Raw genomic sequence first — 72,089 nt, forward strand, 5'->3', positions numbered from 1 at the left:
AAATCTCGTATAGCCTTTGGCCCTTTGCCTCTTGTAGTAAAAGGAGAAGAAATTGAAACGACATGTTATTTCAAAAACCCTTTTGCGGCAGTCACTGTCTTTCCGAAGGGTTTCGCAGAATGGGGCCAATGCCAAAATGTGTTTGGCTTCCGCCAGCAGAAGATTTGCCAACAAATTTCGAGTTGAAAAATTCAAGCGTCGTCGATAACGAATTAGCCTTTCATACACAGTGACAGAGCGGATGATGCAGTTGAACTTCCGATAAATGGCGTGTTCCTTTCGAAATGTCACTACATAATAACGGCGATCGTCTTTCTTCCTCAGCTGTTTCTCTTTTTTCAGTGCCATCACTTAGATCCAAGTCGTGTACAGATTTCTACTTCCTAAAGAAAAAAAAAATCCTGCTCTGAGTTTGTATATCGTTCGTCAGCATTACGAATTGATTGGGTAGCCGGCAAAGACATAGCTTCAACGGCTTCAACGCAGGGAACAGCAGACAAGAAAATGGTGGGGAAAAAAGACTCGAATAAAATTCAGGCTTTACTATTAGGACGATAGGTTGCGTATTGTTCGAAGGAAAGCTCAATAAAAGGCCGACGAGGTTGTTGTACAGACCAAAGTTGTTGCGTAACGAAGCATTTTCTCGTTGCAGCAAATGAATAATAGAGAATTGCACACTTTCTTACGGGCACTCATCGTATTTTTCTTCCAAACAGCTGGTTGGGTACACAGTTTCAATCACTGAAGAGATTGAAGTGGAATTCCGGTGGTAAGTGTTTGCTTACCAAAGACCTATTGCCCGTGGTAGGCCTAGAAATCAATTCTAAATAGCAATAGTAGTATAGACTAATACAGCTACGTGACAATTGCAGGCGCATTGAGAATGAATAGAGCTACAAGAACGTGCAATGTCTTGTGCCACAAGAAAACATTCTAGCATTTCTTACTTCGTATTCACAAATCTATGGTTGGTAAAAAGACAATTTTTTTAGAAAAAAAAAGAAGGGACGATAAGATTAAATCGTCAAAAACAGCCACAGCGGGGAACGCTGTTGTCACAAGTGTTACACTTGTTTGTGTCATGCATGTCGACCGATGTACAGATATTGAAACGGTAGGTGTCGTAAACTTGCTACATATTCGTATTCGTGTGGCAGGCGGCTTCTTGCGATGTCAAAAAATATGCAGCTGGAACTAAAAGGTTCGTTCCCCAATCGATTTAAATCGTTTCCCTACTGGATAATAAAATCGTGGAATACAAGGACTGCTGCGCTTCATCTTAAAGTAAGACGAAAACAAAATTTATTTCATGAGTTAATGACGATAATTGGGAAATGTTGTTGATGCTATTTAGAATGAAGAGATACGAGGGATTCACGTTCGCTTGATGGTTGTTTTTTAAAAAATGTTATCTCTATTATAAAACTGTATGTAAATATGGCTTGTGTATAACTGTGTAACTTAGGGCGCATCTTTTTGTGCTGGACGAAAAAATGTGGGGTGCAAAGGGAGCAAGCGGGCAGCAAATTATTCCACACGACTATGAAGGATAGGATTATTCAAAGCCTACGTAAGAGAATTGCTATTTTCAAATTTTACTGAATCGTTTGCTTTGCCTCTAATTAAAATACTCTGTTTTAATGAATCTTACTGAGATTCGGTTGCTTCTAAGGCAATTCAATGTTCATGTGCTTGTATCAACATTTCTATTATTATTAAATTGGAATTTCTTATGCAAAAATTCAAATTATATCTGACTTAAAAAAATAAAATAAATTAAGTGTAAATTGTGTATTTCTGAGCAAAGTCACTTGAATATGTTTAAGTATTAACTGTTTTGTAGCGTCGTCGTTGATGGGGGAAAAGAAGTCGTATTGGCAGACGTCTCTGTAAAAATAATGTTAACATGGGATTTAGACATACGTATGTGACATTAACGATCTCTTTCTTCGTTCTCTCTGTCGCTTCCCAATTTGTCTCCTACCGTAACTTCAAATTTCCATTGTCGTCGTTGTCTTCAAGCCACTTTGTCACGACATACAAACAAGGCCTCCCAGCGCACACACCTTCTCTTCTCTGTCGGAGCGAAAAACTAAACATCACACTACATCGTCGGAGACCGTGCAATGTAATGTCGCTCATTCATTATTCGGAGAGTTCGACGACATTTCTTCCTCTATGCAAGGTGTCTGCTTTCCATTGACATTTTATCTACAGGGGACATTTGAATTTGATGTTCATTGTCTGTTGCCAAAGTCTTTAGATGTGACTGGCAGCAATGAACCGTTTCCTTTCACACGCACTTATATCGGGGATTTCTTTCACGCTTCGTGGCTTTTAAGGTTGATTTTTGTTTTATTTTTTTCATTTGATTTTTAGTATTATTTTGATAATTTTTTTTTAAATTTGATTCCGTAACAAGGTGCTTATGTTGGCCGCCAGATGGCGAAAAGCGAGATCCATGCCAAGGAAAATGGAGGTGACGCCGGATGTCTCCGCCCACTTGAGTTTTTTTTTTTTGTGTATTTTCCTCTCAAATTAGACTGTCATTCTCCGAGTCCCTACCCGTTTCTGCATCACGTCCACATTGAGAGAGAGAGAGAGAGAGAGGGAGAAAGAGAGAGAGAGAGAGAGAGACGAAGAGGTCTGAACTGTCAAAATCTCCTTTCTCTCTCAGGGCGTCGTGTTTGCTACACGCGCTGTAGTCTTCATTTCCCATCCTACACTCGACTAGAACGGCCCTGCCCTTGCTTCTGCGTTCTCTGTGTCCCCTCTTGCGTGTAAGCGGTGTGTGTGTGTGTGTGTGTAGTGTGTGCATCTCTGCGTTCGTGTTCGTGAGAGAATTGCATGCACAACATCGGGCCTCGTTTCCTCCGTTCACTTCAGTATTTGTGCGTTCGTGGTCAAGACAACAAGTTCTGGCCGTAGGGAGAAACGGTCATCGATACACAGGCATCAGGTTCGTGTGTGTTGGTGTGTGTGTTCTTTTGCTGGGGCTCCTCCATTGTTTGTGTGTGTGTGTGTGTTTGTTGCGTCTTAGTTTTGAACGTCGAAGAATTTTTTTAATTCTTCCCTCTCTTTTTTTGTGAGTTTTCGTTTAGTTAAATTTAACTTGAAAATGGGGAACCAGTTCTTTGACAAGGAAGGAAAATTTTATTATGGTGCAGCAGGTGAAATGTCATATCCTGGCAAGTGCATTGCCACCAGCTAGCTATTTCCCCTATGCACATAAATAATTCTTTATTTTTCCCTTCGAAACTGTAATGGCATATTGCACACTAAGAGCACATGAAATGTGTGAGAATCAAGTTTTAGAACGTGACTTTTCTCGCTTTTTTGGCATTGCTTTTTATTTTATTTGATGTTTTTCTCTCTCTTCGTCCTCCCTTTGGGGTTTTCTTTTTCTTCCTCAAATCTTAATTTCCCCCTCAAGAGGAATACAAAAGAGAGAGGAGTTTATGGTGGCGGCCGTTTCTTGGGGCGTTTACGTTGCATTCAGGTTGCTAGGTCACTGGTCCTCAAGAAAATACTTGAAGGCACTTAAATGCGAATTGTCTCCATCCACCCCATTCCGTCCTCTTAGAGGACACAATTTTTAAAACCCTAAATACTTAAAAGAGTCCCAACAAATTGTGCACGGCTTTTTGCCAAACAACGCCAACCAAACGTCACAAAGGCGGGGGCGTTTTTTTCTTCTTCTCGTTTCTGTCAGTTTTTGCATGTAATCCTTCTGTTGAATGTGTTGACTTCTTGCATGAATCTTCAAAAAGAGAAAAGGTTGATGAAGAGCACGTTTAAATAGTAAATGTCTTTTTTCTAGTAACTGTACATAGCGAGTTGCCATTCATAGGACTGATCCACTTATTTATTTAGATTTAACATTCAGCAAAAAGCGAAAGAAAAACAACAATAATAACGTAACAAAATAAAAAAAAATAAAACTTTGTGGCAGAGTTCTCTTTTTATACGCTATGTGCGTGTATGTTTAGAAATCCTGGGTGGGCGGTTTCGTGGAAAGAAAAAAAAAAGAAAACTAATTTTCGATTCAACAAAAATGGATGCCGGAACCGCTTATAGATTTCGTTCAATGTTCTCCTAGCCTTGAGGGTTTCCGTTGGCATTGTTTGTTTGCAGACCTCCCCCACAAACAAAACAAAACAAAACAAAAAATATCGCAATCCCGTTACATAATACGTCGTCTGAACAAAAGATCAAAAGTCGATGGTATAAAAGCTGCTGGGGAAATATCAAATCAAATATCATCATACATAGAATAACCCAGTTCATGAATAATAAAATGTCTTTTGTTTTCTTTGATATTTTTTTTTCTTTTTTGTTGCCAAACAAAAAACAAAGCAGATCTGGTGGAGTGTGACAAATTGGACTGTTGCTTGGGTGAAAAAAAAACAAAAACAAAGGGCCGAATTAACGACGAAGAAATGCGCTGAAAAGCAAAACGGCAAGAGGCTCGTGTACGAGTTTCAGCGATGGCCCAAGTGAAGTCGGCCAATAGCGACGAAGCAAGCCCATCATCAGCATCAAGCGAGACGACTGTACATCGTAACCCAAAAATGCCTGTTGCCAGCATCCCGTTGTGCAGCGAAACGGATCACGAAGAAGCCAAAGAAAAGGATCAACTAGTTGACGAAGAAGAAGCGAGTGGCGGTGACGTTGTGGATTCTTGTCACCATCGTGCGACATCGACATCTCTCATTCTACCACCGCCCAGCATGGGTGAAGACAGTTTAAGCGTTGCTAGTCCGGATTCCGGTCACGGAACGACGGGTAGCCATACGGAATCGGACGTTCAATTGGAACACGAAGTCATGATGATGATGCAGCAGCAACAGCAACAGATGGAAGTGACGGCTTCTAAAGTTCATTTAGTACAACATCATCACCAACAGCAGCAGCAGGCGTCGATGGCAGGGATGATGGGCGCCATTTTGGCCGAGCCCGGCATGCTGCCTTTGCCTCCTGTTGATTATTCCTGGATGAACGGACAGCAGCAACAAGTTCACCACCGTCAGCACTTGCAACAACAACACCACCACGGCCCGGTTGTGCACGCTCCACGAGTCATGGAACCGGTGGCTATTAACACGGAAACGGGTTTTACGACGGTGCTAGTGGACGCTTCGGCTATGGCCGGTTATCCGCACCATCAAATGCCAACGGCTCAAGCCCACGCACAGTTGGCCGCAGCATCACCATCCAGTGGTAGGTGGACAACAACACGGCTACGTTCATCCGCATCATCATCATGCGCACCCGCATCATCATCACCACCATCACCACCACGTCATAGGAGGTCCGATGGGTCATCCGCATCATTTCCAGTCGCAACAGCAACCGCAGCACCATCACCCACATCCGCCGCCTCATTTCTTACATCCGCACGCTTACCACGACCCCATGGCGGCCGGGATGGCCGACTATGGGGGATACCTCGGCGGCGTAGGAGGCGGAGGGTACGATTCGGGATTGTTGGCTGCCCCGCCATACGACCCCGCGTCTGGAGTCATTTTTGATCCGACGGCTCTTCATATGGGCGGAGGACCAGCTGGAGGAAATGGCCCCCCACCGACGCACTTAACAGCCTTTGGCGGCTCGGGAAAAGGTGGCGGAGGTGGACCGGGCGGACGAAATCACCGGGCAGGACGAGGTTCGAGCGTGAGTCCCAAACGGCCTAATCATCGATCTGTTTCGCAGAACAACAGCGCTACTCAACAGAGACGTGCATCCGGCCAAACGCATTCGTCTTCCGGTGGAGGTCGATACACTCCGTCGCCGTCTTCAGGCCGTTCGCGAGGGTCGTCTCCGGGGGTCAGCACGGCAACAACGGCCGCCATCAACAACATCAACATCAACAACAACAATCCACCTGCAACCAATGCAGCTAATTCCGGCAATCCACCGATGGTTATTCTTCACAGCGGATCATCATCCTCTTGCCCACCTCCACCTTCGGCTCCCGGCCAACATGTCGTTCATTTGCATGTCAATCCGGGCGAAACGGTCAGCCTACAAATGGGCGGCCAAGTTCAAGTGATTCAAGGTACGTTTTATTTTTTTCCTTGTATTTTTTGGCTCTTATTTTTTTCATTTTCAACTGGCGTTCCCTATCTCTCTGACTGCCTGTGTCAAGTTGTTATCGTCTGCCAGACCCCGACATCAACATGTTTGTGTTTTGTGACGCACATGGAGGGTGACGTTAGTGACGCTGGATTTTTTTTTTTTTTTTTTTTTTGGGAGTGAGAGAGAGAGAGAGGAGAAAGTCCAACCCGCACGTCTATTCGGCCAGCTCTTCGTTGATTGCGAGGAATTGAGAATTGGACAATACAAAACGCGGCCGTGGGGACGGGGGCCGGTTGCCCACCCGTAGGCTATTTTTGGTCATGGCCCTTTTAACAATCCATTTCCCCCCTTCTTGTTGTTGTACAGCGGGGGCGGCAGTTGATGATGATGAAGACCCCCAAGAGTTAAGAAGCTTTTCTGTGTGCCCGTCACGGCTGGAAAACTCTCTCTCTCTCTCTCTCTTCATTATTCGACCTTACTCAATTGGTCATTTTAGTTCTTTCGTGTGACTGTGGAGCGTGTCAGGTCCTGGAGTCGATATCCGGTCGGTAAAGTGAACTCGAACCTCCCATGCATTTCTGATGGCTGAGAATGTATACGAAAAATATGTGGGAAAAACAAAACAAAAATGAAACACATCTCAAAGTCAGTCAAGCCAACAAGATGTGCACATGAGCCACTCCCTGTCCACGCCTGGCCATCTTTCCGTCCATAAACAAATTTGGCCATCCCATGTCTGGCTCGGGTTTTTTTTTTATGTGTGTGTGTGTGTGGAAAAACCCCTCTCATTCCAGAAGCGAAACACAAGTCGTCGTTTCGTGGTTGAACTGTCAAGGCTTTCAGACACAGCAGGCATTTCATTCTCCAGCTCTTTACATGTATCTTCAGTATTTTTGTTGTTTTTTTTTCTGGGGTTGAAGACGTCCATCATTGATAACCCCTAGTTAGTGGCCGTGTCGCCAGTGTGTTATTTCAGCAGTCGGCTGCTTGTTTAGTATGCCGGTCCCTTCTTTTGTGTTTTGTTTTTTCCTTCCTCCCGTTATCGCGGCCTAGACGACTCGTCGATCGTCTATCTAATTCACAATCTTGCGTTCCATATATAGAACTCAATTCAATTAAGAACAAGTTTATTTTCTTCGTCTTTTTTTTTTTTTTTTGCTTGTTCGAACGACGATTTGCTTCATCACAGGGCCGAGAAACTGGAGAGCAAATACTGTTTCAGTTTAAAAAAAGAAAAAAAGAGGGGGGGGCAAACGACATTCTTATATCTTAGACAGATGGTTCTTCCGGGTGAAGGATGTCGTTCATGTACTGTTTTGGAGATAGCGATCTCTCGTCTTGTTGGTATTGGGGGGGCACTCCCTGGAAATTCTAGACAGTTCTCTTCCTTCCCCCTATTTTTCTTGTGTCAGCGACGGCCGTTTATTTCCGTCTTTTTTTTTTTTTCTTTCTCACTATCTAACAGTTTCTTTCTCTCCCGAACTGGAGAAAAGATTCGTTTTTCAACAAACGAAGACGTTTGAATTTTTTTTGTACGCGATTCGACGCCTCTAGAAGGAAAGCGAGTTCTCTGATAACCGTGTCTCGTTAATCTTGTAAGATAACAAGTTTGTCCAGCCCCTGCAAAATGAACGCACAAAGAGTTTATCCTCTTTTTCCTTCTTAAAAAAAAAAAAATCAAAAGCACTAAAGAGTCTTGCGTAATGAATGTATCATGTATTTTGCAATGATCACCGAAAAAAAAAAAAAGAACGAGATCGAAATTGAATTGCAGGAGGGGGTTGATCAAATACGATTTTCTTGGCAGCACTTGGATGTCTTCGCCAATCTCTTTGTCAGTGGGGAGGTCTGCGACTTGTCGGGTTTCGAACCGAAAAAACAAAACATCGACCGAACACCCGAAAATGTCAATGAAAAAGAGAAGAAGATGGAGAGGAGGAGCTGTCCTTGTCTGGAAATCTGTCGATGTGTTTCGTGTCAGTTGTCGACCTTAGAAGACGAGCGGGAAAAACAAAAAAGAGAAACTAGATGCTCAGTCTCTTGCCTTTTCGCTTTTGAGAGTAAACAGAGAGCAATGATGAATGACGATGACCGTCTTTTTACAAAGTCGTCTGGCTACCGATAACCGCCACATTTCATCTGCTGTCGGCTGGCAAATCAGAAAAGAAAACAAATTCGATGTGCAAATGATTCATACCAAAAAAATTGATTTTCTATACGTCTTTCCATTCGTCGATGATTGGAGCAGTAGTGACGTCAATAACACACAGTGCCCCGTCTTCTCCCGGGCTGCCCGGGAACGGAAACGTGAATCTTAAGGTGGGGGGAGGCAGGGCGAACGTGCTGGCCAACAGGCGAGCGATGGTGGGCCTTTTTTTTTTAAAACACATACGGCTGTAGGCAATCCACAAATTACAGTTGCTTTAGTATCTACTATTATTTAAAAAAAAAAAAAAATCTAATAAATTGCACCTTGTACCGGGTGTGATGAAGATCGTAATCATGTGCATGCAGACGACTATATGGTGGCCATTCGTGTTACCTTACCTGATCATTAGATAGCTATGGACACCCACCGTGTGGCAGAGATGGAGGATAATGTTGACGAAGGTAATTTGCCGAAAAGAAACTCGATATGGCCTTGCTGTAAAATGGGACAAAACATGATCCTAATAACTCTATCGACTGGGCACGGCTCAGCAAGGATGACAATCATCTCTTTTGTTTCGTCGCTGTGCTTTTCGGTTCAAATCCGGTTCTTATCGATAAAAGTTTGGTGCGCATTCAATGACGCAGATGCCAGCATTATTTAATAAATAAAAAAAAAATAAAAAATTGTGTAGCAAAACGAATAAAGGAACATCGACAGGTGCGTGTGGGGGTCCTTAGGTGGGAGAGAAACAACAATTTTCCAGTCTGCCACGCATGCATATACACACTTTCCGCTTGGGGTATTTGTTGTTTTTCTTTTTTGCGTCTGCTCCTCCTTATATGGAATTAGGCCAAACAAACAGAAAAAAAAATAAATAAATATTCTCCACACCGTTGGTGTAAAGAGAAAAAAAAATGTGCGCATGCAACAACTTGCGAGTAACGTGAGGAAAATCCCGTTTTCTCTATATAAAAAAAAGGCGAGACATGCAAAAAGATGGATTTCTTTTTACAAATGCTGCGATGACGATGACATATATTTTTTTTTCTACAATGTTTGTAGTAGAAATATGAGTGTGTTTTGTGTGTACGTCTATCCCGCCGTCTGCAGTAAATCACATGTTTGTTCTTTTTTTTTTAAATATTAAACGCGTCGAAGAAGAGACCTCGTCATGGCGTTGACATAAGACGTGGCAGTGACTTGCCTGTAGCTATTGAATTGGATTATATTTTCCAAACGAGAATGGGATGGAATTCAAGGATTTCATCTAGGTAAATTAGTAGCCTCTTTCCTTAAAAAATGTGTCTTTTTTTTTCTTTTTCTTTGTGAAATAATATTAAAAAAAAAAAAAACAAGAAAAAATGGTGAAGTAACTCGAGAGGGGGGGAGGTATACGTGCAGCTGTTGTTCCGAACGGACTCCCGAAAAAAAAAAGGAGACCTTGTCGGACTGGATTGTTGTGCAGGGGCAGAGGGCAAGTCCTGCTGTACATATAAGTAACAGTCCCTCCACTATTGATCCCCCCCTTTTTTTTTTCAGCTGGGAACTCCTCATGCTCCTAGCGCCCTCCATCGGCAATCCCTCTCTTTTTTTTTTCCCTCCCCCCGTTAAAGAAGTGGTGACGTCAAAAGTACGGCACTGTGGCACCATCAAGAGAAGGAGCGATGGTATATAGTTCTAGTCATATTAGTTCTTTGCAGTCCCTGTAGAATGGATGTAATATGGGTGGGTGTCCGCTTGAAGCGGGTCGGCGTTGTTATTGCAGACCGAAACCGTCCAGTTTGTGATGACGTGGACGTGCCCGACACTTGATCGATGAGCCAACTGATAGAGAAAGAAGGGGCTAACACGATATAGTAAATAGTATCTATCCCTATTTTGTTTTAAGATATTTTCATTGACGCCATATGGAGTTACCATTAACTTCTCAGACTCCCCCCCATCGTGTGTCAGAGATGTGCGCCATTCTACGACCAGATGTCTGTTTCTGCCCGTTTTTATTCTTTTTCCTACCATCAAAACAAAAACTAGGAGCAGCAAAAACGGAGGAAAAGAAACATGCTAATCTCTATTCCGGCAGGATTTTGAAGAAAAATAAGGGTGTAGGAGGTGTAGGTGGTGACTGCGGTGGAGGTAAAAAAAAAAATAAAAAAGTCAAATGCGGTTGAAAATGGATAAGATTGGATATGATGACAATGGAATGAATGATTACCGTTTCTTGGAAATATTTTTACTGTCAGTGTCAGCAGTTTGAAGTGAGTGTAGGCGCTCTACGGCGAAACGAAGAACTAGTGCGTAGTCACTTGTGACCTTTCTCCTCCACCCGAATGTCTCCTCTTCGTCCCTCGCTTGATGTAGAAAATCGATTTGCCGTAGGCCGCGCCCTTGTTTTCTAGCCTCCGTCGCGCACTCGATTTTCTGTGATGAACTTGCCTTTTCCGAAGACGAGATGTGGTGAGCTATTATTGCGTTAAGCTATACGCATACATAAAGTATAACCTTCTCTCGTAAATAGCGTCGTTTGCTTTTGTTTTGCATTTTCAAATTGAATGCGGAAATTCTTGCAGTTTCTCTTTCTGCCATTCCAAGATGAAGCGAAAACAAAATTAAAAGGCTCCGACAAAGAGATGGTGGTTCAAAAAAAAAAAAAATTAAATTATTCAAATTCTTTTCCCTGTTTGAATAGAAGATCATTTGTCATTGCTTCTCGCCAGCTCTCTCTAATCCCAATGCGCGGGAGTTTTCTATTGCAACGGGTTTGATTTATTTTTTTTTCTTTCTTCCTTCTGCGGGTAAATGTACGCACGCAGGATACACATAGACCAGATTAGAGGGCTACCGTTTTGGGGTAGGGGAAAAGACGAGCTGATATACGACATTCATCCATTTCCAGGTGAAAGACGTCACCTTTTCCCTCTTCTTATTTATTTATTTTATTTTTTTAAGCCGATTGCTGTGCAAGGCTCATGGTGTGACGATTATTTGATAGAAAGTGTCCAGTTGGATTTAACGCCCTTAGTCACAATTGTCCTGTAATTGAATTCTTTCTCTCGTATCCGTTTCTCGCTTACAGAATTTTGTTTAATTCAACGTTGGTCCTCTTTATTTATTTATTTATTTTTTAAATATTTGTAGGTCCGGCTACGGTGCGGATGGTGTCAACGGGATCACCTCCTGTGCCGCTGCCTGTCCAGGTGCCACCTGGCCACGTTCTTCAACAGATAGTCGATGAAAGAGGTACATTGCGTCATGTTATTTTATCACCAGCTCCTGCGGCAACTGCGGCGGCTGTTGCGGCCGCAGTTGCAGCCGCGGCGGCAAGTAACAAGCAGACGACGACAGCGGATGCGTCAACAACAACAACAACAACGTCGACAACAACGCCGACTATTTCAGGAGCGGCAACTGCTGCCCCGCTACAACCCCCACCGCCACAACAGCCCAACAACTTGGGAGTTTTACCGCTCGCCACTCCGCCGCATCCACCTCCGCTTCCCCCGCACTATGTAAGTATTGATTTTTTTTCCCCAACCCCTCTTGTACTCCCCCGATCCCCATCCGAGTGACGTCACTGGGATGTCATCGCCCACTCTTGTTTTTATTTTATTTTTTTGTTTTTGCCTTTTTTTTTTTTTTACTTGTTTTTCTTGAATGGTTCGTGCCATCCAATCGAAGCTCATCAGAGATTGACAGCCTGTAGAAAGGATCTCTCGTCAAATGGCAGGGCGTCGAAGATACACGACGCAAATTGACTCTTGATGACGTCAAATACGCCGTCAGATTAAAAAGTGAGAGATTTCTTCCTTCCTCGCACATTTATAGCGACTACATAAAAAATCGAGTCGATTCATATTTGAGCATTCCGACAAATTGATCACTGATAGCACCTCCTCGGAGAGATGAATGAGTAAAAGCACGGCTGGGATTCAATTGCGAAGAGGACGAGGACATAATATAGGAAATGAAAGCAAAGAATCGAGTAACTCGTCTTCGTCTCGAAATAGATTGTTACGTGTTCATTTACAGGGAAATCCTTAAAGGGCATCGCATCGCTGTCAATTATTTATACATACCAACGGAGACCGCAAGAAATAAAACATAAAGGGACTTGACGACGACGAGTAACACGAAAAGTTTTCCTTTTATACATTTATAAAAAGGAACCTCTTCTTATTCTTTTTTTTTTTTTTTAGCTTTATCGATAGAGAATAGATGTAATTTTATTTTATTTTATTTTTTTGTCTGATTTTTTGTTTATTTTTTTCTATGCCGGAGTAAGACAGCCATCGCAATAGCCGAGATTTTTAACATTTCTTCTCTAGTTCTCGGTAACCAACTGAAACGTCGTTAAAAGGGGGGAAAACCGGCTTTTCCTCCTTGACGGATTAAAGCAAAAAAAAAAACAAAACAAAAAAAAAAACGGTTTCGTTTTAATAGGGGTCCCTTTTTTTATTATTATTACTTTACAGTATGATATCCGCATTCTTTTGCTTTTATTTTTCCGAGTCTTTGGGAAGAATCACAATTGTTTTTCAGGAGTGGCGATATTTCCTCTATCTCAATATTGTTGTGATGGCAACGGGGCGCGATTAAAGAGCTTTAAATTGCGTGTTGTCCAGAGTTTTACGATTTCGACGCAACGAGATATGAGAGACTGAAGGGGGGAGAATTGCTGACGCGCTGGCGCTGTGCGCCATCTGTGCCGCGTACACGAGCTGGCGCTAGCTGATTGGTCAGCCATGCCACGTTTACCGCACGCACACACAGACAGACAGAATCGGTACTCGTTTCCAGAAAAACCCGATCTTATTTTATTTCTGGATCCATCAGTTGGTGTGTCTCCTAACACGTTTGTCACTTGCTAAGCAGTTAACACACGCCTCCTCTACGTAATCATGGATGAATTGGAGGTGTGAAAATTGAACAATCGGAAGGGCAGGGGGCCAGACTAAAAGGATTTGCCCGCATATTTGCTTTTGTTTCGGTGCGTTTCTGTTTCATCAAGCAAGTCTTTTGTTGTTTCTCAAGGGCTCGACGCATGGACCTCCACCAACGACCACGACGCCACCCCTATACTACGGATCGAATGGAACGGGCGGTGGAGGTGTTGGTTACGGTGGACCGCCCAGTCTGATTAACCATGGTGCTTCTCGACCGCCACATTCGCAACATCACCAGCAACATCATCACCACCATCCACCAGCTCACGGTTATAACATGTCGTCGTCGGCTACGAATACCACCAAAGGTATCGACTTGCACAACTCTCTACTTCTCTGGGCGCCGCCATGATTGCGAATATTTCTGAGAAACGTTGCCACGTTGTCGCTTTTAGAATTTTTATTTACCGAGTTTCTTTATTTTCTCTGTCAAACGAAATCCGCTGAGATTGTAAACAGATACAGGAGGAGGGGCGATGTTTTTTTTTTTTTAGTTTCTTTGATTCGCCCGCGTTGCCAGGTCGACGTTAATGTTATTATTCATAGATATTGTAATAGTAACTTTTTCATGGTTCAGTTTATGGGTTATGAAAAAAAAAGAACGGAAGATTCCAGAAGGTGGCGATTTCATTGGCAATTTTATTTTTTTTATGTTGGCTTATTTTCTTTAAATCTTTATTATAATTATTTTTGCCGACAGGTCCTTCTCCATCTCCGCCTTCTCCGGTGAATTACCAAAATGAAAGGCTGCAGAGACAATCAGCCAAACTTCGCAAAAAATTGGAAAGTAGGTCGAGCAAAACGGGGAGCGGAGTGACAATGGCCGTCCTTAATCCGACCACATCATCCGCAATGGAAACGCCACCCACTTCTCCCAAGAAAGGTCAGCTCAATTTTTCATTCTTTTCGAATTCAACGCCGCAATTAACGCGAACTTATTTGATTGCTTTGTTACATGTTTTATCTTTTACTTTTTTTTTTAATGCAACTTAACATTTCCACGAAAAATATCTGCAGATAACAACAACATTCGAAAGCTGAAAGACCGCAATCAGAATGGAATGCCGGAAATTAGTTTGCCTTCAGGTGGCCAAGACCAGCATCACCAAGCGGAGGCAGCCACTAAAAAAACCATCAAGAAGCATTGGCGGAACGAATAACCGAACTTGCAGCGCCGCAGGTCTGTTACAGGAAGTTAACTCAACTTTTTATTTAAAAAAATAAATAAAAAGCTGAGAAATTCCTTTGGATTTTGTAACTTATTTAACCATTTTTTCCATTTTTTTTTCATGTGTAGGTGGGCGATATCGATTCGACATCGGCCACCGTTAGCTGGAAACCCGTTGAGCCTGTGATAGTGGAACCGATTACGCCCATGGAACTGGCCAAAAATCCGGTGGGGTTAGATGTATTGTACGAAGCCGTGATTGGGCAGAAGACGGGCGCCAGTAAATCGTCCTCCCCCCAAGAGAAGTGCAGTTACCGTGGCAAAGAATGTCATTTCAGGTATTTACGGTTGACTTGTCACAGACACGCAACCAATAGCTTTTCTTTACTTATTTTTGTCTCCGTGTTTTATCTAATAATAACAACTTGACAACATTTTCACGTTACCAAAACGAAATAATGACAACAGGTTGATGGATCTTCAACCGGGCATGGATTATTGGATCCGCGTGAGTGCCTTAGTGGACGAGCTGAAGGTTAAAGATGCTCCGGTCGTCGAGTTTCGCACGGATGCGTGCCGACCCGGTACGCCATTTTCACCCAAATTGCAGAACAGGACGAGGAATTCGCTGCTGTTGCGTTGGTCTTCGCCGGCCGACAACGGCTCACCCATCGTTCACTACATCCTCGAGTGCGACGACGGATCGGGCAATGACCGCTACAGCGAAGCTTATCGGGGTCGCAACAAGCAGTTCACCATCAGCAAACTGCAATCGTCCACTTGTTATGCAATTCGACTGGCCGCTTGCAACGAAATCGGGGCCAGTGAATGGAGTCCAGTTTTGAAAGCCACGACGATGGGTGCTCCGCCCCCTCCGCCGCTTCCGCCCACGCTACGCTCGGCCAGCGCCAAACAGATGATGCTAATGTGGGGCGGCCCAACTTCGCCGGCCGATATGTTGTACACGCTCCAAATGGCGGATCCGGATTCAGGTCATGGATTCCTCAACGTCTATCACGGACCCGACAACGAATACGCTTGCACTGCCTTGACCCGCAGCACCGCTTATCGATTCAGGGTGAGTCACGTGGGACGTGTCAAGTTTTGAAAGTTGGTGAACGGCTCCACTCGGATTGATCCAATCAAATGGGTGATGGATTGAATTAGCAGTTGGAGTGGAAACGGCTGAGTTGTTCACGATTGGCTTTTGACATTTTCTCCGATGTTAAACGAATTCCGTTGTTGATCTTGTTACACAGTTGCAAGCCCAGAATGACGACGGCCTGTCGAGGTGGTCGGAGGAGACCTCCTTATCAACCACGGCCGACCGCCCAGCAGCTCCGGCTCGCCCGAGCGTCAAGGGACGCATCCAGGCGCACAGCTTCCGCGTTCGCTGGGATCCGCCGTTGGACACGGGTGGCGCTCCCGTTAAACAATACTCCCTGGAAATAGATTCTGGCGCAGGCTTTTCGCCCGTCTGGAACGGGGCCGAAACAGAATTCACCTGCGACAAACTAACACCCGGCACCACTTACCGCGTTCGGATTTCGTGTTTTAACGGCCAAGAACACAGCGATGTTTCCGAAACGCTAATTGTCACGACCGAGCCCGTTTGCCCAGGAGCTTCAGCCGTCCCACATTTAGTAGGCAAAGTGCGACCTACCAGTTTGCAACTAGGATGGGGTAAATAATAATAACAACAACAACAACAACGCACATTTTTTATGAATGTGGTTTTATTTTGGTGGTTTTAATTTTGCTGACGGCATTTCGATTGAACTTTGATTTGTCAAAAAAAAAAAAAAAAAATAGCGAAACCGGAATACGACGGCGGATCGCTGGTAACCCAGTACGAAGTAAATATGATCAACCCGGATAGCAGTACTAGAATCGTCTTCTCCGGCTATGAGACCGAATGCCTCGTTGCATCCCTCCTTCCTGGAAGGTGCTACGCGTTTCAAGTGCGGGCCAGCAATCGTATCGGAGTACGTTCCAAAAAATTTCTCCTATTTTCGGCTCATAAATTCAACGAAAAGGTCTATTATTATGACGAATATGATTATGTCTTGTTCGTTTTTAGTTCGGTCCATGGTCCGAGTCATTCGAGATCAAGAGCGGTCCCGGCGTTCCCAGCGCCCCGGTTCAGCCATTGGTAACCAATCGATCGGCACATTCGGTGTCGCTCGTCTGGAACGAACCTGACAACAATGGCTCTGCTGTCCATGAATATCGTTTGGAAATGGCACCTCATCCACGTGTCACCAAGAGCCCTAGCGTCTGTTCATTGAACGATTCTGCCGAGGTGCAAACGAACGGCCATGCGGAAGAATCGGTTGATTTGGATCAACTCATTTTCACGCCCTATCACAGTGGGCCGGCAAAGCAGCTCGAAGTCAAAGGATTACATCCATGGACCACTTACCATTTCCGCGTCCAAGTATTTTTACCTAATTTGGATTTTTGTTTTTTGTTTTATTGCGCATTTCCACATCCGCTCATCCGCCATGTTTTCCCCTTTCTTTTCTAGGCAGTTAATGCCATCGGCGTCAGCGTTTTCTCTCCAGTTTCTTCAGTGACTACACTGGCATCATCTCCGGCATCCGTTTCGGGTTTGCGGTGCACTTCCGTCACGGCGACCAGTCTCAGCCTTTCGTGGAACGTTCCTCATTGCAACGGCTCGTCCATCACGCACTACAACGTGGAAATCGGTGATAGGGGAACGTTCCCCACCAACGATGCCTCAACTACCTTTGACGCCAATTATCTGACTCCCGATACCACCTACAGGTCGGTTTCGATCAATAAATGACTACCCCATCTCTCTCGCTCTCAACTTTGAATATTCTTCCTCTGCTTTCTGTGCAATGCGCCATTTACAGAGTTCGGGTTCAAGCAGCTAACGCTATCGGCGTCGGTCCTTACTCCACAGCTTTCAAGTTCAGTACTCGACCTTTGCCGCCCGACGCACCACGGCTCGAGTGCGTTCAAGCCAATCATAACAGCCTGAAACTGCGCTGGGCCGATGGCAAAAACCTGGATTTCATCCACTACTCTGTGGAAATGCAAGAAGACGGCAGCGACAAGTACGGCAATTTCCCATGCGTCAATTTGATTTCATGAACTACTCGAAAAAGATTTTTCATGGAAGTTCACAACTTTTCTTTTTATTTTTTATTTCATTTTTTTTAATTAGGTACTATCTGGTTTACGAAGGCACGAGTCATAGCTACCGGGTGCCGAAACTCAAAGAATCGACCTCATACACTTTTCGGATATGCGCTCGCAACGAAGTGGGCGAAGGACCGTATTCGGAAGAAGTCGTGTTCACGACGACGAGAGCGCCACCGCCAACGCTGAAAAGTAAACTTTTATTGAATTACAAGCGCTGCTTCAACATGTTATCGATTCACGGCATTGACGGATTTGTGCGTCTATATATTGATGTTAACAGAACCGGAAGTTTTGGACCTGACGGAAACTAGCTGCCGTATCGTTTGGTCAGCCTATCGATTACCTGTATCCAGCGACAGCGTCATCTATCTCGTGGAGGTGATACGGACCAGAGACTCACAGGAGCCTATAGTGGTACTTTAGTGTTGATAAATTTCGATTAATTTCGATTGTTACGATTTGTAACCGTTTGAATGAACCATGTCGTAGACGAGACGGTGCTCGGAAAGTGAAATGGCCGTTGACGGATTAGAATCTCGCACCGAGTACGCCGTCAGGGTGTGTCCAATCCGTTTGTGCCAAGATGGTGAGATTCCAGGAGCTTATTCACCTCTGAAAACGTTTTGCACTCCATCAAGTCAAGCCGAGCAACAGACGACGATCGATTCGCAGCAGAACTCTTCCAGTCAGGTATTTCAAAAAAATTATAATTGAAGAAATGTCAAATTTGAAAAATAGCGCCCTGTGTGGTGAGTTCACGGTAGCTCTTGCCTGTATCCTAATCTGATTTTTCTTATCGATTTTCTTTTTCGTTCGTTTACATTTTCTTCATCTTGTTTTCTCCTCACGCTTCTAGATGGCGAACAAGATGCCGAGACGGCTGACGGATCAGCACGTTGTTCTCATCATTATCGCCGCGATCATCGTCATTGCCATTATGATCGCTGTTGTGATGGATCACTTTGGTGTTAAGTGAAGAAAAATGAGCAGCAAACATATTGGTTGAGAGTACGTGGATGTGTGATAGCGAAAGGGGGAAAGCAAATGGATAAAATAACGAAAACTACAAAGATTGATGGATGCCCACAACCCATTGGCTTCTATCAATAAGTTCGAGCCGGGCTCTAACGACACAAAATTTTCAGATGACACAATGCGCACATTACACCCACCGCTTCCCTTCGATCCGGCATTGTTTAACTCCATATCAATTTTTCTATTATATAGTCTATGATTATTCCCAGCATACCCTACTACATTACGATTATTATAGTTATTATCGATGAATTTGCTACTCCAAGGTATTTTTTGTTTTGTTTTCGGAAAAAGAGTGAAACGGCGGTCACCGCTAACATTTGAAGCAAAAGAGACTTATCCAATTGCGTGTACCGACTTGTCTCTGTTGATATTTTTTTGCAAATCTTTCCTCCGTCTCCTCCACATATGACCCCACTATCCCTCGAGAAGTTGTTTCCCAGATTTTGTCACTTGTTACTGGCAACATTCCTCATCGACAAGGGCATGAGTTATACGATGGTTACGATTTTTCAGTTTTCGTTGGATTAGGATTTTTCCTTCTCAAATATTATACATTTCTTATTTTCCTTATCATTTACCTCTTTCGGATGTGCGCTATGCAGAGAATTATTCCACTTATTTTTGTTTGGTTTTTCTTTTCGTCAGTGAAATCTACCGTCGATTGATTCGTGTTTATGTTTTTTTCCTTCCATTCGAGTACTTTAGTCGGCAAACGTTCTCTCTGTTATCTGTCCTTTGATTCGTTCCCTTTTTCCAAAGTTACCCATGGCATTCGCAAAAGAAAGAAATTGTAATAATAACGAAAACCAAAACAGAAAACCACGCGAGAAGTTTAACATTTTCCATAGACCTATGATGGAAAAAAAAAAAAAAATCGAACGACATTTGTTGTGCCAATTTTTTTTATTTGTTTTTTATTTGTGTAGTTTATTTTCCCTCATTTTGTTCTTAGACATCTCCTTCGCTCTCTCACTCCATATCTCTCTACTTTTTCCTGTGTCTACTGGATTCGATAGATGCAAACGTAAACTTATGACTTTCTCTCCTCCTTTAAAAAACAATCAACCACGTTATGCTTCGGTTTAAAAATCCTACACACACGTATAAAAAACAAAAAAACAAAAAACGCATATTTTCCAGGGTGTTTATATACGGATTCCACAATTTATCTCTATCCATTTATAAATATATACAGTATATTATATATGCAGTTATATCGATGATCCATAAAGAAAAAAAGAAAACAAAAATCAACCAACAAAAGAAAAACAAGAGCATTGCTTGGCCACATGTTATAGATAAGAAGTTATTTCTCTATTTTTATATAGCCCCATCAGGAGAAAAAAGATATCCACGGTTTGCCAGGGAGACATTGCAAGAAAAAAGATACTAGTAAAACCCATCAACCTTTTTGATGTATTCTGGATGTTTACTAGTATGAAGAAGAAGAAGAAGAAAATAACGTGTTATTTGAGCTTTTTGTGTGCTGCTGGATGTAATCATGTTTATTAAACACGGAAACGGAAAAAAAACAAAACAAATCTTGTTCACTTATAGACTTATTCATTGAACAGCCTACGGTGTTCGCGAAGTTCCAGATAGGCACAAGATTTTTAAAATAAAAAAGGGTGTGCAATAAGATGAGCGGCCAAAGGACAACGGAGACGATGCAATGGATCTTGGGGGTGTGATGATTTTGGTTGTATGGGAGAAGTGGGATGGCGTTCGCTCGAATAGATGACCTGCGTTAAAACTGGGAGTAACCTAAACATGTTTTTAAAGATTTCCAGCCAATTGCGCGATTTTTCACAATTTTCGAAGTTAGAATGTGGTGTAACTGTGCAGCCGTTTTTGAAATATACCGAATTACTGTGCTGTATAATACTAGCGCTGTAGCGTGCTGGCGCGCTATTTGTTATCCTGTTTTTTACGTTGATTTGAGAAAATGCAAATCCTACATCAAAACGAAGTCAATTTTCGTAATCACTGTTCAATTTTGAGTCTAAATCATGTATTTTTCACTATATCTAGATTTTTGCGAAAAAGGAAAAAGTGAGAAGGCTATACCCTTCTCATTTTTCTCAAAATCTGCAAAAAAACGACATTTCTTGGAATTGGTTGAAAATCAATTCTGATTTCAAGTGTTTGCGAATCTGATTCCGTTTTATTAAAAAATCGATAAATTTTGTGGAAAACTAATATTTTATTCGGAATTAGCTTCTCATTTTGGTTGTGAACTAATTTGGCATTCCATGGGTTTGACGAGAAAGCCAATAATTTAAGCGAAATCAGTGTTAAATTTTGATAATACCGGATTTTTTTTCTCTTAAACCTTAAACCTATCGGGAACTTCGTGAACACCGAAGGCCGTTGAGTAGTAAGGCCTAAAAACAACTTAAGTTACGCATGTTAAGCTAAGTTCCATAGATGGCGGCTGGTCCGTACCAAATCGCCAGTACGCTCCGGTATTTGTCAGTTGTGGCGCGTCAGAGTACTCTAGTAATTGATATGTGTTGTTAATGTTAACAATAAGTTGGTGCTTTTAAACATATCAAATACAGGAGCATACTGGCGATTTGGAAAAATCGTCATAAATCATATAAAGTTTTCCATATTTTAGAGTATTTTAAAAGAAAATGAAAAAGTTTGGCTTATTTTGTCGGGCTTAACTTTTAAGACTAAAATTTTACTCGAAAAATTGACCTCTTGGAATTCGCAAAAAATTACAGGTTGTTATCCAAATTTAACGCTGAATACTGGGAAAATATTAGTTTTCTCATCAAGCCAGTTGTTTTTGAACTTAATGGGACCAACGCGTTGCTGCCGCGCCAGCAACGCGTTTAGGTGAAATCCTAGATTTTTCTATGCATCGTGTAAGCTTGGTGGGATTACACCGTGTCCCTGTCAGCCGGTGGTCAATAGACAATTTACACTGAAGCACTGCCCGACAGCCGGGGGGAAAGAGACGTGACCAAACTAGATGACGCGGTATCCCTCCGTCAGTCTAAAAATGAGTCTAGATGACGCCGAACGGCTTAACGGTTAAGACGACCTTCACGAAAACTGGCCAGTCGTACGTATCGTTACGTCCCCTACAAGCTGACACCGGTTTCGGCGTGACTGTTTGAAAGGTGCGAAAACTATAAGAGAAAACTGCCTTGAAAATCGAGAAGCCACAAAAGTCAAGACGCCATCTAGCAAGAATGAAGAAGCCATCTAGCGGGGAAGTCTGAAAAAGAGGGTCACTCCAATTATAACACATAAACAACTTTTGATAGAATCCTGTTACCGAGTTGCCATGGCAACTCGGCCGGGCTTCGCGCGCGCCTTTAATTTACCCCCCCTTTTTTCATCTATTGTTTCTCTAATTCGCGCATCTTTATTCTTTTGTTTTGTCGTAAGTGATTGAATGACGTGTTTTAACGAGGCAGTCACGTTTTTGGAACGGTAGCGTCTAGTCGCCATTTTTTGTCCCCTCATTTTTTATCTTCGCCCGCGTCTTAAAGTTTAATACAAGGTTTTGCGCCCTGCCCGTTCGGTTTTTTATCGTTATTTCGCATCGCCTTTCGAACGATCGTTATTTTACGGTTAGTTTACAACATTTTTGGTGCCGAAACCCGGGAAGATTCGACCCTGGTAACTTTAACGCAACATTCGTTTTTCGACATTCATTCTCGCCATTCGTTTTTCGACATTCATTCTTCGTCATTCGTTCTCTTCATTGAGTTTTCGTCGTTCATTTTCTTCACTGGATATTTCTTTTATGCTTTTGTCTCTTTACATCCCAACGCTGAATCAACCGCCAGCCCAGGAGGGGTAACGGTCAGAGTTCCCGGATTTTGAGCAAAAGTTTTCTTTACGTGCCAGTGTTTAAGTGGCTCTCCAGGCCTTTCCTTTTTCATTCCGAGCATCGTGTCCTCTCTTGAATTCATCATGGCTACTCAAGATGAGCTTCGTGATGCTGATTTGATCGTTGCCGCCACTGATGCTGTTATTCGAGGCCTTTCGCCCACTCGTTCGTTCGCCTCGGATTCGACAAGTCGTCTCGATCCTGCAACCCTGATCAGCAAACGTTCCCATCATCGAAGAAATTTCACCCGCAACGTGAATAAAGTCAAGATGGTGATTCGCGAGACAGGTCCTTCAATCTACTCAAACGATCTCATCACGAAGGCCAACGATCATTATGAGCAATGTATGTATTACCATCATCGTTATTGTGCAAAATTGGGTGTCACCGACGACACTTGGTTGGAGAATTTGCGTCATGATTATAATACGGCTCATGAAGAATTTGCCACAGCCCGTCGCCCCGGCCATGCTACCGAACAGCCAGCGCCTAGAGTAACGACCCGCACGAGAGCTCAAGTTCGCCCCGGTTCTGTCGAGTCAACCCGTCAACCCGAGTTCGCCCCGCTGGATGTGCCCGTCAGCACATCTCGCCCCGGTGTGGTTGAGTCGACCCGTCACCCCGAATCTGCCTCGCGGGGTGTGCCTACCAGTACATCCCACCATTCCCGTGAGGAAGATGTCTCTCACACCGAAGTGGTTGTCGATCCCGTTAGTGGCAGTCGTCATCAGGCCGAGGGTAGCCGCCCGTCTTCTTTGGCCAGCTCAAGGTCTTCGGTTGCCGCCAGCATTTCGTCTTCTCATCGTTCGCGGAGCTCTACCCTTTCGGCTCTGACTAGAGAACGCCTTGCTGCCGAACTCGACCTTGAACTGGCACGCAAGCGGCGAGAAGAAGAAAAGAATGAAAATGACCTTCTGGACGAGCTAGCCCGTAAGTTACGTGAGGAGAAGATTCGTATCGGGGCAAAACGAAAGGAACGGAAAATCGAGGAAGAAATCGCACGTCTTCGTATGAACGAGAAGTTGTCAAAGAGGTCTGTTCGTTCGCCTTCGCCGACCTCCTTGAGTTCTTTCAGTGAACCAGATGACGATATCCATATTCCGTTGCCGAAGAGTAAGCCTCGCGACAAAGTGCTGCTTCCCACCGGGCCGTCCGACAAGAGCGCAGATAGCTGGATCGACGATCTGGAACAGAAACCGACGGCCTTACCCGCTGCAGCGCCCATGCCTTGGATGTTTGGAGGTTCGGCCCCGTTCACGTGTAGGACACCGTTTGATGGCGACCCTCGAGATTGGCTTCTCTTTGCCTCAAGATTTCGAGCCCTCGTCCACGACGTCATTCCGAACGATGCCCAGCGTTTGGCCATTCTTACCGAGTGGGTTGGCCCTAGCGTTTTTCGCCGCATCTCGCCATTGTTAAAGGCTCCTCGTGGGTACACTGCAGTTCTTGCCTATCTTAAGAAGCACTACGGTTCGAGCGAGCAGATCGCTCGCTGTCAAATACACGATCTTCTTAGTCTTCCTTCGTCAAGCCGGGTGATCGCCAGGCGCTTGAAAATTTTTCTGATCAGCTGCACGGAGCTGTTGTGGTGTTGGAACAAGGGGGATTGGAGCACGATCTTAAGAGTGCTGCTAATCTTGATCAGGCAGTACAGAAGCTGCCACCTGTCTTTCGCCATCGCTGGGCCCGTTACGCACGTAAGCGCTTACCGAAAGGTGTCGACCTCAGCGACTTGGATCGGTTTATGGAAGAGGTCGTGGAAGAGGAGCGGATGGCTCGTTCGGCATTCGAGTTGGCGCCTAAGATTGATCTTCGTGAAAAGCGTGTTACGTTTCCCAAGCCAGCCGTTGAAAAGCACCCTTCAAGCAGACCTGCAATTCTGAAACCGCCACCCGTTCGGCCACCCCCTACCATCTTAGCCACCCAAGTAGCAAAAGACGTAGATGTCGAGTGTCCAGGCTGCGGCGGCACTCATCGGCTTGTTTCTTGCCCCGAGTTACAGAGGAAGTCACCGAGTGAACGAGCGCTGGTGGCGAAAGAGAAAGGCGTATGTTTCAACTGTCTTGGAGGAAAGCACCGCAGTGCGGATTGTCGTTCAAAACCCGCTTGTGAATCCACCGGATGCCGTGCACGTCATCATTCGCTGTTGCATGGTGCGGAGAGAGTTTTTCCTGAGAAAAGCACACCTCGTCAGTTCCCGTCTTCCGTCGGAGGCCAAGAATGTTTTCAAGGACCTCAAACACTCGCCATTGCTCCCCGCCTGACATCCGATGTTCTCTTGGCCGTGGTTCCCGTCCGACTTCGTGCGGGTTGCCGGACTCTTGACGTTTTCGCCCTACTCGACACCGGGAGCCAAGCTACCCTTTTGCGTGAAGACGCGGCTAATGCGCTTGGTCTTACGGGCCGGCCACGCAAAATTCGTTTTGGAACCTTCCATGGGAAAGATCCGGTCGTCGAGACTCGTCTTGTGGGCTTCTCCGTTTCGTCGCTAGAGGGAGACCAAAGCTACAGGTTTCCGACGCCTTTGTTGTGCCTCGTCTAAATGTTGGGCAACGCAAGATAAAAGATGTTCTCGCTTCGTTCGATTATCTTCGTGACCTCAACTTTCCTGCTCGAGACGCTGGTGAAGTCCAGATTTTGATCGGGATGGACGTTCAAGACGCCCATCTAAACATCGAGGTTCGTGCCCTCCATCTGGGTTCGGGGCCCTAATGCTGTGCTCCCCCATTTGGCTGGTGCGTTGTTGGAAGGACCTACCCATTATCGGCAGTGGAAGATCCAAGCATAAACTTCGTTAAGCTGGGAACGATCGAGCAGCTGGAAGAGTGCGTCGAAAGGTTTTGGAAACCCAATCTCTCCCAGTTCGTGAGGCCCCCAGTACATTTATGTCGTCGTCAGACCGTGCCGCAATGGACCAACTCGAATCGACCATTCGGCACACTGGAACGCGTTACGAAGTAGGTTTGCCCGTTCGCCCGCATTGCCCGAAGTTGCCGGACAACAAAGAGTTCGCACGTCGCAAGTTCTTCGCACTGGAGAGGGACTTCTTTTACACAACGACCTTCGCCAAGCAGTTACGGCGCAGATGAAGGAGGTGTTTTGCAGCGGCCACGCAGTGAAGTCACTTTACAGCTCCCGGTTCCAAGGTGTGGTTCCTACCTTATCATCCGGTTCGACATCCAACGAAGCCCAGCAAGATCCGTCTCGTTTCGACGCTGCTGCCCGGTTTAAAGGAACCGCGATCAACGACATCCTGCTGAAAGGTCCGGATCTCACCACGCAGTTATTGGCCGTGCTGCTTCGCTTCCGTGAAAGGAGAATTGGCGTTACTGCGGACATTGCGAAAATGTTTTATCAGTGCTGGTTCGTGAGTCGATTGCACGATGTTTCGTTTTTGTGGCGCGAGCCTGGAACCGAAGATCCTATCCAGGAATTCCAGATGACGGTGCACATTTTCGGTGCTGTCTCATCGCCAACGGTTTGCAGCTTTGCCCTTCAGCGCCTCGAAAGGATGCGCCCGAACACCTGAAGGAAGTCGCGAGGCGTATTCGTTCCAGCTTTATGTGGACAACCTGTTGTCGTCGTTCGACGAAGTGGATGAAGGCGTTTCCATCAGTCGAAGCTGGTTGAACTACTCAAGCTCGGTGGTTTCGACCTCGTCCAGTTTCTGAGCTCTTCGCGTTCGTTGTTGGACCAACTTCCGTCTTCCTCTCGTCTGGTTCCCGAGCTCGATCTAGATTTCGACGATTTGCCAACCGAGCGCACGTTGGGGTATCTATGGAGTTGTGAGGGAGACGAGTTCGTTTTCCGTTTTAAGAAGACAGAAGAGGCCTTTTCAAAACGCTCGATTCTTTCGGCAATTTCGAGCATCTATGATCCTCTTGGTCTCCTAGCACCCGTCGTTTTGGTGGCGAAAATCATCCTTCAGGACATCTGGCGACTCAAAGGTGGCTGGGATGAGATTCTGCCCGCCGATATTCTGAATCGTTGGGGGCGCTTTGTGGAACATCTGCCGATGCTCGAACTGCTGAACATCCCGAGAAGTTTCTTGACTAGTCCCCAGTCGGCGTATCGTTCTTTTCAGTTGCACGCTTTTTCGGACGCATCGAAAGACGGTTTTGGTGTTGTAATTTATCTTCGAGCTGAAACCTCTGGCGAGGTCGAGTCTCTTTCGTAATGGCAAAGTAGAGTTGCTCCCATCCATCAGCTTTCGATTCCGAAGATGGAGCTTCAAGGTGCTTTGCTAGCAGTCAGGTTAGCAAACTATCTGTTGAAGGAGCTGACTCTGCCCATATCGAATGTGTTTTTCTGGGTTGATGCGATGACTGTTGTTCGGTGGATCCACGCCAGCCATCGTCGTTACAACGTGTTTGTCGCAAACAGAATAGCTGAGATCCTGGATTCAACGACCCCTTCGCAATGGAGACATGTTCCTGGTGCACTTAACCCAGCAGACGAATGCAGTCGTGGTCTCTGTCCGTCCGAGCTCGATCCAAATCATCGCTGGTACCGTGGACCTGAGTTTCTAGTTTTGCCACCCGAGCAATGGCCGGCCCAGATTCCAGCTACTGAATTGATCGACCACGAAGACGAGTCCATTGGCTGTTTCTAATCGCCAATCCTAGCGGGCCAGTAGATGACGTTGTGGCACGAGCCGATAATCTACATCGCCTAATTCGCATCGCCGCTTGGATTGAAGATTCGTTCGCAACATCCAGATCCTCGTTCATCGGAGATGTGCCAGAGAAAGGTCTATTCTGGATGGCAATCAGAAGAAGCAGCGACCGGACAAAGTGAGCAGTTGAAAACGGGCCGGCAGCGAGTGCGGACGAGCTGAAGTCAGCCCGTCGCCTTTTAATTCGCGTTTCCAGGCGACTCCTTCCCTGACGATTTAGCAGTTTGCGGAAGGCGAAGTCCGTTCGCCCGGAGTCTAGGTTGCTGAAACTGTCCGTTTATCTAGATGACGCCGGAATCATTCGTGTTGGTGGCCGCCTTGAAAATGCCCCCATCAGCGCTGAAGCCCGTCATCCTGCCGTTCTGGAACCCAAGCATCCGCTTACCCGATTGTTCTACGCTGGGCGCATATTTCCGTGGCTCATGGAAGAGCTGATCGCACCCTTGCGGAAGTTCGTGCTCGCTACTGGGTTTTGAAAGGACGCGAAGCAACAAAGTCGGTCATCACGACTTGCCTGTATTGTTCCCGCATGAGAGCCAAGCCGTTTCAGCCGATGATGGCCCCACTTCCAGCGGAGCGGGTCCAACCGTTCAGCCCTCCATTTACCCGTATTGGAGTGGACTACCTCGGTCCTTTCCTATTTCAATTGGCCGGCGAACAGAAAATCGTTGGATTGCACTTTTACCTGCCTCTCCACCCGGCTATCCACCTCGAAATTACCCCGTCGATGGATGTGGATTCCTTTTAATGGCTTTTACCCGTTTCGTCAGTCGTCGGGTGCCCCGACCGATGTTTTTAGCGACAACGGTACCAATCTGACTGCAGGAGAGCGTGAGCTGCGTGAGGCGGTTACCCGCCTTAACGACGTGAAAATCGCTGACCAACTTGCTCGGAAAGAAATTCGTTGGCACTTCCCCGCCTGCTGCCCCGCACTTCGGGTGTCTGGGGCGTCTGGTTCGCTCGTGCAAGGAGGCCCTGCGCGCTATCCTCGGTCAGCAGACGGTGAAGGAGGAAACCTTTGCAACGGTCGTCATCGAAGTTGAGGGCCTACTCAACAATCGACCGCTGACGGATCTAGGTGCGGACCCGCAAGAATTCGAGCCGTTAACCCCGAATCATTTTTGTTGGGGCGCCCCAATCCCCACTTGCCCGCTGACGTCATCGACCCGGAAATCAAATGTCTTCGCCGAAGATGGTTTCACGCACAGCAAATCGTGGATCAGGTGTGGAGCCGATGGTTAAGGGAATACCTGCCGACCCTCACGACCCGCAACAATGGACCCGATCGCAAACAACTTGGAGGTGAACGACATGGTGCTTATGGTGGATCAAGTCGCCGCGCGGACACTGGCCAATTTGTCGTGTTGCGAAAGTTTTACCTGGCTCTGATGGTGTAGTACGCGCGGCCGAAATCGTTACGAAGTCCGGCAAGACCTACACCCGCCCAGTTGTGCGATTATGTCGCTTGAAGCCTTGAGTGCTGTTAATGTTTACCGCAGCAGGGCTGTGTTACCGAGTTGCCATGGCAACTCGGCTTGCGCGCGCCTTTAATTTACCCCTTTTTTATCTATTGTTTTCTAATTCGCGCATCTTTATTCTTTTGTTTTGTCGTAGTGATTGAATGACGTGTTTTAACGAGGCAGTCACGTTTTTGGAACGGTAGCGTCTAGTCGCCATTTTTGTCCCTATTTTTTATCTTCGCCCGCGTCTTAAAGTTTAATACAAGGTTTTGCGCCCTGCCCGTTCGGTTTTTTATCGTTATTTCGCATCGCCTTTCGAACGATCGTTATTTTACGGTTAGTTTACAACAGAATCCCTATCGGGATTAATCCACAAGTGGACTCCTTTGCGTGCGGCTGGAACGACCAATCGGGTTTTGTATAAAACCCGTGAAACACATCGGCCGATTATCTACAACTTTTACATCTTAGGACAAAAAATTGCTGTAGCCTACATCCAGCGCACCAACAAAATTTTAGCGACTTGCAAAGTTTAAAGGCCTGCTTGTTTTTATTTTTTTCCCATAAAAAATACAAACGCAATGAAATCAATACAATACCCTCAAAAAGTCTGTGAAACTTTAACATCGTGGCAAACCTATTACTGCCAGGCAGGATGTCATTTTATCAAATTCTCTGGCTCTTGTGGGGAAACCCCATGTGTGTTGAGAGGGAATCAAGCAAAAAGGAAACTGCATAACAACTGTGTCGTAGAATGACAAAAAATAATGAAAAACAAAAAAAAACTTGCTGTAGGGAGTTATAAATTGGTATTATGATTGTTCGAGGTTAAAAACTAGACCATGTCTCCACCCTTTTTGTTTCTATGAAAGAAGGAAAATAAGGTAAACAGGGAACTTGTACGCTAATATAGAGAAAAAAAGACGAAAAACAACTACTCCACATATTCTTTGTTCATTTTTTTATGAGCTAGAAACTTAACTTTCAGATTAATTGTTTTTGGTATCATTTTGATCGTTTTATTTCTCGAAAACAGTAGTTAACACTCTTTCTTTTTTCATCATATTCTCTGCTTTCTTATCTTAAAAGCGCATATACTGTACGCAAACCATATAATTAAGGGGGATTTTTAAAATTTGAAACCACCTTGTTTTATTCGCATATTTTTGTCACAGGGTGACAACGAACTCAAGAAACTCTTATTTCGTGTACTTCTCAAGGTGCTTAATGTGCAGACGCCTCACGCAAACTGTATACCGTTCAACGAAACGAACGCAAATTCAAGTTCATCTTGGAGCTGCTGGACGTTATATCGTATTCCAGAAAGAGATGAAAGCAAACTCTCAAAAGAAGGACTCCTATATGTTGTCTAAACACCAATCACGAAAGTGCGTGTCTATCTTCTATGCACTGGACTACCGGTTGAAGCTCAACTATATATGAGACGGTTTAGAGTTCGCAGTAATCAAACAAATAAACGTTTGCGCAATATCTTGAAGAGCCAAAGATCAAGAAAGAACCAGGGTCCTCCACTCCATTAGCTCTTGCCTTTCTCTATAGAAGTTATCAAAGGGTTGATTTCTCGTTTCAAAGTTATTACAAAGTGGAACTATTTTCAAAGAATTCACAAGAAAATGAAACCTTTGGACAATAAACTACCACAGGACCACCAAACAAAACCGAATCAGGGTATTTGATTTTCAACTTATGCTCAACGGCTTCAGAATTTCTGAATTACTGTGCAGTTTTTCTTGCTATACGTTTGATACTAATAGAAAGACTTGTGATAGTTGCGCAGAAATCACGATAGTGATCAGTCCAACCATGATGACCAATAGCAAACGACTAATACTTCTGTTTGTCCCAATCGATCTGAATTATTACGATGTGGGCAATGTGCCATTAGTCCTTTAGCGACTGACAACCAGTCACGCCTGGCTTGCGGTTACATATTTTGGGATTCGATGTTGGGTCTCGATTTTTATCAAACCGTGTCGGAATGTTTGATGATTGGCGTGCAGTTATAGGGTATATGTTGAGAACCGCGAGGTAAAAAAACGAATGGGGAAGGATTGCGTGATGCGTAATGGATTATCTAGTTAGTATGCGTCATGAAAAAAAAAAACAGATTTCCATTTCTTGTAAATTTACCATGTGCATTAATATTATGATGTCATCTGCTTGCCCTAAAGTATAGTATATAGCGCATGTCTATTTTTTTAAATAATAATCTATGCGCAAAAGCTTGTTGTGATGTAGCTATACGTCTGATTCGTATAATATAGAAATAATTTTTGGTCAATCATGTTAATATACGATAGAAGCTATGACTTACCAAGCTCTATACAGATCAATACTGATGTTACTTCACACATGCATGACAGATTGGTGGGAATTTTTCCTTCCAAGATATGCACGACATATCATTCAAGTCCCTATAACATATACAGTACTGTATACATGAAACACCCTGGCTATAGAACATACGCAATGGAGACGAATATGGGTTCGTCTGACTATATATCAAGCAAATGCCAACCTTGTTGTTATTGATGTGCCCAAGCCAAAAACAGCTCTAACCTCTTTAGAGGTTATGTAGAGGGTGGGCGAAGCTTAATCTCAAACATACAAAGTCGTATTAATAGCTTACAAAAATTGCCAGGATACGAGAATCAAATATTGATTAACTGATCACTAGACCAGTGACAGGTAAATGGGTCTTTGTAGATTGGTTTTGGTCACACACAACAGATAGCTTTGCAAGAATGGAAAGATTATGGTGTGTTCACTCAAGGTTTTTTTTTTGGTTTTTTTTTCGCCGTGCGTCACTACACGACATGTTTTTGAGCAAAATGATTGCGTTTAATGATAAAAGGTCTGATTTTGCAAGTTTTTTTCCCTTGTGGATTATTAGTAAACGAAGACCAAAGTCAACTCCTGGATATACAGCAATCAAAGAGGTTTAATATATAAGCTTTGTAGAGACGGCTCTTATATGAGTCGGAACTTTGTGTTGGCTAGCTGCAGCAAGACGAAGCCGCATCATTTTTAAACCTTTAAACCTTACTCTAATGGATTCCCTGATATCGGTGCTATTCGTAATCGTTGAAACCGGGGGAATTCCTTATCTATCTTTGTCGGTCAGGAGGTGAATCCCGATTCCTAACACCAAATGGATTGAGATCGAATGACGCGGAGGCGGAACAAGCAACCAAATATAGCTAGGACATTTCATTGTTATACGTATATGTGAAGCATCATCGGCCATGGATACGACAAGAAATAACTGAGACGGAGATCCACAATCTCGTACGTAATACAGTTCCTGCCTACAGTGTATACATCCGTTTGCCTTCCTTCTGTGCGTTTTGTATTCTGTATATCGTCATCATTCTTTTTACTGAGTATCACGACTCTCTGCTCGCGTGCAGGTTCACAATCCGGTGAACCGCGTGATTCCTGTCCCGTTCCTGCGTTCGATCTCTCTCTCTCTCTCCCTTTTTTTTTATGTGTTATATCTTGCTGAGTGACGGACGTATATTGAACGCGAGCCAATTCGCATCTATGCTAGTCGTTGATGTTTTTGGTGTTCCCAGTTGTATGTAGCCCTGCTATTTTGTTCCAGTTCAGCAAATGCTTCCATAGCAGAAGTGATCATCACTTTCCATTACTAATTGTTCTTTCGGTAATGTTTCCTCTTTCGGAACTATTAGAGGGATCTCCGATAGGAGAATCAACAACGTCATTACAGCCCGGAGAAAGTAACTAATAAATTCTGCGGATTTTGTCCAAAGCTACCGACGATCGTTATTTTGCCTTCACAGTGTTACTTCGATTCTCATCCGGCAAATCATTGCTTGCTATCGTTCTTCTCCCCTTTTTTTTTTTTAAATCTAGCATAGTGTGAAGGATTTTTCCTTTTTTTTTTAATTTTTGCTAAAGGCAAAGCTTCTTTTTTTTGCTATTGCCTGCCATTTTGTTTTGCTTGGCAACGATTTCCACTTACGATACTTTTTCTTCGTCCTCTATATTTTACGTTGATTGCGTCCGTGTGATTGCAGCAGATTCATTCGGATCAGTTATGGTACATACACATACAACCTGCCAGAATTTGTTTCATGAACGACAAGTCAATAATACAATGACAAAAATTGAAGAAGTGAGGATTGAGCAAATAATGAACCGACTATGCCGGGAAAAGTTCTCGTTTCTTGATTTATTGAAAATGGTTCTTTGAGGTTGTCGCATTCGTACATGTTGGTTTATTATTTCTTTTTTTCCCAACATCCCAATGTATAGGACAGATTTTCTCTTTTCTTGTGCACGAATCAATAACGCTGCAGGATCTTGAACAGGACCAACTTGGGCTCTCTGTTTCGCCTGTCTCTTTTCTGTTTGATTTGCTCCAACAATAGGGTATAATCTTGGTACGCTGTTTGGGTGCGGAATACCATCAGCGTGCTCGCGGTCCAAAATCAGATTCGTCGTCGTCTATCCAATCATAGTGAATGGTTCGTTTAAGCGCATGATTGTCTTATTTCCTTCAGTGTCCACCGGCCCAAAACTATTAAATGAATCACAGAATAATGTTTTATTTTCCTCAGTTTGCTCTTCGTTTTGCTTGACATGGTACCGTTAGTATTATTAGAATTTCCTCGATTCCTTTATCTCTACAATCGGCAGAGTTCTCTATTTGATACGCAATGAGTAAGACCTCCTAATTGTTACGTCAAACGATTAAAAAGGTGCAGTAATCTTACAAATACGATAACCAAGTGCCAACCGTATAGCTTATCTTATCCATGACATGACGATTGAAGAAAAAGAAGAAGGAGCCCTTCAATGCTATAAAACCATTACACATCAGGCAAAGTAAATCAACTTGATGTTCATTAAGCAGTAGCAAAAGATTGGACAGAATCAAGTGCAGAAGGCGTTTTGACCTCGCCCCACATTTTTTTGTTAACCACATAGAACAGCATTGAAGGTTTGAAGACGTCAATGGCAAAGAACCTTTTTACTAGCGGCTGATTGCGGAGTTCTTCTTATCTTATTTCGGTCTTATTCGCTATAGAACATTCGACATTTCTTCTTTTTGCCAGTAGCACTTGGTAGTGACTTTCTTCTTGATTCGGAACGAAGGCGACGACGTCCTTCGGACTCTTCTATACCGAATCCCCGGGCAACTAATGAATTGCAAACCAAGAAGATGAGACCCTTTCCGCGGCAGCCCGAAAGAAAAAAAAAAACTAAACCAGATAATGAAAAAGAGAAAAAAATAAAAAAAAAAAGGGAAAAAGAAAGAATGAGATGAAAGAAACTGAAGAGCGCGAGCATCTACTTAACTTGGTATAATTGCAAGTGTCCAAGGCACGCACTGGGCGACAACGCTGCCACGAAACGAACGAAATGGGATAAAAAAAAGAAGTAGAAAGAAACCCGACTTGAGCGGGAGCATAGAAGCGGGGGTCTATATAGAACCCTATAAACTAGTAGGCCGGAAAGCGCCCAACATATTTTCAGTGAAATTACACGAGTTACGACACGACGTTTTGCGGATCTTTGCTGTGTGTTCTAAAGCTTAAACGTGAAGACAAAGTTGGAAAAAAACGATTTGTTCGTTGTTCTTCTTTGTTTTTGACCATGGTGAATAGTAACATCGTCATCTAAGACTCCACTGGGGCAACGTGGGACTCTCCCGTATATTCTCCTTCTCTTTCGCATCACCATAGATACACATAATAATAAATGGTGAACTGGTCAAGTTCGCAATGATGATGAGATGTAAAAGAGACCAAAGTCCAACGTGTACTATATCGACCTCTTTCCTTTTTTTTTTTAAACAAGTAAATAAAGAACACTGAGAATAACGAAGAAGAGTGGATTTCGTAGAAAAAAAGAAGAATACTATAAGGATTTCATCTGGAAATGATCCTTTCGATTGTTGCCGAACGATGGAAAAGGAATCGAAATGCGCGTCAACAGCAGGGATAAAAGAAGAAAAACGAAAACGACTCGATAGGTCTACTACCGGTCAGCTGGTACGAACAGCAACGCTATCTCTACTCCTCCGCTAGCTTGTCCCTGCCGTCGTCTATACAAAACAGCAGCATAGAGCCTTATAACTACCGCTCTGCTGCGCAAGGTCGGCGTACGGCGGGGCTCCCGTTATATACGATGAAGGCAGCCAATGCGCCAGTGTGTATGTATCCACTGGTGCACAGGAGACATTCACGACACAAGCGCACGCAACAACAAACAAAAAAGAGACACTTTCTCTGTGTAAGCTCGTCTTGGATGGCCAGCATTTCTCCAGTCGTTGGCCGAGTAGGTCCTTCACCGGCTCTACCTCCTTCTACAGTTTTGATCTTGTTGTGAACTGGTTGAATGGAAAGTGTTTTCCACGTTCTATTATTGCTTTTTCATTTTGAAAGAGTTCGACCTTCTTTGCACATCGTTTTATTGGGTTTGTCTTAAACCGGATGCCCCCAATCTACGAGCGAGTCCATTGTGATTGATTATCGATTTCACTATACGAAAGTGCGCTGCTGGACAGATCGCTAGCATCGCTGCTGCGTTCTTTCCGTGCCATTTACAGTGTCGGCTTTTCTGGTGAATTTTTCCCTTGTAGTAATTGACTCGTTCATTTGTCGACCACAATTCAACTCACTCCAACAGGATTATCTTTACACCATACCGAAACCAGTCTTTAATACCAACTGAAAAAGGATTGTGAATCAAAATTCTATTGATTTTTTCTTTAAGTATTATTCATAATCGAAAGATTAGGCATTGCCCGATGAAGATCTCCGTAAAGAATCAAATAAAACTCGGCCGAAGCGAAAATCTCCAAGATGAAAACGAACGATTTTAGGAAAAGAAAAAGGGAAAATGGAGGTTGTTGTTAGGTAGATAGTGATCGGGTTAATAACGAAGTCGGCGCCGAGCCGACGCGCTCCCTATATTCCTCGCCCTTCTGTATAGATGCGTGACTGGTGTAGTCAGGGCCAACGCTTGATAGTGCAAGTTCAGTGGGTAAGCAATTACGCAAAAGGAAGACGGGGCATCCACGTATAGCGTGTAGCATTAAAACCCTAGCCGCAAAACTTTGTTAACCTCAAAAAGGGAGGGAGGAAAAAGGGAGTCATTATCTCTCTATGTCTTGCTCTTTCTGCTCGCATTCGGTCTTCAGCTAATAATGGAATTGACCGCTAGCTCCGCAGCAGCAATGCAATTGCAGTTGGCTCTATTAGTGTTTGGCTATTTGCTACCATAGCGGTGAACGAAAGTGAAGTGCATAGCCTAAGCTGAACAACTAAGATTATACAGGATCTTTTCCCCATCCGACCTTAACCCCCTGCAGCCGAGAAAAAAATTCCGCTGCTCCGGATATCAAAATATCTTAAGCTCAAAAAGTCAGCGCCGGAGTAATGAAAATGTGTCAATCAGCAATGGCCGTGTTGTGCTGGCTGGTGACGTTGATAATGGCGACGGCATTAGCCATCGGCGATTGGCCAGCCAATCAAGAAGGTGGTAAGACCCAAGTGTCTAGCTCGCGGGTAGTCAACACTCGCAAAGGATCTTTACGTGGACTCTACCAGGCCTTTGATGACAAGCAACTTGCTGCAGTTGAGCTCTTCCTCGGAGTGCCGTACGCTTCGCCGCCCCTTGGTTCGCTCCGTTTCATGCCGCCAGTCACCGTTTCACCGTGGCGAGGCATCCGGCAAGCCGATCGCTACGGCCCCGTCTGTCCTCAAAAGTTTCCCGATATCACCAACGAAACCGAAGTTTTGAAGCGGATGCCGCGCGGCAGGCTCGAGACGCTCAAGAAGCTGGCACCGATGTTGACCAATCAGAGCGAAGACTGCCTCTATCTCAACATTTTCACACCGTATTCAAGTAAGACTTGGTTGATGTCTGACCAGATTTCTTTACTCCATCCTTTCTCTAAAGTGTAGCCTATACTCCAGAAAATAGTCCTTTAATCGTTAAGCTTTCCAAAATATGAGGATGATAAAGGTTTTCTCACGTAGCTCTGCCCTTAAAACAGCAGATTGTGATTCGTGTTTCGGTCGGGATAACACGAAAGCAGTCAGGATTGTAAAAACGCGGGTAAAAAAAAGAACTCGCAAAGATAAAGAAGCGAGAATAGTAGAACGGATATAGACCACGAGGAATTGCATAATGTAGGCAGTTTATCTTGTATGCTGTACATAATAAATGGGAGACGGAAGGTTGGTGTGTCTGAAGGACTTGTTCAGTTCTGGTGGTGCATACCCACACAGTCTTCAAAGGGTAGAAAGAGAGATGATGGGTGTAGGCACACTTGTTATATTGCCGGCATTCAGGAGCAAGAAAAAAAAAAGGGAAAGGGACCAGCTGGTGATTCCCAGTCGTCCGATTCAATTGGATCGTTAGAAAAGGAGAAGCGAATCATCCGAGAAAGAAACGAGGCCGCACTGTCCCATTCACTGTGTCGTTCCTCACGCCAAAAAAGAAGAAAATAGCACAACCAGTATAGATGCATATAAATACCAGCTCCGTCTCTTAGATCATGCATGCGAGAACGAAGATGTAGAAAGCTCTTGCATCAATTGGTGTCCTAAAAATTATATATACATATTTTTTTCGTTCTTTGAATTAATGTATATGCTGAAAGCCTGTGGGCCTAGACGCACGCATTATCTGATTTCACGTTACTTTCGCGTGATTGCTCAAGGAAAAAGAACGAGCTTGTTTTTCTGTTTGCGATCTTTGTCTAAAAATGTTTCGGTCTTGTGTAATGATTTAGATTTTTTTTTTTTTTTTGCGTCTCTTCTTTTTTAGTTTATTTTGGTTTCTTATTCCGGTTCTTATCAAAGTCTTCCGGTCCGTTCGTTTGATGATGCGTCCTGCGTTTTACGCACATCTTCCATTTGCTGGCTGCTTTTCAATCACGGTGGAAATCTGTGATCTGGTTGTCTCCTTTTGCGTTTCTTCTTTCTCCCCGTTGCTTCTCTAATATGCAAATGACGTCTATATACGTTATATTTGTATTTCAATTTCAACCAACAGAAGACTGTCCTTTTCGTGAATGTTTTTTGACAAGTAAAAAAAAAGACGGCTTTTGCGCAATCAACCGATTGTCGTAGTCTAGGGGTTTTTTGTTGTTTTTTTTTTTTTTACGTCATGTGCGAGTGAAGAATCCCAGCAGTTGATGGGGATGGCTGGGGTCATAACGAAACGGACCCTCTTTTCCCGTTTTGTGTGGACATTGTTTACTCGATAAGCTAAACAGACTGCGCATACACGCTGAGTGCATATAATCAAGACTATTATATAATCAACTTTTGAGGTTGTTGTAATGTCATAGAGGAGAACGTAGAAAATATATAGAGTTAGCCTAAAATGTTGTATAAAAAGAGTTTTGCATTCGCAGAGCCCTTCCTCTAGCGGCTAAAATTTGTTTGATTCATTTCTATTTCTATTTTTTCTTTGATGCCAACGGATTGGATGTCGGACAGAACTGTAACCTGTGATATATGGGAACGTTTCTACGGCTTCGTATGTTGAAATACATTTTCTATATAGAGAGACAGCATCCTTCGTATATGTATTTTGGTACCCTCCTTCTCTAATCTCCCCGAGCGACCCAAATGGTCGATTTCAAAAGCCCAAAGTTGTTCTCTTTCTTTCATCTTGCACGCTATCCTCACGGTTAATCACCAGCGTGATTAACTCATTTATCTTGTAGGTAACGCATAAATATACAAGAGTTATACCAGTATCCAAATAATGGAGATAATGTATTTGAACCACTACATCAGCAATTACAACATTGATGGTAATTTCATTTAAAGCATTAAAAAAAAATAAGTCAATAGTAAAAAGAAAATTATTTTGAGATTCTTTAACACAAGAGTTTACTGCTTGATTGATGTCGTCTAAAGAAGGGAAAAAGAACCACGCTGAGTAATCTTGATGGAGGTTGTGGCAGTACACGATGTGGAGTGCTGTACATCTTTGTAAGGTCGCGAACGCGCTGATACTTTCTCTATTGGCTCTTCACCTTTCCACTTCATTCAATGCCCACACAGTTGCAGAATTGCCCTTCCTTAATAATTTCTCATTTCTTTTTGCAATTCAGATCGTACGCTAAAAGAGAAGGCGAGAGAAGGCACAAACACGTTACTGAAGCAATCGACTGGCTTCTTTAATTTGATTCGCGGATATTCTATTTCACTCTCACCTAAAGTGCGTCATAGACGCGTTTATAGAAAGACAATCAAGGAGAATGCCAGTCAAAGCTTCCGATCACATTCGATTGAACCATCATTTATTCGAAATGCGTATAGACCCATGAACCTTTGGATAAAGTGCAGCGCATCGCACTTGCTCTTTCGTCTATTCTATTCATTTGTGCCTGTTTCTAAATTCTTTCCTTCATCATGATTGCCATTACGTATTCAACTTTCCTCCCAGCTACCCCTCCCATATCCTGTGCGGATCGACAGGATGCTAATTCGCCCTCTAATAAGTTGATTACTCCGACCGAGCCCTTATTCTCTAACCTGTCTTTCACTCGTCTCAGCTGTTCGTTTATACTTGGACCTTGTTCACTTCTCTTTCTCCTTCACTCACTTATTTGGTGGGGTCGGCCCCATCACCAAACGAAACACCAACGAAAAAAAAAAAAAAAAATTAAATTAAATTAAAAATTCATGTCAGAGCGTGCGCTGTAAAGTGGAAATTTCTGCTTTAAGAAATGAAGTCCGTAAAGCGAAATATCAAAATACGCTTCCAACGTGAAATTAGATCTAAATAGGAGTGTCTGTTTCTGTAGAGTGGAATACCCCGAAATCATTTTCTGATATTGATTGGAATGGCTGAGGCGTATAGGACCTTATATTTCGACGCATATGTACTATATAGTCAAACGACCAACCACACCGCAACACGCGGTCGATGAAAGTTGATGACGTCTATTGCCTCGTCCAGGCAGCACGTGTGCCCTAGCTTCCCGAGACTATACCGTTGATGCCAGGGCAAGATTGTGGAACACAAGAAGAATGGTTTTATTGACTCCCTTTCGCCTACGCGTTTGCGAGCAACAAAACATTGATGTCGCAAGAAAATAGCGTTGAAATGAAACATCTAAAACGCATCTGAGAGCCATGTAAACGATATTCTTTTAGCCTATTTCATTAGTGGTGGTAACACTACCGGCCCTTTTGGATTCTATAGATGTGTCGAACATTGACTGCTGGCCATTGCGTCGAATTTCAGCCCTTTTATTCTTTTTGGCTCCATACCATCAAGGACGTGGGGTCCAATGGATTAGCATTCGAACAGCAACCTATCCATCGTATATTGGAAAGAGATCCCATAGCCAACTGCCTGCGGTCTGTATAGCAAAGACTGAAAGGCATCACGAAGGAAGGAAAAGAAGAAGAAGAAAAAAAAGGATAGTATTACACTAGCCAGAGGTTTATTCGTACAAAAGAATAATAACAAAAAGAAAAAAAAAAGAAAATCAAGAAGATGGAGCATCAGCTACACGTTCCAGACAGAGCACAGAGAAAAGACAAATGATGGCAAATGTCTTTTCTTGGTTGGGATATGTTCGATCGGAATGTTTTTTAGAGGACATGCTCGTATCCGCCCGAACCCCGCATCGTTCATCAATCTCGATTGTTTCTCTCCCTTTCTCTTTCTATATGTGTATACACACAAAAGCTTCCATACACACACACACGCCAGACGTATACGCAACTGTCTATCTCTCGGTAGATGAAGTGCTATGTGAGCTCTCTTTTCAAGGTATCTTTTCAGATGTCCGTTTTTTTTTTGTGTTGGTTAAGGGCTGTCTGTACCCGTTTCTGATGGGTTCGTATATAGTATATTTGTACCCCTTCGTGGCGGGTATCCATCTTAAACACAATCCCTTATGTAAGCGTGTGCTGGCTGTGTCTACTGGCGTACCACAGTGTTCATCCGTACAAACCCAATAGCCACGCCCTTCTCGAGATTCGAATAGAAAAATATCCATATAGATATTGGGACTCAGATAAAGGACACTTGCTTTGTTATTGGAGGCTCTCACTGGAGACACACAGATATTCGAACCTCCGCTTGCTATAAGCCTCTTAGGCATATCTATATATACTGGCGTGCGTAGCAAGGATCGGTCGGTATACGTAAGTGGTTCGATGAGAACGTAACTTGAGATGTGCTGAAGATCGCCCAAGGTCATGTTGCCAGCGCAAGACTTTTCTCGGCTGTCATCTATCTCCTGAAAAAGCAATTAGAGATTAATTATGACGTATATACGAGGATCGTGTCTATCTTTAGATGCATATACCGCACACCTTCTAGAGAAAATGTTCTCGTTCGTCAAGTGATGCAATATATAGGCTATGCTGCCTTGCACACCTTGATATGGCGGATGGCTAGAAATTACTATCAGTACCTACCCGGTTTGCTGAATATTGAAATAATGATTAGATTCGGATCGATGAATGTTTTACATGCGTCTGAGTGCTACTATTCCGACCGTAAGCACGCATAAACAGCAGCTTTTTTGGATCCTTGTTATGCAGTTCTTGTGTATATTCACTGGAGAATTCAACCATTTGCAGCGTTTTAATCGCTTTCGTTTAGTTGTCTCATTGATTATGAATCACCCAAGGGGACATCAACAGCTCGGAAAAATGCATCAACGCGCTGGTTCTATATTGTGGGGGGTAAGCATACTAGGCTACACCTCGAGGTGATCCCACTGGATCTCTTTGTTGCCACAGTTTCTTTTTGTGCGTCAGCTCTCATCAAAGCCATCAATAGTTACATTTTGAAACATGAACTATCAATTAGACCCATTTCATCCCCTCGTTTTTCTTACCTCTGAATCCTTACACACTATACGACCACATTCATCACACAAATTTTCGTTTTTAAAAAGAAAATGTTCATCTTAATGCCAAGGAAGAAAGGCTCCCATACAGCCATTGATATTTACTGCCTTTTTTTATTTCATTTTTTAAAACCAAATTTTCGTTTAGAAATGTCCTCCGTACATCAATCCCATGCAGACGTGAAAAAGCATTTTAAAAAACTGTACGCCATAGTGGGGAGTGGGTACGTGTCGAAGACACTGCGACACAATTTATGGGTTCCATGAAAACACGGTGGAAACGACCGGAGAGCAAATGGCCGTTTTCTTACAGGCCATACATTCCGTATTGTACGAAATCTCTGCCATCTCCTCAACTGAACTCGGGTGATAAATTTGCGACTGAATCGCTTCGACTGCTGCGAAAGTCTAGTAATTCCATTTTTTTTTTGTTCACGCTCTGCCCCCTTTACTCAATTGAAAATGTCGATAAACGAAATTTCCCTGTTCATGTTTGTTGGGGTTATAGTCTTTATCCAAGTTCTTTGGCTCATGATCGCCCTTATAACTATGCGTACTTCGCCTTTTATTTGATATTGCTTTCCAACCAGCGTCCGTTTAGAATAGAGTCGTCTTATAGACCTACACAGCTGTATAGTATTTTACATTCGTTATAAATTGAACGCTAAACTTTTCATGATCATCCGGCAAATAAAGAACGAGGTTCGCTGTCTACATAAGGAAGGCCAGACTATTGTTCCATGTTGCTCTGCGGCTGCGCATGTCTACATCACGAGATGCAGCGTCTCTTGTGTGTACACTTAACAGTTGGTCGTACAGTCCATCTGGCCCTCGACGAGTAAATAGACTTTGGCGTAGCTGCTGATGTTGGAGAGAGGCGGGATTAAAAGTTCTTTTCGTTCAAATTTACATGTTCGCGTCGCAAACGAAATGGACGAAAGAGATAAGACGGTAGCCACACACACTGAACAGATATATAGTTTAATTTTTGATTTTCCACGGCCGCATGCTGGAAATCCTATCCACGTTGAAAGGTCAATTCTTTATTGTCACATACGACGCACGTGGAAGAAATGAAAAAGAACTGTCCTCATAAACTACAAGCGTGTCAAATAAAGAAGGATACATTTCTTTATGGTATAACCGTTGAATTTTTGAACAAAAAAAAAACAAAACAAAACAAATAATAATGCGTAGTAAAAAAAAAGCATCGAAATTGTTGCGACATTGATGGGGACTGGTGCGTGATCGATTAAGGTACCGGCAGGAGCAACTCTATATGGTAGTGAAGGACTCGGCACGAGCTTTCGTCCTTCTCTGACGACGTGCTGCATAAAAAGGCTGTCCAGAGACTATGTAGTCAGTTCATTACGGCTGGAAAGGGGGAATGAGAACGAGCATCCATTGATCAATGCCAATGTCGCTTTTATACACATACACACACGTCACGTTGAATATAGTGTGTATGGACCACGTCTATACTCTTTGTCCTGGGTGGAACTGCATTGCAAAACGAAATAGCAACAAAAAAAATAAAATAAACAAAATAAAATAAAATAAGTTCCGACTGCGGTCCGTCTGACGTACAATATATCCCGCGTAGTGGTGGCTCGCAGCACGCGTTTTTATTTCCTCATTTCATTTGATTTCGTCTTGGCATTTTCCTTCTAAAGTTTAATAACTATAAGAAAACGATAGAATAAGCTTCTTGTTGGAATAGTCTCGGAAACACTCGTTTTGGCTGGTTTTAAGAAAGTCTGTTTCGCGGCTACCGTCTTGTTATGACGTATATCCACCAAAGTGCCACGCCCTTTAGTGTGTGATATACCCGGCCTAAAAAAGTGCATGATTAAATCCTGAAATTTGCCTAAATCGTTAAGTCAATCCGATGAATAAGAAACGAAACAAATGGCAAAAGTTAAGTATAACATCAAGCTTTTTTCTTTGATTGAATGTTTTACATTGCTTGCACAGTACTACACACTGACCGTGTCTCACTTGATTTGGACCGAATTTCGAGACGGTATCACGCAACCCGAATTCGATATCGTCGTCCCTACCGTTGGTCGTCCCACTCGCTCGTCAGCACATGCTAGGCATTGCTGGTGCTGTAATCATATATATCCTTTGATATTCTCGCACGGCTGGATCGCACGGGGTTCCTGCTTCTCTCGCTCCCTTTCAAGTTTCTACAAGCAGTCGAGGAGCTTGTTATCTACTATCAGTTCGCTCCGACGAGAAGCGCAAACCAAGAGAATACAACATTTTGGGGAAATGTTAAATTCTTAGGACGAATAGGTTGAAATTTGTAAGTTTTCTACGAAGCGGTGGCTGTTCTGGTTGATTATCGCATCGTTATAGCATTCGTGGGAGTAACCAATTGGTCCAAGCAACACATGGGATGTACGCAGCCTTCCCTATACTGGAAACTCCTTTGTGTATTTTTTGTTTTTAGGCCTTTTTGCCTTTTATTAGTTGAAATAACATCAAGCAGATGTCGAGGCGAATAGTCGGAATCAAATAACAAACATCTAGAAAGAATTGCTATATGTATAGATTGGAATGGATGGCTGACGTGCTTGTCTAATAGTTTGTTTATTATTCCAACCGAGCATGGATACGAACATTTCTAAATTGAACAATGCGAAAACCTACGAGGAGGAGGAGGAACGTGAATTCGGTGGCTCCTCGTGGATGGTTTTGAAAAACATCTCGTTAGCTGAGCACCAAAGAGCTGTGTGATGTACTATAGCTTTCGTAAATTGGATATACAGGGAAACCATCAGAATGAGGCTGATAGGAAAGTTTGTCCAGCATTTTGAATCGACTCCCGACTTTTCCTGAAGAGTAGGGCTTTTATTGACTTGTCGATACGTTCATTTCGTACGATAACACTCACGGCAAAGACGAAAAAAGATGGAGGTCATGTGTGTAGGCCGTACTAGACAAGCGTAAACCGACGATGGGAAACTAGGGCGACTCTTGAGGACGAGGGTGCAAGCAAGCGATTGAAGAGGAAATCAAATAAATAAATATAAAAAAAAAAGGCGGAGAGGAGAGTGGAAAGTAGATGAAAAGAGAAGGAAAACAGCAATGGGAAACCAGCACCATTTTCTATTAGGTTTCAGTAAACACTCGTGTACGGATAGATTTTGCGACGGCGCGAAAAAGCCCACGAGGCCTTAAAAATATTTTAAAAATAAATCTATTTAATAAAAATAAGGGGAAAACAAAATGTTTTGGGGTCAATTGTATGAACACGGTCAATAGTTCTTTCTGGTCCAAACGCCATTTTCTTCGAAACTATAATATATATTGCAATTGGACATGTCCCATGTGCCTAAAACTAATGAGGAGAAATCAGTTCATCTAAAGTGAACCCAAATTCAAGATTTGATTTGCTGTTGGCGTTTAATTATCGCTACTTTCATTTATTTTTCTCCCCATTTTTGGGTGTTCTGTCTACTTTGATTGCGTCGTCAACACCATCCCTGCGATTACACGTTGACATATAAAGAATGAACGATAAGTTCCCCATAGCAGCTGAAACGCTATCTAAGGTGAGCCACGTGTTCTCTAGCAGAGGGAAAAGCAAATTCAATCTTTTCCAAGTCAATAAGTTTTTCGGCTCTCCGTGTGATGTTGGCGGCGGCAACTGCCAGCCGTTTGGGGTTTCATGGGAAAACGTAACCACGCGTCATATTAAACATGAAAAACGGAAGGGTTTATGTCTCTGCCCGATTAGAGAGGAAGGCTTTATATGGGAGAGATGGACGCCCTAACGTTCCCGTCACTCTCGAATTCGTGAGCGAAAAATCGGGTTCGCCTTTACTGTGGACGGTAAAAGGCGATTCAATCAAACCTAATGAAATGAAGGAGTTGAGAGCTAGCGTGAAGGAAGAGCAAGTTGAAATTTAAAAAAAAATATCAGAAAATAAAGATGAAAGTGAATAAATATGCATCGGAATATCGATCGCCACGCGCCGGGAAGTTGGGGAAGCAACGGAAGCGCAACACTCTGCCATTTTCAATTTCCCCCATTTTTTTATTTTTATTTTTTAAATTTATTTTCGTTTTTTTTATTTATCTTTGGTTTCATTTTTTACGGCGCCTACCTCCCGAGGCGCTGTGACACTTTTTGATGCAAGAGTTTCACTTCAACCCTTTGAATTATGATTATTGGGAAAGTGCTTCCCCTCAGCTAGTTCCCTTTCTATATACGTCTTCCGCATCCTGACGCTTTAATTTATTCATGACAGCGGACAGCGGTGGCCCATACCATCAACACAGTCACACCCATACATTTAGAATTCACCTTGTGTATTACAATAAAAATCTATATGCTATAGATGACGAAGAATTATTGAAACGCACAGAGCATAGTAAAACGTTATAAATTGATGCCTTCGAAGTGCTTTCCATCTTTGTTTTACGACGCAGCGAGTGTTTCTAAATCAACATTAAATCCACGTTTTTTGTGTGTGCACAGACAGTCTAAACATTGGCCGTAAATGTGCAACTATACGTACGTCTGTATACGATCTACCAATAAATTTGTAAAAGATAGTAGTAGAGTAGATATAGAGGGTGTGTTCGAAGGGGCCATAGATAACGGCCCCACAACTCGATGGCTAAGGGTCGTACCGTACGATGAGATATTACATCATCGTCCACTAAAGAGCCGTGAAAGATCTCCGTGTAAAAATAAAAGAAGTAGAGATAAAGAGGAGGTTAAGTCCACACAATAATGTCGAGATTGAGATATACCCTCGTCTGCCAAGTCAGCACTTGTGGATGAGAGCCAACACATACGTGGAACAAACCCTTGTATACAAACATGTGCGGTGTTTTATCACGCGTTTATGTGCCTATTGTTTTGCAAGAGTACCGTGAATAACACGACAAAAACAATGCGTTCAAGAGCCACCAATTTCCTTTGATGTACCGGCCATATGAAAAATAAGGACTAAAGGTCTGTCCATCTCAATTGTCGGACATTTTGTCCGTCATTCCGTCTTGTTCACCACACACAAGGGAAACGTCGCCAGCACGTGTGCGATAAATCACCCGAGCAACGTGCGTGCAAGTCCGAATAGCCTGCCTTAGACGACCCAACCGAAGCCTCTTTCTTCGTGCTAGATTTGCTGTAGAAAATGTACTCTTAAAAATATATTTAAACAAAAAAAGAAATAAGGGAGAAGGAGGAGGACTGTGTCGGTTGACAAGAATGGAGTATGTGTAAAGATCTTACCGTCAGCAAAGATGGAGAGAGTGAGAAACTAGGAGGTGAAAGAGAAACCTGCTAAAAACACATTAAGGGCATCAGGGTGAGCTTAGACGTCTTGTTTAAGATTTATTTCTTTTACGTTCTGTTGTGTTCTTTTTCTTTCTTTTTGATATTTTTTTAAATTACAAATTTATGACTATAGTGTGCTCACGCCTTGTGGGATCCCCTGCTAACGTGGAACGTGCTGTAATATCGAGTGCAATAAAGGCTGCGAGCTATTTTTACTTTGCGGCGTTAACAAGAAAACGCAACATGTCAAGTAATCGATATGACATTGCTTTTGGTTTCACAAGAACATTGCAAAAAATTCTGATTATGTATTTTTAAGGACAGCAATAACAAATAATGGATTAGTGTTTATTGATATAGGCAGTTATAAGAGCTCTTTTGTGTTGCCCTTATGTTCGTTACGACAGCCGTAGAAATCTCTTGCAGATTAACACATAAGTGAAACAGACTACGTAAAATAGCACAGCCTAGTTGGAATACAAAATCTTAATGAGGGTTCTATATCTTCTTTTCTTAAAATATCAATATACACTTTAAAGTGATTGCATAAAGCTGGTAATTTGAGTATTGAAATAGAGATTTAGGGATGATGCGTGCGAGCAATAACTTCGTTTGGGTCCTCTTTAATTCAAAAAAAAAAAAAAAAAAAAAGAAAGACACCGCAATCAAGAGAAGAAAAAAAAGTTTTTCTTGCTGATTCTTAATTGTGAATTCATGGCAGAAAAACTTGAAGAATACCCGTTCACCTCTTCAATAAGGAAAACTCAAGTTTAGAGGGTTTTCTTCTTCTTTTTTATTTTCCCCGCTACTCTTCACTCTGTGTTATAACACGATATGCTGGATGGAGCTCGTTCAACTTACAGAGCGCATAGTGAGCCTGTTTGAAGGACCGATCTCATCACACTAGTACGCTGGCCGAGAGGAAGCCGGAGCACTCGAGATCCCAAGCTCGTTAGGATTTTTATTCTTTGCCGACAGCAACTCAGCTACAGTAGAATGAAGCTTTTCTTTTTTTTTTTTTTCTTTCTTTCTCTTTACTCCCTTAGCACCAGACTGTAGCAAGTCCTTTCTCACTCATCCACTTCTATAGCTCTTCTTCCTTTTTTTTTTTTATTTCCTCTTTTCATCCTATGTGTGACATCCCCCAACACCGCCTCCGCTAACCCAATGTCAGTTGAGGAGTTTTCTCACTCGCTCCTCTTTAATGATCTGCGTCCTCGTTTCGTATTCTTTTTTTTATTTTATATATTCTTGGTCTTGCCATCATCTTCTGTCATTCTCTTGCTGAAGATCTCTGGCTCTCAACAGACAATAAGCTCGTCACGGTGTGAGACGGATAGCGAGATATTGGAATGTAAATCCCTTTTTAAATACCTAAATCAATTTTGCACCGAAGATATGGCATTTAAAAAATTCTAGATTTTCAATACACGAGTCTAGATTAAAAAGATTATGTATCAATTCAGATGTGATAACCTGCAACAGCGGAATGGTCGGACTAGGCGAGGGATTTGCAAGAGAATGAAAAAAACTTCAATGCAATTATTACAGAACGTTTAATGTGTTTAAGTTGAGCTACAATATAAAGTCTCTTTGATGATTGTAACATCACTGTTGTACGGGCAAAAATAACGTCTTTGAAGCAACGGCAAACAGAGCACCGGCCGAAGTTCATGTTTAAGCCGTGCACCGGCGCTGTGGACAGTGTCAACATGAAACCAACTGTACAGTCTGTTGATTTATTGAAAAGGTATACATTTTCTTCCTCACGTCGTCTATACAAACAGAAAAATACTTTAAGTTTTCTATTATTTAAAGAAAGCATATGATTGGTTTTACCATTTTTTTCCCCCAGCATAAATAAATCTTGGAAAGCCGGGACCTCTATTTTCATTTGGATAACGCTGTATTATCATATCTCCATTTTTTTTTTATTGGCTTCATTGCCATTGACTTGAATTCTCTTAAACTATGCGCAAGAGCACCAAAAATAAATCTATACAAATTGGCAGGTATTATTATTATTTTTTTTAAAATGCAAGCTCCAATAACTTCGCAGGCTCGCATGACTGTTGCTCGGCAGACACGCAAACAACAAACACACCGTTGTGAGCTTTACGATAAAGAAAACAAAACTTTTTTTACGCTTGCTTGTTTAAGTTGAAAGCGTGTGCATGTACTGTTATGTAATAGCCGGTAAATTTCATGGTTGATTGGCACATTCAAGTCGAAAGAATGTTTTAAACTTTGAAAAAAAAAGGATGATTCATTCACACGGTGAATGAAGTAGTTGCCAAGTTACGACAACACAGACGTCAGCGAAGGTGTACACTTGAAAAGGCTTTATTTCACAAATTTCGAACAATAGAAATCGACTTGAAAAGTGGGCGTTTATAGTACGAGGATGAAGACGGCCAAGTTTGAAATTCAATAGAACCATAAGCTTACGTGGATGTACTAGTGCAAAGTTGTGGGCTATCACAACTGAACTGAAAGATTTATCGTTCATTTTTCACTTTGTTTGCCTTTATATTCAATCTTCTCAATCTTCACTAGTCAAAATTCAATGCTCTCTTTTGTTTTACGTAGACAATTTATGTAGTTGATTTTTAAATGATAGTCTCCCTCTTGTAAACCGCAAGGATTTCTAATTGCGGTGGCAATTCCCACTCGACTAAACCTCATCGAATATTTCGATCCGCGTAAAAGGTTCGGTGTAGTGCCACACGCACGCGACACGTTATGTATGCTGGGAAGGGGATATGGCAACTGTGCGAGACCCAGTCTAGAACTACATCATTAAAGACCCAGCACCTGCATCTTTTCTTAACTTATTTTTGGGCTGAAACAATAGACGAGATAGCGAATCAAACTCCTTCCATCGGAATAATCATTTTAAAAAAAAAAATGCCGAAAAACAATCAGCTAAACAACAAATTTGCGATTCAGCTGCTTTGAAATTATATTTGGTGAACGCCACTTGATTTACTTTAGAAATTCGGATTGACGACACGAAAATGCGCTGGATTTGAATCTCATTTTGCCGCACTCCAACGCGGAATAATTGTTATTTGACAAGCCCGTTGTTAAGGACTGACCCTATTGATCAGGCAAGAATGAATTGGAATGGCCAACGTGCATACATGCCATCCTATGATACTGTATAAACCGAATTATGCATTCATCAGAGCCGAAAACCCCTCGAGGATGTTTAGACTCTAAACTGTATGGAAAGCGATATTTTTGGGCTCGCTCCTGGGTGTCCCGCATCAGGAGCTTAGATGCTGTATAATGCTTATGTATACAGTGCGCAATGCATAATCCAGCAGCGGCAGACATCTTTATTTTTCTCATCTATTTTATTTTTATTTTTTAACCCGCCGTGTGGGGCTCGTATCAAAATGCATGTGTAGCGTCTGTAGTGTTATGCAGCATTACCGGGGTATGCGGCGCAGGTTCGTCATGCAAATTTCTCGTAAATCGCATTCTATTTTTCCCTCATTCTCGGGGGACAACTATACGAAATTGATTTGACTCGGGCCCGACTGATGCTCCACTATCCCACTACGTATACGTGTATCTATCTGTATATAGTGGTGAGACTTTTCAGCTGAAGAGAACAACGCTTAATCTTACAAGGATAACCGCCTAACCCATCCAGCAGCGTTCTCTATACGTATATACAGCACGTAAATCGATAGATGTAGGTCTAAAAGCTTGATGGAGTTGAGTAAGAACTTGGATGATTGTTGCGCTGTTTCGCATCCAATTATGCAAACGCAATTCGTTTCCGCAACAGTTCGAAAAGTTTGCGGCTGCCGAGCGCCCCAGAGTCCTTGCTGTTCGTATTGCTCACGCCAAACAGCCCTATTTTGTTGGTTAGTTTGAAAGATGGGTGGAGCCGAATGTCTATCCCGACCTTTGCCGTATATACAGCTTGACTTTCAAACCGAATGCCTCCGCTATCCTGACGTCTATAAAGTGTATATACATCTCTCTTATGGTGTAGAGCAAGATAGGACGCAGTGACGCGTGGTGCTGCTGACTGCACAGGCCAGCAGGGGGGAAAGGCAAAGTGGAAAGCGAATCGAGGAAGAAGGGCAGCAATGGACGGAAACGGCGAAGAAAACAAACAGAGGAAAACAAACACACGAAGGACCAGCCCTGGTACATAAATATATATGAGAGTATAAACAGGAGGAGACAGTTAAGGGATAGAAGCCCACACAGAAAGAAGAAGAAGAAGAAGGCGTAAAAAAAAAAGATCTGATTTTATGGAAGGCGAGAGTTACACGATCGATACTATCGTCCAGTAAAAAAAAAAGGGAAGAAGAGCAGGAGTAGCATCCGTATACTCAGATATTCTCGCGTTAGGATTGATGATGCTAGGTGCTCTTCCAAAGCCTAAGTATAAAGGTGAATTAGGATTTCGATTCTCAGCATCGGTTTGAGCTCTAGCCGTGAATTTTGCTTAGGGGCGAGATGGATCGGTTAGCAACGTTTTAAACAGAGCGCAAAGCCGCGAAGAAGACAGAAAGCCAGCAATTGAAAGGTGGCAAGCGTTCAAGACGGCGTGAGTAGAATAATTGCGGCCGATTGTATAAATAGCGCAAATGAAAAGATCCAGACGGCAGGCTCGGCAAGGCTGCATGTAACAGTTAGAGTACGTATGCATAATCTATCCCTTTTGTTCATTCTTATATACCCAGCCGCAGTCGAACATGAGAAGAAAGAAAAAAAAAAAAAACCATAGCAGTAGAGCGTTTGCGTTCGTGTAGAAAACAAGAAAATGGACTGGCAAAAGGCAATCAAAGTGATTCAATTTGCCATCCCTTCTTGCGCCCGTTCGTGTAATGCCTAACGAAGCGGAATGGAGATGGCGGGCGGGGCACTGTACCGGATTGCACAGCGTAATCGCTAGTCGTCTCTCGTCGTCCATACGAATTTCACAATGACAAAAGAAAAAGGGGAAATCAAAGGAAAGAAATAGAATGGTATACAACAAGAAAATATAGCTTCTACAAAAGCAAGAGGGAAAAAAGAATAAGGAAATAAAAAAAAAGAAACGAATAAGAGAAACGAAGGTTGACAACAGTCTTTATGGGAACCTATTCTGTTTCGGCTTTTCTTCTTCTTCTTTAGTCGGAGAAAATCGTGAAGAGCGTCTCAGTCCTGTCTTTCGGCCAGCATAATTTTCCAGCCGCAGCTTAGCAGTCGCTGGGTGGGGTAAAAAAAAAAGGGGGAACTTGTAAGAATGACGAAAGGAAAGAAAAAAAAATGTATTGGGAATGGAGGGAAAGATGCTAAAGAGTTGAGACTTTGCCAGGACAGTCTTAATGGTTACTTTTCTTTTTGTCCGTCCCACTTGTGTATGCTTCAATGCCGCCTGTACTCGGTCCTGCCGAACTATACATTATAAAGGGCACTATAGCTGATAATGGATGAAAGAGACTAACAAAGAGTGGAGCAAACAGAAGAAAAAAGGGAAACGAAGATAACCAAGGCTATATATGCAATTATTCGTTTTGAAAGCCTATACAATCTACAACCATGTCCAGGATCGTCAAGATTACAATTTACCTCAATACCCTTATAATGGCCGACCGTTGTTTCGATCAGTGATGGCTTGGACATGCCAAAAACAAAAGAATATGTAAAGAAGGTGTATAGTTTTATTGTTTCGCAGGATCCATCCGGTGTCCGTTTCATTTGCTCGTGTCGCATAAATTAGCGTTGTTTCAGCTGATTGTTTGTATTTTGATTCGTTTGAACTAAGAACAGAACGATATCGTCGGTATCAATTTCAGTCTACATCACGGCTGGACGAAATCAACGTAAGTTAGAACTAGCCATATACAGTTAACTATATACACGCTAAATTGCTAATCTTTATCGCATCACGAATGGGAGGAGTCGGGGGTGTAATATTCTCTTCTTCCATCATGATTTTTCAACGTCGTTTATAGAACGGCTTGTTGCAGTTGAACCAACACATCGGTACGTTTTTTTGTGTGTGTGTTAAAAAAGCGTCCCAATATATCATCACGTGAAAAGGGAGAAAAAAAAAAAAAGAAAAGAAAAACTCTATTATATTTCCCTCACGATCACGCCATGGTTTCCCAAGTGCAGCCAAAAATAAAAAATATATATATGTATATATAAAAGGAGTGTTTAAGCACGTACAACGTGGTACTGTCTTCCATATGTCTGTTCTATATGTTACGCACTAAATCTTTAAGCTACGTTCAATAATCGGGAGGGAAATGAATAGAAAAGTAAGTGCTGTGGCGACGGAAGAGATGCCGAAAATAATATATCCGCAGATAGTGTCGAGCGTCGCCGATTGGCGTTTTATCGCATTCATTTTTGGCAGGTTTTCTTTTCTCTTTTCCCCCTTTTTTGTGTACCGTCTTCGTTGATACCTCTGAATGTTGGCACAGATTCCATTGGCGCTGTTTCTATTCTATTTCGTGAATGGCCAAACAATGGGAAACAGAGTTCAACAAAACCGGAAAACGAAACGCAATGGAAATGACAATGCACAAACAAAATGCCCGCAAGAAATATCGAAATAGAAAACGGGATACGGGAAATAGGAAAATGAGAAACGATCACACAGAGAAAATAGAAAGAAATCCGGAACGGAATATAGAAAAAGAACAAAAATATATCTAAAATATTTGCTGGTAATAAATGCGTTTCTTGCCACAAAAATGCAATAAATAACAAGTGATATTGGCGATAAAAAGGCAATAATTCCAATCGTTCTGACTTACCACTCTCTTGGCGACAGATAGATACCATATATAGCAGAAAGTGTGTAACCTAGGAAGAAGATCAATCGAATCACTTAATTGGACGCGATTCAAATCAACGCGAGTCATCGTCGAACCAATGAAAAAGCAAAAGAAAGCGACATCAAGCCAAAATATTATTTCCCTATATAAATAACGAAAGAAAAAGAAAGGTTTGAACCATTGACAACGAGTTCCGTGTGATTGACAGTCAAGCCGACAGGAAATTTAGCGTGATGCATGTCTCTCTTTCTTGGACGTCACCCTTTTTTTTTTTAAATTTAATTTCATCATCTCGCAACACTTTGCTTCGGACATAAGCTTCGCCTTGCAAAAATAATCCAACAGTCTAGACAATGAGTAATGAAATTTATATAAATCAAGATTGACACGCTGATTAGATTTAGCCTTCAAGAAGAGGCTACTTTCGTTAAGTGGGATTATATAATACCTACAGAGGTAAACGGATACTTTCGCTACGCAAAAGAACGAAGATGTAACACAGGCAGCTGGAGGGGGGGGGGAAGGATCAGAGGAACCGATAACGTAACTCCTCGGCAACGTCGTTTGATCATTGTTGTTTAAATATGGAAGTTGCCTGGGAGAAGGCTCTTCTGGACAGTGGCAAACAAAGGTGAATCCGTTTTAGATTGTATGCGTGATCTGTTTTTTGTTTTCTCTTGTAACATTTGGAAATCGGAGAAAATCGATTTGCATTGGGCGTATATATTTTCTACGCAAGTCGATCTGATTATTTGCTTGGGTATGTATGAGAAAAGGGGGAGAAACAAGAAGGCTCAGGTTTATTGACATGTCCCAATTAGCGTTCGCAGTTGCATGTCAACGAGCATAACCTAACTGTCGACATTGAAGTGATGGCCAAGAACGCATCGCTTGTTCCACTTTCGTTCTCCATTGGCTTTTTCTTTATAGTTTGTCAAATCAGATGGTAGTCGAAATGCATGATATCCATTGTCGCGCTTGGTTTGACACGTTTCTCGCTATCACTGACGGCCCCTTTTTTTCTGGCTTCGTTTGACTTTCATTCGAGAAAATGCCAACTGTGCTAACGGCATGTCTGTTCATTTCTTTTCTCTTCCTTGCTGTTTCATATGGAAATAAGGAAAGTGGCAACTACTAAATTTATTGTTATACGTCGGCTTTTGTATATAACACTATACCTCTGCCGGAATTAGCTCTGCGCCAATCGTCTGCGATACACGTATTTTTTAATTTCCGTTTGCGGTGGAAGAACTGAACTATATATAGAAGGGCTGGCCTACAAACTAATTCAGATGATGTTAGTTATAGTAATGACGATACACATGTACTCAAGGCAGCTCATTGGGTTCGAACCGGTTCGTTAACTAAAAGGCTTGGGACAATCCGGCGACGAGTTAACAATTGGCAACTGGCAGTTGAATTGCTGAAGAATGTCCGTCATTTCCGCGTTTGAGCTCATCTGATTTTCAATGTCTTCTTTTCGTTGATTTGAAATGAAGTTTGTGATGTGAGCAAAGATCCGATCTAGGCCTTGGCTTCTATACCACCTGGACTGAGTAAACAAGTCGACCAAGTAAATAGTTTGAATTTGTATGCGAACAAGGACCGTGTAAACAGAGTTCTTTGCTTCAATGACGCAACATTCCTTCTGTGTTTCGGGTATGGGTTAAGCAAAATGAATGTCTGTAAGTCAAGGCGATCTGTTATAAAAGGAGACGACAAACATGCACAAAAGAATGAACGAGTGTTGTAAATGATGGTTGTGAGACAGCCAATTAAAATACCTTAACTAGATGGCAGGAGACGGAAATCGAATGAAGCCGGGAGGACACAAAAAAACAAACAATAATAATAAAGAAAAAGCACAAAAAGGAAAAAGAAAGAAATAAAACTATTGGTCCAAAAGGAAGGAGGAAAACGGATCGAAGTAACATACGTAGAAGCTTGTCTCAAGAGTATTTTCTCGCTCTTCCTGCTGTGATGGGCATACGCGTTAGAGCAGCTTCTCTTTATAAAGTTGCCCCGGTCGATGATCCGCACGTTTTCCATGGTTCTACCTCTAGACAGAGATCAGCGTTTCCTCTTTTTTTCTTTTTTAGTCTTGACGTTGCCACCCAAGAGTCAAATAAAGAGAGCAAGGAGAAAGCGAAAATGTGTGTCGTGAAGGAACTGAGGAAAGCGAGAAAAGGCCTAAAGAGTGACGGAACTATAAGAGCAAAAAAGAACTCTGGCGGACAAACAAAACAAAAAAATATTTTAAAAGGGAATAAGAAGAGTTGAGCTTTAGTCAAGCGCAGGGACGACACATACTGTAAATAGTTTGAAAATATAACAGACACACGCACAAAAAGAGAACGTTACACGGGCACGGGTGCAGCAAGCGCCTAATATTTACACATGACGGACAAGTTGATCGTACATATTATTTGCTTCTGTTCTCCTTTTCTAAGCTAACAAACATACTTGGCAAGCGACGAACCAATCAAAGAGAAAAAAAAAAACTGGGGACAGAAAATGAAAACAGAAGAATAACAGCATAGAAACGCAATACGATTTTCGGGTTGATCTTCTTTTGTGTAGACGATTCGCACTGGTACGGCTGTTCTGACGTGTCAAACTTGACGAGTGGATGTTACACCTATACCATGTCAGGGGGATTGTTATTCTTTAGCTAATAAAAATGTGGCCATTGGCCTCTTGCAGTAGGACAAAATCCTGCGTGTGAACCACACACAAAAAATAAGGAAAAAAAAAAAATCGATATGGCTTTGTATCCTCTAAAGGTTTACGTATTTATTTTCTGTAAGTGGAGAAACGGATAGAGTTGCGACTGCATACTCTCAGTCCCCATGTGGAATTTCTGATCATTCTTCTTTGAAATGGACTTAATCGAATAATAGATTCTGCCCGTCAACAATGCGGAGCGTGTTTGTATGTGTGTTATATTTGGTTGATTTCAGTCGGAAACAAGTGACCAAAATATCCCAAAATAGAGTTGAATCCTAAATGGGCTAGCTTGTTTACTCTCTCTGGCCAAGATCAAAGCCTTTGGCGCTGAATAGCTTTTCGAATCAAAAGAAGAAAGCAGAGCAAAGCGCATCGTTGGATCTCATTGGCAGAGACAGCCAGAAAAAAAAAAAAAAAGAATGCCAGAATTCTGTAGGTGTATCCAATCTTCGGCATCGTCAAGACAGGCACGCAAGGACTTGCTAAAGAAAAACTACATGTGTACAATTGCCGATCTGTAAACCAGCAGATTCTACGCATCTACCATTTCAGAGGCAAATGAATCCAATCGAAAAAGAGCCGTCAAAAATGGTATAGAGAACACCGAGAAAAAGTCACGTAATCGAAGTTCTAACAAACGCTAAATGCAAAAACAACGACGTATTGTATAGTCATGGAATAATAATCTGTCTATAGTTGGCTTGACAAAAGTAGCTCAACCTGTCAAAGACGTGACAGTTCCTAATCATCCATTCGCAATATTTCCCTCTTTTTTTCCCCCCTCCCCATCAATCACAATGTGTTATCATGCGTGTACAATACGACGATAATAAACAGAAACTCAATTCGTATAGCCTTAACAATCCCCCCCATAAGTTCTCCACTGAAGACAATACGTGATCTGGCACCTGGTTCTTGGTACGGACGAAAATAGTGAGGGCCAAACGAGAGTAAATAGAACGGAGACGTCCTAAATAACGTGGATACACTAAATACACGTATCGAGTTGTGAACAAGATGAAAGAATATCATCTTTCACGTGAATGTGACGATACTCGGCTCTCCGGCTCTTTGTGTCTGACATATCTGGCTCCATTCAGATGAAGCCAGTTGTACACTCATACACCCGCTAATATATATATAGCATTCAGGGTATCTGATTCATCGATGTTTCAGGCTCTTTTACTTAACAAGAAAAAAAAAAAGGCGACTTGATGTGAACTAGATAAAGAAGAAGAAAAAGGGTGTGGGTTCTATGGAACTATTCATCGCCAACAAGAGAACAGCTTTCGACGCCACTATACTTTCTTCTCTTTATGTAACATTACATACTTTTTCTAATGGATAGGGAAATGGTACAATGGTGTCCTCTGTCCTAATTTAAAATGAATTTTCTTTTTGTTACTCCTGTCCTATTTTCGCTTGACGTGTTCCTATAAATGGCCGCTACGAATAAATCGAGTTGCAAGGTGACAATGGAGTTGAGTTAGCCAGATGTAATGGTACTACACAGCCGACCTACACTCCCATCACTTTCAATAGAGATCGTCCTTCATCTTGCCAAAGGAAAAGAAGACGCACCAGAAGAATTAGACTGTGAAAAGCTGATGGCAATAGTGACGCAAGTGTTGAATGATAAAAGGAGAGCGTATATAGACCTATATACAAATTGAAAATAACTACCAGCACATGACTGCCAACCATTATTGTAGAATGTTGCGTGGAAAAGAAAACTGTAAAGGAGGTTTTCTTTTACAAAAGAAAGAAAATTAAATTAAAAACAAAAAAAATAGAAAGAAAAAGGCAATACATCTCACGTCTCTATACCCGCGCTGAGTTGCACACAGCCGATCGAGCACATTGTCGTATTGCTGTGCTGTCGACTGCCATCACGGACTGTGTATCGATTTCTCTTTTCCAGCCTCTCTCAATCCTCTTCTCGGCAAACGAAAAAATTGTATTACTTTTTTTTTCTTCTTCTTAAATCTCGAAAAAGAAAGAGGATAAGAAACACGAGAGTATCGCACAACGCCAGTCGGTGTTGTCGAGTCGTGACATCTACGGCAGAACCTGTATAGCCATAAAGGATATATATAATATCATTGTATCTCGACGTCTTTCAAGTGTGCAATCGTGCGGTTGGTGAGCGACTGCATGCAGCGATATAGCTGATAGACGTTTGAGTTGCGCAAGCCAATAATTCTCCGGTTAGATCCTTAATCTTTTCCCCTTTTTTCCTATTGGGTATTGAAAAGAATAACATCGTCTAATGTACAAACGCAATTGACGGTGAGTGTATAGGTGCACAATCCTTAACGCCGCATGTACACGCGCCTTTGAACAATTTGAAACATTTCTTCCCGCTCGTGTATATGCAGTAAGGATCTCTACACTTTAACTGCGAAAGAAAAGATCTTCTATCTGATCATTTTTACCTCTACGGCAACGTCGGTTTCGAGCATTTTTTTTTTTTTTTTTAGATTACCACTAACTCAGGCTTTCGGAATTTACTCCCCGCTTGTTTATATTACGGTTTCGAAGCTATTTGTTTCCCCCAATAGAAGATCGAAGCCCACGTTCGTGTGATCTGTAAGAACGAAGCTATCAAATAGGCTATAGCGTTGCGGATTAGGGAGAAAGTAATCACCAGAAAAAAAAAAAAAGAAAACTGTCTGCAAAGAAAGATGTATTCTTATAGGCCATCCTCTGAGGCTATATTTACGTTCTCGTATAATATTGTATTTCTATTACAGTATTAGGTCTATGGGATTTATACGTACATTGTAGCCCTTTAAATCATCTTTGTTATGTCTGAATACTGATTTTAAAAAAATGTTGATTTTTGGCTCTTTTTTTTTATATACAGTTTTCTAAAGAAGTTGTAAGAAGTTGTAAACGAAAAAAACTTTACGTTTATCGGCCATTTTGTTTGCCGAGCCCTACTTTTTAAAGCTATACTTATGCACTAAAAAGAGAGCTCTTCGCCACTTGCAAGCAATCGAGTTTTCTGTAGCCCCCGCTCACTTTCAATCTTTTCACACTGTTACGAATCGCATGGACGCGCAGGGGGCCTTCACGTGCAATTGCACGTAGCGCACATACACAATTTTATTTCACCCTTCTGTTGTTTTTGTTTGTTTTTTTTTTTATTGCCAAAAATATTTAAAGTCTCTTGAAACAAGTGTTTCTTAGATTCTCTCCTTCATCCCATAAAAACGGATGATGCATGATTCAACGAGCTCTTACAGCGACGGTGGCGTTTTTTTTTTGTTTTTGTTTTTGTTTTTTGAATTCTTGGCCTTTGCCGCTTCTTGCGTTTTTCATGATGCCATCGGTTTGTGAGGATGCACTAAGTCTCGCCCTTCTCTCTCTATCTCTCTGTTCTATTTTCCATCGCGTGACGTCTGCTCCTGTTTTCATCCACGTCTGACGGTCTGAGTCAAGTTGGCACTTTGGTGTCAAACCTCTGGAGACATCGTCCACTTTCGTTTTCTCTTAGCTGGTTACTTACGAAAAGAGCGAAATGTAAGTAGAAAGGGACGTCGTTTAGTTTGCACAAGGCAGACAAGGGATTTTCTTTTCGGTGTTCCTCGTTGGATCCTTCTTCTTCTATTTATCGATCAGTAGAAGATTGCTCGGCCCATGTTGCATTATTTACCTCATTTCCCTATGAAGCGAATAAGTGTCCACAATTCTACATAGCCATTCTACTCTTTCCAAATCGACTTGAAATTTAGCTGTTAGCTAGACACACAAAAATCTGGCGAAAAAAAGAGTCTGTTAGAAACGCTTAGATGCGTTGGTCTAAGACCGGCAAAACCAAACAGTCCCATTGCTTTAAAAAAAAAAAACCAAATCAAAATAAACAAAATTCTATCCAGTTAAATTTAGACTTATGAAGACTGAAAAATCCACGTAGTCTACATGCAACCAGACACACTATCGATTTGCCTCGGCTAGAAACTGAGTCGAGGGCGGTCTGACGTCAACGCGTCGCCTCCTCCAAATGCCTATTGCTATTATTGCCATTTATTTTCCGTCTCAAACGAGTTGGTGCAATGTCGTTTGTGGTGGCAAGAAGGAGTGAATGCCTAATTACAACAATGCATGGGCTTATATAGCGAATCAAATGACGTTGTGACAAAGTTGCAATTCGAAACGAGCATGCAATTTGCACCCCCACACAGCCCGCGCAAACCCATCAGGATATCCTCCCACCGCTGCTAACTCGTAGATCACTAATCGATCCCTTACCGCAACGGTATATCTGTCTTGTTAAAATGAGAATATATACCATTTAAATAAAGATGAAAAAAAACAAAATGATCAGAATGCGCATTTCCAGTTAATCAATCATATACAAACACAAATTGATGGAAAAGAACGATTGTGAAATCCAGTATATAAGTGACTATTTCGCTTCATAAAGGAGAGAATGTTCTTTGAAAATGTGTCAATGCCAGAAAGGGATCCGCTTTGTCAACACCTATATTGGGCAGGGTCAGATGCAAAATAGGCGGGTAGCAAATCTGGACCGAGGATAAAAATTGGAAGGAACGTAGGAGGTAATGGGATGAGAATCGACTCTTCTATTTCTATGGGGAGGTTCTCAGCCGACACTTCTGGCTAGTGTTGTGTCAAATTCACGTACCGTCAGTTAGTTGATCCGTTCCCATCCAGCTCGTTGACCAATCGTGATTGGATCTGCATATAAAATGGATCCTGTTTACCATACCAAAGAGGCGCTCTCCCTTTTCCATGTCCATCCTTTGAATTCGTGACAGGCTTCAACTACAACCCTATTTCATTTTTCTTTCTCATCTTAAACCATCTGGTCGTTCACTCGAAAATAAAAAATGTGACTGTTTTTACCAGACCTTGAGCGCTGCCAATTTTCTGCATGAAGAACTAAAATTAAACAAAAAAAAGGAACTTGTACGTTGTCCTACTCCCCATCGACTAAAAGCTTTTGCTCTAGAACAGTAAAAGCAATCAAAAGAAAAAAGGAAATGAAATGAAACTCTGCACTGTGTACACATTGCGTTGAAAAATCATGCACGTTTGCCAACGATCTAAGTACATTTTCTATTGGCCGGTAGACGTAAAGTTTATTTTCCATCTATTTTGTTCTGTTACAAAATTTTGCGTCTATTCTTTTTTAGATAGGTACGTATCTCGATACTGTAGTTGCTATTGTCTTTATTGGTGTACTGCTGATGCGTTCCGAGTATTGAAGTGCGCCAAATCAGCATATTGAAATAATTAATCTGCGTTTTTCCCCATTATTTACCAGAGTGTATTATATCCATGAAATATTTACCATTATTGTATGAGTATCACAACACAGCATGAGAGCGAGAATACAACGGACGGTGTCTAAATGTAACACACCAGTTCTATGCAAACAAAGTCAATGTTGGGGTCGAGGGACGGTTCGCAAACGTATATACTTTGTTGGCGGATGCATTGTGCATATCTTTGCTGGCTCAATGTGAAGTGGGTTTCACTCCTATCGGCGTACAAATTGCCCAGGGGAAAGGCAGGCCAAATGATAATCACGGAGACTTTGATGTTAATTGTATTAATGTCGTTTATCGCAACGACGATGCCTAAGAAACAAAAATATCGAATTGATGAAGCACAAACCTATTTTGCCGGACACTATAGTTTAACAAGATTTTATTCATTTTTCGTAGATGCATTTGCAGCAAGTCCAACAGCCCTGAAGCCGCGCTATCCCGTCATTGTTTTCATTCATGGCGAGTCGTACAGCTGGGGATCCGGCAATCCGTACGACGGAAGCGTACTAGCAGCCGTCGGAAAAGTGGTCGTCGTGACGCTCAACTATCGTCTTGGAGTTCTGGGTAAGTTTTACGTCATACTAATAGATATAACAGCGTTGCCCGCGAGTTCCATCAAACAAAAATGTCGGGACAAATGGATGACCTTCATCGTCCTCATTCTAAATACCCAAATGCCAACTGAAACAAAGAGGAAGATCATCCAGCGCAAATAATACGTCGAGTACATTTAGCAGAAACAGGAAGAACGAAACAAAAGGTGAAGCACCCCTCACATAAAGAGAGATGGAAATGGATTTTGATAGAAACAAAAAAAATTGGGTGCACTGCTTGATGTATATAGAATTTGAGAGTTGACTTATTACTTGAATGAGCAGTGAGTGGTGCAATCCATGACAGTATTATACTAGGATAGTCTGCCGTGGAAGTCGGTCGTTCATCTGGAAATGTTTCGAACGATTTGTTTGAGATGAAGAAACCGGATGATGTCTGATTTTTCCTTTTTTTTTTTTTTTTATTAAGAAGAAATGCGAAATGTGCACTCCGGAAGCAAATAAGCTTGGACGAGCACGTCCGCGGACAGCACCCAAACTGTATTTTATGTTTTTTAACTTATAGTACGAGGAAGAACGAACAGAAACAGAAACATTTGTCAAACAATCTTTGACTCCTCCCCATTTTTACTACACCATCCATTCAGCATTAGATATCTTTCCTCTTTCGGTTGGCAGTATAATTTATATGATCAGGAAAAAAAAAAAAACACTTTGTCATCGACAACGTTTTCCTCGTCTTTGTAAGGCTATCGTCTGCTTCTTCCTAAAGGTTCACATTGAATTTTTTTATTTCTATGACGCTGGCTTGCTTATACAGCGATTGTGGATCTATCGATCGGTCCCGTGAATCCGATTATATCCAGCACTAGCACCATATAAAACCAATTATACATTTAAGGTGCCAAGTTTCAAACATTATTTGATCAACGAATTTTCACTTTAGATTTCCATTGTTTTTTTTTGTTTTGTTTTTATTGTTCGTTCACGCTTCAATTGTGCAGTTAATATCGTGATTCACCCCGAACATGAATGAAGAGGACCTACTATATGTGGTTCAGACATGTTTAATCGATCACACGCAATGAACAGAAAGTTTTTCAACAAGTTTTTACGACTTCCAACTATATTCGTCAAGCTCGACAGCCATGCTGATTTTATTTGTTGTGCATAGCGGTTTTGGGAAAGACGGGATGATAAACCAGACGGAACGGAGGGGGGAAAATCAATGATTATTAGCTTGGGTGGGGGGGGGGGGCTTATAGGATGCCGACCACAACCAACGTTGACGACCGATGTGCCAACGTCTTGATGCATCTAAAGTGCTCCTGCTCCTGACACTCGTTCATATATCTATTCGCCTAGTCGAACGGCGCTTCGTATTATACAGAAATTTGAAATTAGCGAAGCATTGACTGTCCTGTGTATGGGCACGTATTAGCCAAACAGCTAAATCCTTTGAGGGATGCCAAGTTGGGCACTATGCAGCAGCACCGAACCGGATTATGATGTGTGACAGTTCCCGATGCAGCAGAATTATTATTTCGGTGAATTCACATTAAATTTTGTTTGATGCTGAATTTCGCAAAGGATGGAGTGATGAAAAAACAGGACAAATGCCGACTGCCTCAACGCACGATGACGCAAGAGTTCTTTGTAATCATGAGATGAAAAAGAAAAACGTAGATTGAAAAGAAGATAGAAAGGGCTTAGCCAACAACACAAAGGCCGATAATGTATACACACGAAAAGAAAGAGATCTAAAGCAAAAAAAGAAAGAAAAGACATCCAGCCCGTTGGACCGTAGCAACCAATCTCCATGGTAGGCAAGCGACTGCCTACTATCCCTTCAGCCTATTTTTGATCGCATTTCGCTGCGTTTTAAATTTAATATTTTCATTATAGTTTCGTCACCGCACTACCACGAGTTAAGCCCACTCTGCTTGAGCTGACATGCATATCGTATACGAACTTTGCCCAGCCTTTTGTCGCTATAATGCGACAGTTCCATGCCTAATTTAGAGTGCCGCAAAGCTGTATAACTGACTCGACATTTCTCTCCTGCAGCTAACATTTTTCGTAACTATACAGACTAGTTGAGGAATGCCATTCACGGTTTACCTTTTGTATCTTTTTCTGTCGGAGACGAAAAGATTTCATCACTTGGTAGGTTTATTTCGTTAAAAAAAAAGGCAAGGTCTGCGCATTCTATAAATGATTGCCATCATGACTCTGTCGATGGCGTCTAGAAGCATGAATCAGCGAGTCAGGGATAACATTAAACAATAAAACGAATTGCGAGATAAAATATTTTGTTGGCAAACGGAATTTTTAGTTTGACGATACCACGGCTGCTGCATTACGAATTTGCATATTTACCATCTGCGTTGTACATGAATTATCAGCGCACACAAACGCCCATCGAAAAAGCTATAGAATAAATTCAAAACTTTTGTTTTCGAACGAGTGAGGAAATTTCCTCTCCCCTCTAGAATTTACACAATACACCTTTTAAATTCTACACTGACCATATATTGATTGACCAATCCTTCGTTTCCTTTCCTGCTGGACGCTGGTGTCCCTTCTAACTGGACGTTAGACCTCGAGCAAGTTTTTGAAGCTATCCGAAAACACGTCGGCCGTCACCTCTTAACACGATGCTCGTCACTGCCTTGGCCCAAGTTGGACGTAATCCATCCGTCGAACCCTTTGGGGCTATTCAGGGTGTGGACAAAGTCTGGCAATCCACAGTAGGTTCCACCAGCTACATAAGGAAAAGTTTGTTGGGGTAACAAACGCTCCAGCGCGGAAACTATTGGCAATCGCTGGCCGTCACCCAAAGTTTACCTCAGCGAACATTCGTGTCACGACTGCCTAGTCTTCAATTACATGTATACTTTTTCTTATATGGGTTAAACTGGTCCAAAGGAAAGCTCATTCGAAATAAAGAGCTTTGAAAAGGGTGGGAAGTTTTTTGTCAACTCAGAAAAAGTCACTATAGAAAACAGAATGAAGGATCTTCGTGATTCTAAATTGAATTCACGCACCACCTTAGCCGTTGGGCTATTTTCAACGCCCGACTGGCTGTCGTTTCATCACTCTTAAGTTAATGCAAAGAAAAGGTGCGATGCAATTTTTTCGTCCAAATATGCGGGCAGCAACAAGTTGCTAATACTTTCGAAAGACAAAAAAAAAAGAAGAATGTACTCGTGAATTCGATTAAAACCAGCTATTAAAAATGTTGGTCCTTTCAGGTGCTGGTTCAACGCCTTCAATTTCAAACTGCCTCGCAATCAAATTGGTGGACGCAATGCATGAGCTTGGATATTTGGCCTTTCATCCTCCATATTGAAATGGCCTCTAAACGTTTACAGTAAAGGTTAACAGCAAAGAGCTACGCAGTAGGTCTACGATAAATAAACCAACGTATAGGCATCCGTACTCATGGCTGCGGTAGTGCTAGATCACTTGATTTGGTTACATAATTCTGCAATTTGCAGGCATACAAATTTACCATTGTTTCATGTATGCAACCATCGACTGCCGTCAACCAATCTTGTTAACCGAATTCTCTGTTTTTTATTGGCTAGATGTTTTTTTTTTCTGAGAAGAGCATGTCCCGCGTTCGCCTCTTGTAGCATAGCAGTTGAATTTCCATAATACTTAACGGGGAATCTATATCAACTATACGCTCGCAACACTATAAGACCGTATAGTCTTCTTCAAGAACGGCTATATCTTGACGACACCATCACTGTCGAAAAACAGTTTACATAACTTCCCTGTAGAGTCCAAAGAACGCAATCGAGCAGTCTAACTAGAAAACAAGGCAATTAGTCTACAACTGTTAGGTAGGCTAGTCGCAGGACGGACATTCTTTCCAATGCATATATACATATACGAAGAAGTAAAGCTTAGTATCAATTTTCTAACATCGCCGGGCTTAACACATTTTTCTTTTAACTCATTATATTATCTGGAAATTATCTCCCAAGTTACCTGAGCTTAACGTGAACCGATACGCGTATCCTGCAGAGGGACGCGCTCAACGTCCTACGATGAGACGTCGCAGATCGACATGATCCTATTACTGTAATAAAACAGTATCACAGGATCCTTTAATAATTTAAAAAACGTAAAACGAGGGAGAAAAAGTCTTTCGAAATTTGTTAGCACATATAGTTATACTGTTTCTGTGTTGGAAGGATAATTGACGATTCCCGTAGATCAGGTGTTCCACTAAAGTATAATCCATGTCTTGCGTCTATCCTTAGATGCTTGGAGACGTCTGGATTGTATGCTTATACCAACGCCCTCCCTCCCCTTCACGCCCCACCCCTCATGTTACGCAAATGCCAGTTGTCCTATATAGCCTTCTTATTTCCCCAACTAACCAACGAACGTCGAATAATGTCTTTCTAAAATAAATTGAGGAACTGGAACAAAAGCTAAGCCATCAGTTAGCTTAAACTATGTTAATTGTGTAGGCAGGCACGGTATCATAACGGTATATGATAACGTGAGCGGTAAGTAGGTAGCCGGCTTACAAAAAAAAGGGATTTCAAATAGTGTGATTGTTGTTTGGAGTTTTCCACGAAAAGCATCTGGGAAGACATACCGCTGATTATCATTGAACAATCAGCCTGACTTGGAAAATTTTAAAAAACACATTTTCTTGTATACATGTAGCTTATGTAATGGCAAACAGTGGCAACGAGTAATTGGCAACATACTTGGGTATACATGCCGATAACATCGCGTCCTATATAACTTCTATGTCTACCGAGAATTTAATGATGAGTGAATCTCTTTCATCTGCCTTTCTGATTTGCTAGCGTTTTTACAATGCGTCTTAATTAGAATTTAAAACGCTGTGGCATTAGATTCACTTTAATTAGACCTCTTTAGAACCGATCTCATTTATGATATCCAATTTTGTGTTTATTTCAGGGTTCCTGAACCCTCACAGTGATCCATATTCACGATCCATTTCCAATCATGGCCTAATGGATCAAATAGCTGGTAAGCAAACACAGTTTTCCCATGACATTAGCAATTGCTTTATTTTTGCGTCTTTCGTTTGTCCCCTTTTTATGCATAAGTAGCAGCTATTTCTTTATTAATATAATAATTTTCATCCTCAATTGTACAGCGCTTCATTGGCTCCAAGAAAACGTACAGGAATTTGGCGGTGATCCGAATAGCGTGACGCTGATGGGCCATGGAACAGGAGCCGCTTGTGCCACTTTCTTGATGACCTCACCAGCTGTGCTAGACGGTAAATCAATCAAAACAAAACCCTGACTTGAGGACACTGCTCTCTATATTACAGCCCTTGGTCAAAACACTCGCAGTGACTATTTATAATAGCTTGTTATGAATGAAGAAGCTTCTCATATTTGTAAACGTAAATGCTTAATGAGGGTGACTATATCATTGTCAAAATCCCTCTCAACGGTGTTCTTTTAGACGAGAGAAATACAGGCGAATCAATAGTGATGGAGATGTACAACCACGAGGGATTGTCTACGTATATGTGCACTATTCTGTGTTACATGAAAACAAAAACCAATAGGTAAGCGTAGAGCATGAAGGAAGCATATCAAGCGGGTCGCATTATCGCTTGTAATGGATAGCAAGAGGATGAATTTTACACGATCGATCCAACCTGATATCCCGCGTGTTACGTAAGGGGAAAGAAGAAACATAGTCGAACTAACGTAAAAAACAAAAATTTAACACCGTTTTTCTTATATTTTTGTAGATCTGAGTTTCTAAGTTGCTTTTCTGAATTATTAATGGGAAAAAAAAAATGAAGGCCCATCATAATTTGAAATGGTTCAAGCAATTTCTAAAATGCTATCGTTGTAAATGTTGTGGCGGCTGAAGATCGGAGGATAGAATTGCTCTGCGAGGCGTGTTTCGTTCTAGTGCCTAACGCAGCCATGCACGTTCACAAGCGTATCGTCAAACCAATTTTTTTTTTTGTCCTGCTTTAACTGATGGTAGTTCTCTCGTTAATTCGGCAAACCCCTTTGAAACCAACGATTTTTTCATTGTTGGTGAGTATTCCATTAGTATTTTGTCAATCCCAGAAAACGTGTTCGTCTCAAAGACTAAGTTGTTAGAATGAAATTCGCTCTCGACCTTTCACGGCGTATAAAGTTTCGAGTGAGATCTAAAAAGTATTCAAGTTAAACATCATCATACTGATAGAAAATAATTGCTGAAAATGTTTGGAACAACCATTTTTCTTTTTTGCTGGGTGCCTCATTGCACTTTCTATCCACGTTTATTTTAACCCAGCCTGAAATTTAAATTTGACTTTGGCTGACTGCAATTTGTACGACTTGACATTACTGCGTAGTTGCTTTCTTCCATTACTTCGCAGACGTGTAATCAAGCCGTCTAGTAAACAAACAAGAACTAGTGGGTGGCACAATACTACTCTCTGAACCTATATGAACACAAGTTTCCATATGAAGTTGATTGACCCAGCTTACTTTTGTTTGATCAACGTTCGCTCCCCAAGAATAGCTCGTTAGACTCTACTTGTTGAGCTGGTGGTGTTACTTTTATTCAATGCATCTTTAAGTTTTAGTGTGTCGCTATTCTTGTACAAGACTTCTCATCCCGTCGTCTGCGTCCCTTTTTTCCCTCCTCGGTTCTTTGCCTGTAATCAGTTGCTCATAGTTGCATCGTAATAAATTTCGATTGAGAATTACACTCTCGCTCGATCAGGTTATTTCCTGATTCTTTTTTCTTCTGCAAAAATTGGAGCAGCACCATTGTACTGACCGGACAATGGCGACCCGTAAAACTTGAAAAATTAAGAATTTCGTGTATAGCTTATAGTTTTTAAATCAGTGGAAACCGAAAGGACATTTTTTTTTGTTTGTTTGCCAGATAAATATATAAAATTTTAGTCTAGTGAATAGAGAACGTTACAAACTACGGTCAAACTGTGGAAATAAAATCGTTTTATTTGCATTTTTCTATTGTTACGCCGTAGGTCTGTTTCAACGAGCCATTCTGTTGAGTGGCACGGCCCTTAGTCCGTGGGCGTTAGTCCAAGAGCCAAACAAGTACGCAGTGGAACTCGTTCGTCACATGAACTGTTCCCTGCCACCAGGCGAAGGAGCAACTGCCCAGTTGAAGTGTTTGCGAGAGAAGGCAGTGCCGGCGCTCATTAGCGCAGGCAGTCGAGTCGAGACGCCCGAATTTTTGCATTCTTTCGGACCTAGCGTTGACGGCGTCGTCATTGAGGACGAATACGAAGCCAACAAGAAGAAGCTGAGCCATCGCCTTAGTCGCTATGACCTGCTCTTTGGAGTGACGCAAGCCGAATCCTATTTTACCCTCAGCGCTGACGACAATCAATACGGAATGGAGTTGGACCGTCGCAATCGCCTTCTCCGCACTTTCGTACGCAACACGTACCAATTCCACCTGCAAGAGATCTTGGCCACCATCATTAACGAGTATACCGATTGGGAGAAGACTATCCTTCATCCGGTCAACATCCGCGATGAGACACTGGAGGCTCTTGGTGACGCTCAATACGTTGCTCCTTTAGTTAAAACGGCCGATCTCCATTCTTCGCAGCAACGATCCTCCTACTTCTACGTTTTCGAGTACCAAACAAAATCTAGTGACTTCCCTCAGGTCAGTCGACAATTTTCTAAATTTTACCTTGGATTGTTAGCTCGCAGTCAACGTTGTCCTTCGCACAGTCTTTCCATCGACCGGTAGCTCTTACGCCTATATCGTATACAGTTAGCCTAAAGGTTGTGAAACTTCAAATTTTTATCCCGAGGCTGATGCAGGCCTTGCTGATTATGGATATTTCAGTAGTTGATTCGCGGTGTTCACCGGTCACAAGGAAATTGAATTGCCAGAAGCCCAGTCCAACCTAGCCAGAAGTTCAGTTCCCAATTACAAGCTGCTGTTTAAAGGAAAGCTTTCATTCCCAACGAATTTTTTTCGAATTGTGCGCATAAATATCAGACATTTTCTCGTCTTGTTATCCTAAGAATTTTAACATCGTTTTATTTTTTTATGCACAGGAAAAAGATTGAGTTAAAAAAACAAAACATGCAAGTTATTTGGTTTAGTCCGCTTGGTATTGAAGGTAACCGTCGCATCCGGTAATCCGGCTGTCGTGAAAGGTTGAACGATGGAAGAACGGCACGCCTCCCGCAGAAATGGATGGAGGACTTTATTGGGTCCTAAACTATAAAGAAATAACTTTTTATTAAATATTTGCAACCTTTTTTGCTTGATAAGCCGTGTTATATTGACCGGCAATTTGCCACCAAGAAGGTGACAATCAATAAGATTCTATTCCGTGACACATCCGACACGCGCACATACACGACATGTCTAGACAATAAAAGTAGCAAACAATGATAAATGGTTCAATAGCGCATTTTCGACGTCAGTTCTGAAGGAGAGCCAACCAAAAGTGTTGGATTGCGACGAGGTCTACTCACCTAGTACAGGGTCTACGTCTCGCCGCATTTAATCAATCAGGCTTTCTTAGTTGGCCGCCTACGATATGCGTATAACGAAGAAGACTCGTTTAAGCTAGTTGGTCGGAAAAGATCTAGCCGATATCCATTGATTTATTGCTTGTTCCCATTTCTCTCGTTACATGTAGCAAAACCTTAAAGAATAAAATACGGTGGGACAGGCTTGCTTTAAAAATGCCAGATGGCCTCTGACTTCATTCAACAGGCTTTTCGAGTCTATCCAAAATAGCTGAATGACGTAGAAGACAGTGAGCTGCAAGCTTGTCAACGTATTCTTTTATAATTCTTTTAGGGACGAGTGCTTTCTTAGGTCATGTGTCTGCTATATAAGTTTAAAAAAAAAAACCATAATTCACAGTGGATGCTGTATAGTTAAGTAGACCTAACTTCATTTATTATCTGAATCATGTAATTCGTCGCTATGGCGATGGTTCTTGATGTCCGATCTGTTCACGACGAAGAACTCTTGACTGCCCAAATTGTCCTACGCAAAAGTATGACGATTAGCTTTTACGAGCTAATCTATTGAACGGCTGCTCATATAAAGGCAACGTCAATGAAACCCTGGGGGGGAGAATAAGTCTGTAAAGGGATAAGCGAAAGATAATAGTAATATAGAAGAAAAATCGTCCAGTGAGAAGGAATTGGATATATATGCGACGGGAAGCCCTTTGACGAGGCAATCAAACGCTCATTCTTGGCTTTGTTTCCTTATTATTGCTACGGCGATGAAACAAAACTATAGAGGCCCGGATGTGTGCACGGAGAGGAATTGGCTTACATCTTCGGAGCACCGCTGGTTGCCTCGCTGAGCCATTTTGGGCGCAACTACACCAAAGCCGAGGTGTCTCTATCGGAAGCCGTTATTGCCTACTGGTCCAACTTCGCCCGTGGCGGGTAAGCTTTACGTCACTAAATATCCTCTTGATTACATATCGAATGAAAGTCTTCTGGTGTAAGGGTCGTGGACTAAACATATATGTATCACTATTCACTCGAGCAAATTGTATTAGTCTTGGCGCTATTGATTTTCGCCTATTGCATTGCATTACTGTCGCACAATTTTCGCCATTCGCAGGAATCCGAATGAAGGAGCCGGAAGCATCGCATCCGGCACTATAGCAGCTGAGACCGGCAAGCAAGACAAGTCTCGATCCCGGGTGGAGTGGCCACCTTACGATCAAACCCATCGCAGATATCTATCTCTCGGTAATGTTTTATTTCTCTATTTCATCTTTTCTTAGTTTATCCTGATGCATTTCTGGGGGCGGCGGAGAATCTAGGCTCAAGTGATTAAGAAATCAACAGCTATTTCTGTTGTTTCAGTTATTTATATTTCGCTTTCTTCATCTAGTCGGCTGAAAGTGCCATGACAACATTATAGGAGCATAAACCACCAATATATGCGATTTAATCTTTTTTCTTTCTTATTTTGTTTGGCCCCCTCTAGCTTAAGTTTAGAG

The 72,089-nt window shown here is 42.4% G+C and overlaps 3 protein-coding genes across 3 annotated transcripts in view; all 3 read left to right on the forward strand.

Annotated features, from left to right (window-relative positions):
- The first annotated feature begins 2,473 nt into the window (after positions 1 to 2,473).
- Positions 2,474 to 20,084, forward strand: LOC116916155 (fibronectin type-III domain-containing protein 3A). The gene is given in 19 exon segments (XM_045169764.1): positions 2,474 to 2,959; positions 4,360 to 5,186; positions 5,188 to 6,058; positions 11,366 to 11,736; positions 13,259 to 13,478; positions 13,871 to 14,053; positions 14,188 to 14,292; positions 14,295 to 14,350; positions 14,468 to 14,676; positions 14,807 to 15,416; positions 15,598 to 16,021; positions 16,151 to 16,323; positions 16,419 to 16,775; positions 16,866 to 17,125; positions 17,218 to 17,421; positions 17,532 to 17,698; positions 17,790 to 17,923; positions 17,999 to 18,199; positions 18,366 to 20,084. Coding segments are annotated over 18 exon segments (5,364 nt in total). The 5' UTR covers positions 2,474 to 2,959; positions 4,360 to 4,487; the 3' UTR covers positions 18,486 to 20,084.
- Positions 20,085 to 26,619: 6,535 nt separating this feature from the next.
- On the forward strand, positions 26,620 to 27,009 carry LOC123469874. The gene has a single exon (XM_045169219.1). It carries the CDS (start codon positions 26,620 to 26,622, stop codon positions 27,007 to 27,009), a length of 390 nt encoding a protein of 129 aa, XP_045025154.1.
- Positions 27,010 to 34,749: 7,740 nt separating this feature from the next.
- LOC116915789 (neuroligin-4, X-linked) overlaps positions 34,750 to 72,089 on the forward strand; it is a 40,388-nt gene continuing 3,048 nt past the window's right edge. The window contains exons 1-7 of the mRNA XM_045169766.1: positions 34,750 to 36,431; positions 61,938 to 62,105; positions 67,046 to 67,117; positions 67,248 to 67,373; positions 69,108 to 69,760; positions 71,372 to 71,523; positions 71,705 to 71,835. Of these exons, the coding sequence (XP_045025701.1) occupies positions 35,963 to 36,431; positions 61,938 to 62,105; positions 67,046 to 67,117; positions 67,248 to 67,373; positions 69,108 to 69,760; positions 71,372 to 71,523; positions 71,705 to 71,835 (1,771 nt within the window). The 5' untranslated portion in view covers positions 34,750 to 35,962. The remainder of the gene's footprint in view (positions 36,432 to 61,937; positions 62,106 to 67,045; positions 67,118 to 67,247; positions 67,374 to 69,107; positions 69,761 to 71,371; positions 71,524 to 71,704; positions 71,836 to 72,089) is intronic.

Source organism: Daphnia magna, linkage group LG2 (genome assembly GCF_020631705.1).
Source record: "Daphnia magna isolate NIES linkage group LG2, ASM2063170v1.1, whole genome shotgun sequence".
Lineage (NCBI taxonomy): Eukaryota > Metazoa > Arthropoda > Branchiopoda > Diplostraca > Daphniidae > Daphnia > Daphnia magna.

Bases quoted from the DNA above. Each gene is read 5' to 3' on its own strand.
- LOC123469874 (XM_045169219.1), top strand. From the start codon at position 26,620: ATGGAGCTTCAAGGTGCTTTGCTAGCAGTCAGGTTAGCAAACTATCTG.